The following is a 58540-nucleotide window of genomic DNA, read 5'->3' as shown; positions in this document are numbered from 1 at the left end:
CAGAAATGGTAGCAGAAGGTGAATGTTGAACTTGTGTTGCATACACATCCAGATGATGCTGCATACTATTTTGTGCCACAACGCTGTCGGTGTGTTTGAAGCGTTATAGAGCAAAAAATATTCTAGGTGCCGCAGTAAAAGTATTGTACGGGAATACTCAGTAGGGGCAGTAGAATGTATATATGGTGTCATTTCATGGGGTTATGAATAATACGGGATGTTGCTGGCCTTTTACTCCACACCTGTAAGGGTAGGTAACAGCACATCCGCCACACTGATCCTCAACACAGGGGCCCCTCAGGGGTGCGTGCTCAGCCCCCCCTGTACTTCATGTTCACTCAAGACTGCATGGCCAGGCACAACTCCAACACCATCATTAAGTTTGCCGATGATAAAACAGTGTTAGGCCTGATCACCGACAACAATGAGACAGCCTATAGGGAGGAGGTCAGAGATGGTCATGGTCCAAACACACCAAGACAGTTGTAAAGAGGGCACGACAAAGCCTATTCCCCCTCAGGAGACTGAAAAGATTTGGCATGGGTCCTCAGATCCTCAAAAAGTTATACAGCTGCACCATCGAGAGCATCCTGACTGGTTGCATCACTGCCTGGTATGACAACCGCTCGGCCTCCGACCAGAAGAAACTACAGAGGGTAGTGCATACGGTCTAGTACATCACTGGGGCCAAGCTTCCTGCCATCCAGGACCTCTATACCAGGCGTGTCAGAGGAAAGCCCTAAAAATTGTTAAAGACTCCAGCCACCCAAGTCATAGACTGTTCTCTCTGCTACCGCACGGCAAGTGGTACCGGAGCACCAAGTCTAGGTCCAAAAGGCTTCTTAACAGCTTCTACCCCCAAGCCATAAGACTCCTGAACAGCTAATCAAATGGCTACCCAGACTATTTGCATTGACCCCCACCTTTTACGCTGCTGCTACTTTCTGTTTATTATCTATGCATAGTCACTTTAACTTTACCTACATGTTCATATTACCTCAATTACCTTGACTAACCAGTGCCCCCACACATTGATTGACTCTGTACCGCCTGTATACTCTGTACCACCTGTATATAGCCTAACTACTGTTATTTTACTGCTGCTCTTGAATTATTTGTTACTTTTATTTATTTTCTTTTTTTACATATCTATTTTTTACTTAACACTTATTTTTCTTAAAACTGCATTGTTGGTTAGGGGCTTGTAAGTAAGCATTTCACTATAAGGGCTACACCTGTTGTATTCAGCACATGTGACAAATAACATTTCATTTGATTTAAGATGTTGCTCTATAAAGTCTATGTATTCCATATACAGTGATTTGCATTGTGGCCAATGTGATGGACGGAGTAAAAGGCCAGCAACACTCCGTAAAAGTCCAACACTTCCTATGACCTAGCTTTTTGTTAAAACTCATCTGATTTGTATTCTAGGGACTATAGTGAGTAGACTGAACCCTGGTTTTATGGACACATGATCATTTTATTTTCCTGCATGGTGCAATTTGTTTGTGCAATACAACAAAAATACTTTTCTTAAACATTACATTTCAAAATTGCATCCTTGAACAATAGCACCAGTAAATAAACAAGGATCATACAATCAAAATAATGATTTATAAAAAAATGTTTACCAGTAGGCTATTAAGTTCTTGACATTCATTTACTTAAGCTCCACCTTATAATAATCTTTATCGTATATAAAGTAGTAATTCTCTTTATTTTAGATTTTTACACCGTGTCGTTATACAATGTTTTAATTTTTTTTCACATACTTTTGAAATTATGCACTATGCAACGCTGGGGGGGGGGAAAAATGTTCTTATCATACACGTTTTACCGCAAACTTTTATTTTGAAGGCAAAATCCGGAAACCGGAATTCTTAATGTGGATAGGATCCAGCTAGTGTTGGGTCCTCCCATGACACTAATCCGATTTGATCATTCGACAACTGATCAACAACATCCGGTTCACCAGGTCAAATAAATATTTTTCCGCAGTTGTAGTACATTGAAAATGGGATATTGTGAATATATGAGTTGGATTTCAGATAATGGTTAGTGCTATAAGGAATCCTTCGGACGTCCCTACCGTAAACCCTAACCCAGCGCTTCACTAACTCAGTCCTTGGGACCCCAAGTGGTGTACATTTTGGTTTAGCACTACACAGCTGATTTAAATAATGAACTCATTATCAAGCTTGGATTATTTGAATCAACTGTGTAGTGCTAGGTCAAATAACAAAATGTGCAACCCTTAGGGTCCCCAGGACCGAATTTGGGAAATGCTGCTCCAAACCTAACCCGTACCCTTCCCTTTAAAAAAAACATTGAAGTTTGAAACTGCAGTCGACTGTGGTATTTTGGACGCAGTATTTGTAGTATACTGCAGGTATACTGCAACCTTTTCTCGTAAGTGTTACCTTAACCGTTTGAAATGTCAACGTCATTGGGGTGACTTCAGCATTAGGACGTCCCACGGAACCCGTTTAGACGTCAGAAAATAGGTGAATACTGGCATCTACTGGTTTAATGAGGAGCACTAGAAATGACATTTTCTAGCAAGAGAATTCAGCTTTCCCAACGTAATTTGTCAAATTGTTGTGATATACATGGAAAATACATTGGATTTGAAAAAACTGTTTGAAAAAACTTGTTTTAAGGGTGAAATGTCAACAGGATGATGTCCTCGTGGTAACCAAATTTCAACATAAACCTCATATAAGGTCATCTACAAGACCCTGCTAGGTAAAGTCCCCCCTTATCTCAGCTCGCTGGTCACCATAGCAGCACCCACCAGTAGCATGCGCTCCAGCAGGTATATCTCTCTGGTCACCCCCAAAGCCAATTCCTCCTTTGGCCGCCTCTCCTTCCAGTTCTCTGCTGCCAATGACTGGAACGAACTACAAAAATCTCTGAAACTGGAAACACTTATCTCCCTCACTAGCTTTAAGCACCAGCTGTCAGAGCAGCTCATAGATTACTGCACCTGTACATAGCCCATCTATAATTTAGCCCAAACAACTACCTCTTCCCCTACTGTATTTATTTATTTATTTAGCTCCTTTGCACCCCATTATTTCTATTTCTACTTTGCACATTCTTCCACTGCAAATCTACCATTCCAGTGTTTTACTTGCTATATTGTATTTACTTCGCCACCATGGCCTTTTTTTACCTTTACCTCCCTTATCTCACCTCATTTGCTCACATTGTATATATACTTATTTTTCTACTGTATTATTGACTGTATGTTTGTTTTACTCCATGTGTAACTGTGTTGTTGTATGTGTCGAACTGCTTTGCTTTATCTTGGCCAGGTCGCAATTGTAAATGAGAACTTGTTCTCAACTTGCCTACCTGGTTAAATAAAGGTGAAATAAATAAAATATGTTGAATTTGTACCTTTAAACAAGGTCAGATCTTCAACCTTATATCCACTATCAGAAGAAAAAACAATAGGTTGGGCAGCGCATCCTACTGGAGAGTTGATCTATCTACAGCTACCATTTGGTCTCCTATCCAGGGCTTTAACCAAGCCTAGCTATGATATTTGTCACTGAATATTACCAATGATTGTTGAGAGATCTCCACTTAAAAACTAAATAGATTCACTGATGCTATCAAAGTCATTCCAATAGGTAGGTTTAACAGAGCAAATGAAATGGGACCATACGTTATCAGTCATATATCATCAATGATGCTATTCAGGACTATATAGCATTAACAAAGACATCAACAGCTATTGTTTCAATTCAACAAAAGAAATAGACAATACAATAGGCCTAGGGGTTCAAGCTCTGGTTGTTGATATTTAGTGATATTGAATTGTGTTTGGTTGTCAACGCAAGGAGATGTATCTTCTGCTTGGAGAGTTACATCTGTGCCACCGTCTTAGTCTGGCTTTAATTCCAGTTTGTCTTCAAATGAATGATTGACATGTTGGATTCACGTCTCCATCTCAAATAAAAATCTAAGTTAAAGAATAGGACTAAGTCAAATAAAACTTTATTTAAAGTGCATTTAAAGCTTGATTTGATTTAGTCGTCTCCTTTAACTTAGATTTTTGGTTGAGATGAAGACGTTAATCCAACATATCAATTTGTAGACAAACTGGAATAAAGCCAGACTAAATCAGTGGCACAGATTCAAACGATAGAAACATCTCCTTCAAATGTTGATATTTGGTTGTGTTGACAACCAAACATAATTCAATATTACTTTTGAAATACAATAAATAGCCTATTTAACTTGTCGACAAGTCAACAATTGATATGTTGGATTAATGTCTCCAACTCAACCAAAAATAAAAGTTAAAGAATGTGATTAAGCCAGTGGCTCAGATGGAAATATCCAAGCAGTAGATACAGTGCATTCGGAAAGTTTTCAGACCCTTTGACTTTTTCCACATTTTGTTACATGACACCCTTATTCTAAAATGGAGAGGGGAGTTTCTCCCATTCTTCTCTGCAGATCCTCTCAAGCTCTGTCGGGTTGGATGGGGAGTGTTCCTTTCCTGTTGCAACACTCACGAGTACCAAACTGCCTCTGGAAGCAATGTCAGCACAATAACTGTTTCATGAAGCTTCATGAAATTGGTTTCCATGGCCAAGCAGCTGCACACAAGCCTAAGATCACCATGCACAATGCCAAGTGTCGGTTGGAGTGGTGTAAAGCTTGTTTATTGGACACTAGAGCAGTGGAAATGCGTTCTCTGGAGTGATGAATCACGCTTCACCATCTGGCAGTCCGACGGACGAATCTGGATTTGGCGGAAGTCAGGAGAATGCTAACTGCCCGAATACATAGTGCCAACTGTAAAGTTTGGTGTAGGAGGAATAATGGTCTGGGGCTGTTTTTCATTGTTCAGGCTAGGCCCCTTAGTTACAGTGAAGGGAAATCTTAACACTACAGCATACAATGACATTCTAGATGATTCTGTGCTTCCAACTTTGTGGCAACTGTTTGGGGAAGTCCCTTTCCTGTTTCAGCATGACAATGCCCCCGTGCAGAAAAAGCGAGGTCCATACAGAAATGGTTTGTTGAGATCGGTGTGGAAGAACTTTACTGGCCTGCACAGAGCCCTTTGGGATGATTTGGAACGCCGACTTTGAGCCAGGCCTAATCGCCCAACATCAGTGCCCAACCTCACTAATGCACTTGTGGTTGAATGGAAGCAAGTCCCCACAGCAATGTTCCAACATCTAGTGGAAAGCCTTCCCAGAAGAGTGGAGGCTGTTATAGCAGCAAAGAGGGAACCAGCTCTGTATTAATGCCCATGATTTTGGAGATGTTTGACGAGCAGGTGTCATGTATTTATGCTGCAGTAGTTTATGTGTCGGGGGGCTAGGTTCAGTCTGTTATATCTGTATATATCTATATCTGGCATGATGACTCCTTGCTGTCCCCAGTCCACCTGGCCGTGCTGCTGCTCCAGTTTCAACTGTTCTGCCTGCGGCTATTGAACCCTGACCTGTTCAGTGTGATTACTATTATTTGACCATGCTGGTCATTTATGAACATTTGAACATCTTGGCCATGTTCTGTTATAATCTCCACTCGGCACAGCCAGAAGAGGACTGGCCACCACTCATAACCTGGTTCCTCTCTAGGTTTCTTTATAGGTTTTGTCCTTTCTAGGGAGTTTTTCTTAGCCACCGTGCTTCTACACCTGCATTGCTTACTGTTTGGGGTTTTAGGCTGGGTTTCTGTACAGCACTTTGATATATCAGCTGATGTAAGAAGGGCTATATAAATACATTTGATTTGATTTGTGTCCACATACTTTCGGTCATATAGTGTATCTAGTTATGAGATTGGGAACCTGGGAACCTATCTGAGCTAGCTAACGCCAACTTCATAAAATTGCCAGGTGGCTAGTAGTATTACATTATATATTAAAAACAGTATATATTTAGTATTTTTAAACACGTGCCCCTGATTTCTTTCCCACTTGGTCAGTCTGTAACATGCTTATGTGTCTAGTGACTTTAGGGATGCGTAAAGCTTGATTCATTCCCAGAAATGATTTTTTCTCAAATTCTGGAACAGTAATCTCCAATGGTCAGATTCTGCGTATAGACTGAGAAATATTTGACTTCTGGATTAACAGAGATTACTGGAACAGTAAAGTTTGTGAGAAGCTAGAAGTTAATTATGACCTCATATTAGAATCCCAGCAAAAAACCTGAGAACTTGCACAGTGTAGTCCTCAGGCCTAGTGGACTACTGGGTTTCCCAAACTATGGACATGTGAGTTTTTAATTTCCCTGTATTTAGTCAGTTGTCAGTATATGTCACTCAAAGCACAGAACTCATTCAAATACCATTGATATAGTTGATTTGGGTAGTTTGACATGGATAGTAACATTCTGTGCATGAAATCTGCTCTTCTGGATTACAGAGTTATTGGCCTTTACATGCTTGGCTTATTGCCTTTGTGTTCTCTAGGCAGGGTTTTTTGCAGGACATGCAGGAGCAGATGGGGAAACTGACAGACCTCCTAAAGGATGAACGGCGGTCCCACCAGCACAGCTGCCGTGCGGTGAGATATCTAGATAGTTTCTCCAACATGGTCATCTAAAGAGAACCTCTGACTCCTTCTGACTTCATCATGTCTCTGTTTCACAGCTGTTGGACGAAGCAGAGCGGAGAGCTGAGAGAGTTAGGCAGCAGCAACAACAGGAGATTGAGTAGGTACTTTATGCCCCACACAGCTAGCAGAGGTGGCGTCCTTTCATGCTAGACTGTCAAATTGGAATAAGGTCTTTTGACAAAGAGGTGATTCCCAGTCACCACTTCCCGTTGATTTACAGGCAGCTAATGCAGGCCCACAGATCAGAGATCAGTGCTTTGGTGACCCTCCATACCAAGACTCTGGAGGGGGAGAAGGGCTGTGCAGAGGAGAGATGTGGTATTAAACAAGAAACAATGACTTGCGGCAGCCTAACAGTCTAACTAATACTGTATCTCTTCTACCTGTCCCTATCACTCACACCCTTTCTTTGCTCGTCAACCCTCACAGCCCTGCTGGAGAAAGATTATGACTTCCTCAAAAGCTCCTTCCGCACATACAAGGTGAATTAGCCTTGCCACCTGTTGCCAGATGGCACCAGTCAGAACTTGGCGTTTCATATTTTTTCAGTGAAATGTACTGCAAAAAAAGGTAGATTTATTTATTGAAAACTAAAATTTAGTTTTTTCCCTACTGCTCTAGGACAGTATATTTGAGGAGATGCGTAGCAGCTGGCTAAGGAAGGAGAACAGCTGGAAAGAGGAGCAGGAAAGGCATCTCATGGACCAACTGATGCATTGTGAGGTTATTAACAATTGTGCAAAGTAGAGTTATTATACAGCTCCTCAGTTTCAGTGTTGATATTTAGAAATGGTATATTTCTCATCTCTGACAGCACGTGAGCAGCTGAACAAAAGTGAGCAGGAAAAGGATAACCAAAGAAAGGCCTTTGAGGCAGAAATGGCAGAACTCCAGACCAGGTTTGAGGAGGAGATTCAGGTCAGAGGAGGATTGTTGCTACCAATGTTAACCTGAATTTGACTTAAAGGTGGTTCGGACAATGGGATAGTTTACCTCTGAAGTGACTGAGTGTGTGTGGCTTTCTAGGTACTAGCTGGTGAGCTGACAGAGAAGGATGTAACCATCAGTTTGTTGAGAACAGCTTATCACCAGACACAAGAGCAACTGGATATTGTGGTGAGCTACTGATACTCAATGTATCCTCTTCATCCAGAGAAACTGTCACTGAAGTTTCTGTTCAAACCTGCTAGTGATGGCTATCTTGTTGTTGTGACAGACCTGTCGTATGTCAGACTTCGGGAAAAATCCAAGCCAGCTTGGACCAAGACGCATGTCATGCATCACGCAAGAACCAACAGAGCCATAGTGCAACTCATGACCACACCAATACACGTGTGAACATATTTTTTATTCTTCTGTCATAGAATTTGTCTTAAATGTGTTGTATGACATGTGGTGTCAAGGAGTACACTGTGATGTATTGAAACAGCAGCAACAACAAAATGATCAATATTGATTGAAAATGTTATTTTGTATTCATTTAGGAAGTCAATGTGCAAGGGAGTAAGAAATAGACCATTTAGAAAAAACACGTGGAAAACATTGCATATTAAGTGCTCTTCGGTTGTTCTTGCTTTTTCTCTACATTTAAAAATACCCTTTTTAAAAATTCCTGAAATGTTCCATTTACAGTTCTTTGGATATATGTATATTGAATTTCATTTTTTATATAAGGTGTAAAAAACAGTTAACATTCAGTTTTGGAAAAACACAGCAGTTTATACTTGAGGATCCCCGAGGTGTGCAGTGTAGACAGGAGTGTGGAGACAGTCTCTCAGTCTAGGGCAGTGCTATTCAAGTACTAGTCTTTTCGCCATTGATTAATATCGTCGGTGAGAGTCCACTCAACTAGTTTCTGAATCAGTCCCTGAATAGATGGGAAAGGTGACGACCATTAAAGAAATCTGCTCTAGTGGTCTCAAGCCAATGCCTGTGGCTCACATAGTCTGGGAGGATGTTCTTTGGGAATGGGAAAGACCACCCTCTTTCTGAGTGAGTATGCAGGCTGGGGCATCTGCTTCTTAATGCCATTTGTCTTCCTGCTGACATCATCATTCACCTTGGTCAGGATGGACAGCAAGTCATACCCACTGGACAGAGAGAGAACAATGAGAGGAAATTAAATATATAATATTTAATATAATATTAAATATTAATTTACCAACAATACCCTCACATCTGTATGTCATATTTCACTGTGTACTGATGGCAGAATCTAACAACAGAGAGACCATATCTCTGAGCACTAACCTGGGCACCAAGTCGATGAGGTTCTGGCACAACGACTGGATGAACCAAGTGCCCTGCCTCTTGTCTCTAAAAGAGGCAAAGTGAGGGACGGTGGCCATGCCCAGAAGGAAGTCAGCATCAGTGGGAATGGAGTCTCTGTGTACCACTGCATCAGTGCAGATAGAGCTGGTGGTAGTAGAGCTTGGTCCTGGGCCATCAGACTGGATGAACACTTGCTTTTGCTCCTTGTTGCCCTGACAGGCCTGGATGAAGAACAGCTTGGGCTTGTCCCTCAGTGAGCTGCACTCCAGTCCAGAGAAGGGCTCTGTGAGCTCCCTGACACTGACCTCCAGCCCGTCCACCCCGTAAACACCTCCCTCTAGGCCGTGGCTCAGAACGCAGCACACCAGGCAGTCCATCTGGCTGTGATCCCGGTTGCGCAGCTCCGCAAGTAGAGACAGTATCTTCTCCCGACTGCAGTCTGGCTCAGTCTGTGTCTCAAAGCCCAGCCACTTAAACACACTCACCAAACTCTCTAAAACACAAACACATACAAGTGGTTGTGGTTTAGCCCTGCTTCTTCAAAAGCAACCAACATACAGGTATTGGAAGTATTTCAGTATAGTAAGTATTACAAGTAAAGATGATCTTACTTTTGTCAATGTGTGTTCCCTCTCTGTCTTTTAACGGTTGAGGGGAATTTCTAAAGTCGTGGTTGTTAATGATCAGACAGAAACCTCTCTTCTTTCCTGTCATAGAATATTCTCCCAGTTCCTACAGAAAGAAAACACATATAGAGCATTCGGAAAATATTCAGACCCCTTGACCTTTTCCACATTTTGTTACGTTACAGCCTTGTTCTAAAATGTATTAAATAAAACTATTTTCTCATCAAGACCCCATAATGACGAAGCGAAAACAGGGTTTTAGAAATGTTTGCAAATGTATTAAACAGAAAAACAGAAATACCTTATTCACATAAGTATTCAAACCCTTTGCTATGAGACTCGAAAATTGAGTTCAGGTGCATCCTGTTTCCATTTATCATCCTTGAGATGTTTCTACAAATTGATTGGAGTCCACCTGTGGTAAATTCAATTGATTTTACATGATTTGGAAAGGCACACATCTGTCTATATAAGGTCCCACAGTTGACAGTGCATGTCAGAGCAAAAACCAAGCCATGAGGTCGAAGGAATTGTCCGTAGATCTCTGAGACAGGATTGTGTCGAGGCACTGATCTTGGGAAGGGTACCAAAAAATGTCTGGAACATTGAAGGTCCCCAAGAACACAGTGGCCTCCATCATTCTTAAATGGAAGAAGTTTGGAACCACCAAGATTCTTCCTACAGCTGGCCGCCCGGTCAAATTAAGCAATCGGGGGAGAAGGGCCTTGGTCAGGGAGGTGACCAGGAACTAAGACTGGGGCGAAGGTTCACCTTCCAAGTCTCTGAATTTCCTTCAGTGGCCCAGCCAGAGCCTGGACTTGAACCAGATCAAACATCTCTGGAGAGACCTGAAAATAGCTGTGCAGCGATGCTCCCCATCCAACCTGACAGAGCTTGAGAGGATCTGCAGAGAAGAGTGGGAGAAACTCCCCAAATACAGGTGTGCCAAGTTTGTAGCGTCAAACCCAAGAATACTCGAGGCTGTAATCACTTCCAAAGGTGCTTCAACAAAGTACTGGGTAAAGGGTCTGAATACTTATGTAAATGTGATATTTCAGCTTTTTTTATATATATATTTGCAAAACATTAGAAAAAACTGTTTTTTCTTTGTCATTATGGGGTATTGTGTGTAGTTTGATGAGGGGAAAAACACAATTTCATCAATTTTAGAATAAGGCTGTAACGTAAAAAAATCTGGAAAAAGTCAAGAAGTCTGAATACCTTCCGAATGCACTGTACGTCATATACAAATCCATAATCCCAGAAACAACTAGTGTACCTAAAATAATCTATACATTACAGTCAGTTTTCAGTAAAAACAGGCACTGACATGACTTTGTCAATGCTCCTTTAAAAAGATAATTATAAGAGAAACCTCTCTTTTGGTGTTTCCTGTCTGAGGATCTGCTGGGCCAAAGTTCTTACTGTCTCCAAATGAGGATGTGGATGAAACATGATGATACTCTATGTGAGAGAAGACATGGATCAGGTAAGAATGCATCAATGATACAGCTAACATTAAACAGTGAGGCCAGTGAGCCAACAGAGTGAGTAGGAAAGGTAAGAGTCAGCAGGCCCCTTTTGCAGATTGGCATTATACATTCTCAATTGACCTTTAATGGGAGCAGCACAGTTGTCCCCATTGGTACTTAGGAGACTCAGCCCGTGTGAAAGTCCTGCATCCATCAAATATGGGACTCTCCGAGCATCTGTTGTGTGGATAGACCAAGATGACACAAAAAGGTCATGTGAGTTCTGCACTGTTCTCCAAAACAGAGAACAAGGGTAGAGGGCAGCACAGCATGTTCAGTGTGGGACTTACCCAGAGAGGTGTCAGATTGATTCAGAGAGGTTACCTGTGAATGGAAGAAGAGGTAATGACAAGTTACTACACAGACATAAGGGATGGCCATGGCCTCTGATGTAAAGACAGGTGGGGTGTTCCTGTTGATGTATGCTGTATGCTCCAATGCAGCATATACAGCAAATAAGTGTGGCCCCAAAACCTGGACTGAACATTAGACACCTACCTTGGCTGAAGGCTGTGAACTCGAGAAGTAAGTGTGGGGAATGAGAGTCTCGTCAGAATGGTCATACTGTTCAACTAAGACAACAAGAAAATGGAAGGTGAGCATGTTATAACATACTGAAGAAGATTTGACATTGACAGTACCCACTGGGCACATCGTGTCATTTCAACGTTGAAATTTGGGTAATATTTGGTTGAGGCGTTGATCAATGAGATTTCACCAAGTCAAAAAGACTGCCAGAAATGTGTGGAATTCCCAAAGCTTTATCACTATGCTTTCAACCATCTAAAAGCACAACCAAATTTCAATGGGAAAACAATGTCTGATTTTTGGTCTAGTTGTCATCTAAATGTGTTATCACCACACTTTCAACCATTAAAAAGCAAAACAAAGTCACATATTTTGTATTTACACAACTTGATATGTTATCACTGTGCTTTATCTAATAGCACAACCAAATGACTTGGATTGCAGTTGATATTGCATAATAAGTACATAGTGCAAGCGATCAATGCAGTTCGAGATTCTGCACAGATTATTACAGCAATTGTGAAGTTCTCCACAGACCTATTCATGCTATCTTGAACATGCACGCTTAATGTGATTACATAAGAAGACATTTATAGTTACAGTAACGTCAAAATGTGGCCATGGATGTGTTACCCATTTTAAGGTTGAATAAATACTGTTACATTAGTTTGTAAGATATTTTTCACTTTCGGCAATTTACTGTATTACAAAATTAATATTGAATTGTGTTTGGTTGACAATTGCAACCAAATATCAACATTTAATGCTTGGATAGTTTCATTAGAGCCACTGGCTTAATCCCATTCTTTAACTTTTTTTGGATTAGTTGGAGATCCAACATCATTTGTTAACTTGTCGACAAGTTAATAGGCTATTGACTGTATTGCAAAAGTGATATTGAATTTTGTTTGATGGTCAACAAATTCCATCTTGTCTACAAATCAATAATGTATATGTTAGATTCACGTCTCCATCTCAACCTATAATCAAAGTTAAAGAATAGGACTAAATCAAATGAAACTTTATTTAAAGTACATTTCAAGTTTGATTTAGCCCTACTCTTTCATTTTGATTTTCGGTTGATGGAGACGTGAATCCAACATATCAATGATTAATTTGTAGACAAAGTGGAATTAAAGCCAGGCTAATTCAGTGGTACAGATGGAGCTATCCAAGCAGGAGAGACATCTCCTTCAAATGTTGATATTACACAAATTAATAATTGATAGGTTGGATTCACATCTCCATCTCAACCACAAATTCAAGTTAAAGAATAGTACTAAATCTAATCTAATCAAAAATTAAAAGCACTTTGAATAAAGTTTCATTAGAATTAGTTATACTCTTCAACTTTTTGGTTGAGATGGAGATGTGAATCCAACATATTAATGATTAACTTGAAGATTACACTTGAAATCAACCAAAGCTTGAAACCCTAAGCATATGTATTGTCTATTTTTGTTGTTGAATTCTGGGTTGAATTGAAACAATAGCTGTTGATGACTTTGTTAAAGCTATATAGTCCTGAATAGCATCATTGATGATATATGACTGATAACGTATGGTCCCATTTCATTTGCTCTGTTAAACCTACCTATTGGAATGACTTTGATAGCAAAAGTGAATATATTTCGTTTTTAAGAGGTCACTCAAAAATCATTCTCACGATAGCACATTAATAGTAGTCAGTAACAAATATAAAAGCTGGGCTTGGTTAAAACCCTGGATGGGAGACCAAATGAACAGCTGCAGATCTACTCTCTAGTAGGAGGTGATTCAACGTTGATTCAACCAGTTTGTGCCCAGTGGATAGTGACAGCTCCTATCTACCTGATACTTCACAAGAGACAGGCCTCTTTGGAAGCATGGAGGCAGCCTGAAGGAAAACAAATAAAACAGGCATGAGAGTCTGTGAGGATTATACTGTAGTAGCTGATCAAGATATGAACTGAAATGTGTCCATGTGTCCTGGATATCAAGATAATGTAAGAAATAAAAAGGAGTGCTGATGAGAATTGTATGTTACCTGGATTCCTGGATGAGCGTCAGACACAGATCTTGGTCTTAACTGTCCCACCCCTGTCTCTTGAGTTCCTGGTTTTTGATTGAATAGCATAAAACATCTCAGTCATATCCCTGTTCTAAATGATTGACAGGCAAGGGATTGGATTGTTCAGCATATAAGTGATTTACCAGCTAAGGAATTCTGTGTCTTATACTTTTTGATTGTTGTGTTCAACATGGGGCAGACACTTTCAAAAATGCTTTCAAGAGTGTTTAGTTTTATGATGCTCAAAATATCCATTTTCTCCATTTCCAGGAATAATTGCAAGGTAGTCTGAAAGAATGAAGCAAAATGTGTAACGTCAGCTGGTCCATTAAGATAAGCATTCTTTCTAATTATATTGCACTAAATAAAAGGTTACTGCCCTACTCTGGACAACACATATTGAATTTTAGACTGTTCTGACATACTCACCAGGTTGTCCTCCAGTTTTCTACGAGGGAGTTCATTCCACAACAAGAACTTGATCTCCCTCAACTCATCTCTAGTGATGTTCTCTGACAGGTTATACAGCAGCTTTCTGCAGATGGTTAGATACAATGTGTCATTCACTTTTCAGAGAACATCATATTACAGTACAGTATATGAAGTGATCAACTGTAACACAACAAGTGTTTATATTCGTGTCATGAGTGGGTAGTTATCTTTGTCTGTATTCAATTGTGGGGGAAGATGTATGGATTCAGATGTAGTAATCATTTAATTCCCAGCCACTTCCGACAACACTAAGCCTGGGGATGAGGTTATAGTAAATGTGGCCTATATATTCACCTATAAGGAGAGATGTGTCTACTGGTTGTTGGTAGCTGGTTGTTGAGGCCAAGGCCTCGCATCAAGCTGTGCCTCTGGATGGTGAGTAGTAGGTCAGCAAGCAAGTAAGGTTGATCAGGGGATAACAGTTCTTGGTCCGTCAGAAGAGAGAAGAGTTTACTAGCTGTGGTCACTGAGTTCAGGTCTTTATCCAGTAAATCTTTGCAAAGAAATGCAAGTGCTTGTACTTCTTCACTGCTCAGGGCTTGTTCCACCTGCAACAGCAGCCTTTGGAAATCCATCTCCTGTCGAAATACCAATATGATTGCTATGTTTGATATCTATAAATACATATTGTGAATTTACCATCTCTGTACATGGTATTAATATAATGTCAGTTGAAAATATCAATTAGCCCAGTCCTCTAGTGCAGCAACTTTCAGGGGGATGGGGACCCCTAGTGGCCTCAGTGAATTTTCTAATTTGTCCCAGCATAATTATTTTCTAGAATTAAATTTCCAGCCGCATAAAAATCAGAGAGGAAACCATTGCAAAACATTTATATTCTATAGAAGAGCTCATACTTAAAACACTAGAAGATTTTGCTCACATAATTACATAAAACAGTAATATGTCTCTTAAACCGGGTGTACACTACACGTTTTTTGGCCCCGATTTAGCTGTCCCAGAGAAGTTTTTAAGATCGGAGACAAAAATCCCAATGTCGTTGCCTAATCTGGGCGCGCGGCCGTCACGGACGCTGGTTTAATATGAGCCGCTCAGAGACACAATCCGAGGGATACCGATCTTTCAGGAATCCCAGACTTCGAAGATATTTTCAAACGTTTGACTTTAGCAGCACACAATCTGCAATGTTCTTGTAGTGTGAGATGTGCCCTGACAAGTTTTGAGAACAATGATCAACGACAGCCAATGCAAGCTCGCCAGAGAAGAAAGCAGTGAGATGATGACGTTGTTTCGCATCACCTAGAAGGCGTAGACTCACGAACCGGAGCGTTGACTACTACTAGTATGCGTCTGCACTTTGTACTTGCCTTTAATTAACCAAAGCGTCAAATCGTTACAGCTCTGAAGTGCACAAACAATGTTTTTTGCGAGATAGCGTGGTATCAACAATCCTCACGACCAAGTAAAATATCTTGCAGTGTGTGACCACTGTCTGTGCCACATCGTTTAGTGACATAAAAGACGTCTAATGTGAGAGGCTCAGCGATGTTAGGATTCTGAAAGTCATATAGTGTACACCCGGATTTAGCCCACATTATTATAGACGTAAAGTTGAGAATGAGAAACCATGACAAATCTACATGAATTCACCCATAACAAGCCACACACTCTGTCCAATAAAAAATAACACACTGTCCAAAAAGGCTATACAGTGTATAATACTATTGTTTTACTGTTTAATTAGAACAAATGTCTCACCCAAGAACAAGTTTGGGGAAAGTATACCTGAAGGACGGAGTTGAGCGTTCCTCAGCTAGGAATAATAGTGCGTTCGAAGTGTAAATGTGCGTCCTGATATTTCAAGTCCAAATAGGCCTACCTGTACTTTTGGAGGTAACATAAACTACAGGAATATCAATTTTTTCCAAAGATCCTGTCTTCTTCCCGATAACAACTACAAGTCATTTTATTTCCTTGAAAGTATCGGGAGGTTTCGATACAAGTGGCGAGAAGTCAGTACAGTACTTCGAGCCAATTTCATAGGATACGCCCCGTTTCAATATTTTCAACCAATGGTCTCACCCTCTCCAAATGTTGCAATGTAGCTGTAATTAATACAGATGAGTCACCATAATCCTCACAAACGTACAGTGGCATCCATGCATTGTCATACACACAACATACACTTAGAGAAGTACTCTGAATGTAATATTTTTATTCAACACATCAAAGGTAGAAAAAGTCAATAGGACATATGGACTTGGTTGAATTATAATGCGTGGTTAAAGAATAGATCTACTCTTGATCCCCCTGGTACGAATGATGTGATTTAAAATGCCTGGTCCAAAGTGCTGAACCTGGATCTTTAGCCATCCCTGAGATGACTCCTTCAGTTTGGAGACGTTCGTCTGTGAGTCCTGAACAAAAGATTCTGCAAGATAAAGTCAGAAAAACCGATTCATTACTAGTGGTGAATATGTTTCATTCAGAGATTTAAGCATGGTAATGGGTACAGATAAGATCCCATCGTCTCATAATAATTATCTTTTAACAATGACTTGCAATTTACTAATCAATGATATGTACAGCAACACACAACATAGCAGTTATTATCTCACAACACACATTTATAGGCTACTTCTGTGTTATAATTATGGCACCAGATCAGCCTTGATATCAGTTGCAATAGAACATGTATCCTGTACACACAGACAGAGCCTAACTCGGCTCCTTAACAAGTATCCATGCCCAAACTGTAAACTGGAGAGAAAAGTGTCAGAGACAGGTACTTACTGTCAGTGACGAGTGAGCGCATTGCAGTGATCTGCTCATGGGGCCAAGTTAGCTGCCGCCTCCCCAGCCCATGGGTCCGGGACAGGACACAATCCACATAGATGTCCCAGAAGACCTGGGCCAGGTCCCAGAATAGAGCACTGTGCTTCCTGTTGTCTGACGACTTGAGGAACACCATCAGATCCCAGAAGGCAGGCACGGTGTCAGCGATCCTCGGGGAGCGCATCTCCAGCAGGAGTTCTGAGGAGGAGGTCCAGCACTGTGATGCCCTGCTCAGAGTCAGGGGGTCCACCTGTCCTGGCTTCTGACCTTGGAGAGGTACCACACATACACAGCCCATGAGCAGCACTGTAGCCAGATACATGTTGAGGATTGTAGTATCCATCTGCGTTGAGACAGAATGTAAGTGTTAGTAAAACATGAATGACATCAATCAAACATAATGTTATCACTGCATTCTGTTTTCAGAATGGATATTTGAATTAGGCTATTGTTAAAGATAGCCCATAGGAATTTACACGTTCTCAGAATAAACTTTTCCCTTGAAATGGTAAAGATTAAAACATAGTTATGTTTCCATAAAATCCAAATAAAGTAATATGTTCCGAACAAATATTAGGCATTCTATTTTGAATTATGATTTTTTAAATAAATAACATGCCAAATATTGATGAAGAATAGGCATATAACTGTTGTGTGAGGAAATATCATAAAAGTGAAAGGCCTACTAAGCTTTTATTTTAAACTGCTTTATTTCGAATAAAGTACATTTTGCAAGATTAACCTGGCAACAAATATTTCTTAAACAAAACGTTCTAATTTCAGGTTTTTATTAAATATACACGAAAAAGCTCATAAAATACAACAGGTGCAAAACAGGGACTTACCTTTTGTAGAGTGATGTAGTTTGTGCAGCCCTCGATGTTTAGATGCGCATCTGTTTGCTCTCAAATACAGTACGTCAGTCTATCTAAGGGGGACGGCCAAATAGTTTATTAGCTTTCCAATGGAAGTGATTGAACACTGTCTGACTGTCACATGCTGATTTCTATTGGACGGATTCATCATTTGCATAAAATGTGAATTGAAATGTACATTGTTACACATCATTCTTCAGGAATTTTACACTGGAGGGAGGGTTCTTTCATTTCCACAGAGGCTATAACCTAGACCTTCCTCTTTGGCAGTGCATCAATCTGTTCCTTTGTTTTTAAATCGCCTATACAAAAACATAATAAATAAAAACTAAATATTTCATTAATATATTAATAAACCATCTGAATAAACTTTGTTAAGAACTGAAAAGGTGGTTTTATGAACAACCTTGGATTAGGCCTCTGGTCTGTGGTTAAAGCTTGTATTAACAAAACAACAGGAATTGTGACTAAACCTTTCAGAGATATTATATTACATATTTCTTGGTAAGAAAGCAAGTCCGGGAGTAAGCAAGTAAACACGTTCATGAAACAGGCTATTTGGTTGATTACTTTCTGTTGCATGTTTTAATCATGATACATGTTTACTGAGTAGGTCATAGGTTAGTAAAAACTGACCCGATTTATAATGCAACAATTGGTTGTTTTTACCCAACATTTTTTTTTTTTTTGGGGGGGGGGGGGGGATCTCCTCTATTTGCAACCTTGTGCAAAGAACCGTTACTTTATTCAGATATCAGAATTTCTTACAGAACTTCTAGGATAATTTGCATATCCTAAATCACATCTCAGGGATAACTACAATTTCAAGCAGTTCGGGTATAACCATATTCCTGAGTGAATGAGTCAGACTGCTGCACAGCCATGAGTACAGCCCAGTTTCATTCAAGCTGAAGAGTCACTGAAAGGAAGACAGCAGGAGATCTGACTCTGGGTCAACTTGGAAAGTCCTTATTTCCGGTTCCAGTGCAGACGAAACACACGGGAGTACTGGTGTGCTACATAAGCAGTGTGCCGATGCTTTTAGTGAAATGCCACATGCATGCGTGATCTGGGAGTTAATTGCAGCCTTAGTGAGAAGCCATAGATAAGTGGGCTGCAGTGGGCTACCACCAAGTCATTCATCCTTCTAATGACGCATTAAGAGAGGTTTTATGATGGAAGTTCCACCTTTTCTCTCTTTGGTGTTTTGACTGGATAAGACACTAGAATGGTCTTTCAATTAAAGGAAGCAATCACCTCAGTAAAATTGGGAATATTAAAGTTCAAATCATAATGTTAGAGTGATTATAGGCAGGAAGTTTAGGAATCATTATTCATTAGATGGTATAAACATTTGGAAAGGTTTTGTTACACTGTACATATGTGACAAAAGCTACAACACTTTGGAGGACTTTATTTAGTTTGAGTTTGAGCTGCACTTCCTGGCTGATGACTCGGTCTCTTCATGACACAGGGCCTACCTACATGTTTATAATACGCTCAAAGTTCATATCACACACGTCTGAGAACAGGAGGTGGTCAGTATCACATGATGGATTTATATACAGACTCAAGCACAGTACAACATGCTCTAACCTCGTATTCATTCTCTACTACACTTTTATAGCTTGACTGCATTATTTAAAGGCCCAATGCATCTGTTTTTATCTCAATATCAAATCGTTTCTGGGTAACAATTAAGTACCTTACTGTTATTAAAAAAATTGAAATTGTCACGACTTCCGCCGAAGTTGGTGCCTCTCCTTGTTCGGGCGGCGTTCGGCGGTCGACGTCATCGGCTTTCTAGCCGCCACCGATCTACGTTCCTTTTTCCATTTGTTTTGTCTTGATTGTACACACCTGGTTTCCATTACGTTATAATTTATTCCAAATTTAACCCTCTGGCTCCCACATAGTTTTGTGCGTGTTTGTTCTTTGTTAAGTAGTCGCTCTTTTGTGTCGAGCTGTAATATTTTTCCCTGTATGGAATTTGTTTGTGATTTTCCGAGTAAAGTACGTTTTTACTCAGTTCTGTGTCCTGCGCCTGACTCCGTCCTATCCGCTGCACACTGACACTTGATAGAAATGGTCAAAATGAAAAATAATTGCTTCTTAGCTAAGAGCAATTTCTCAAGCAATAATTGTGCTGGGACTGTCTGGGAGTGGTCTGAGTGAGGGGCCTAATTGGACGAGCTTAGTGGGGGGGATATGTAACCTAAAAACTAGCTGTTATTAGCAGAGAGGTTTGAAACTCTCTTTGTTATTGATCTAATAAATTATACCGCCTGGTGATGTCGCCAGGCAGGCCAAAACTCCATCCCACCAAATCAGGCTTACATTTCTGCCGGTCTTTTCAAACAGCTCTTACACTAAAACAACATTATCATAATTTTCCCAATTTAACATTTTTATTCCCAACCTCATAGTGTGGAAATACACTGCTCAAAAAAATTAAGGGAACACTAAAATAACACATCCTAGATCTGAATGAATGAAATATTCTTATTAAATACTTTTTTCTTTACATAGTTAAATGTGCTGACAACAAAATGATCAATGGAAATCAAATTTATCAACCCATGGAGGTCTGGATTTGGAGTCACACTCAAAATTAAAGTGGAAAACCACACTACAGGCTGATCCAACTTTGATGTAATGTCCTTAAAACAAGTCAAAATGAGGCTCAGTAGTGTGTGTGGCCTCCACGTGCCTGTATAACCTCCCTACAACGCCTGGGCATGCTCCTGATGAGGTGGCGGATGGTCTCCTGAGGGATCTCCTCCCAGACCTGGACTAAAGCATCCGCCAACTCCTGGACAGTCTGTGGTGCAACTGGTGGATGGAGCGAGACATGATGTCCCAGATGTGCTCAATTGGATTCAGGTCTGGGGAACGGGCGGGCCAGTCCATAGCATCAATGCCTTCCTCTTGCAGGAACTGCTGACACACTCCAGCCACATGAGGTCTAGCATTGTCTTGCATTAGGAGGAACCCAGGGCCAACCGCACCAGCATATGGTCTCACAAGGGGTCTGAGGATCTCATCTCGGTACCTAATGGCAGTCAGGCTACCTCTGGCGAGCACATGGAGGGCTGTGCGGCCCCCCAAAGAAATGCCACCCCACACCATGACTGACCCACCGCCAAACCGGTCATGCTGGAGGATGTTGCAGGCAGCAGAACGTTCTCCACGGCGTCTCCAGACTCTGTCACGTCTGTCACGTGCTCAGTGTGAACCTGCTTTCATCTGTGAAGAGCACAGGGCGCCAGTGGCGAATTTGCCAATCTTGGTGTTCTCTGGCAAATGCCAAACGTCCTGCACGGTGTTGGGCTGTAAGCACAACCTCCACCTGTGGACGTCGGGCCCTCATACCACCCTCATGGAGTCTGTTTCTGACCGTTTGAGAAGACACATGCACATTTGTGGCCTGCTGGAGGTCATTTTACAGGGCTCTGGCAGTGCTCCTCCTGCTCCTCCTTGCACAAAGGCGGAGGTAGGGGTCCTACTGCTGGGTTGTTGCCCTCCTACTGTGACGACCCTCCCACTCTGTCTGCCGTATTCTCTCTTTGTTCTTGTTTCCTTATTAGGATGTCGGTGGGCGGAGTTGGGAGGGTCGTCAGCTACATGGGAAACACCTGGGCCCGGTGTCTCCCAGGATAAATATACCACTTCCCCATTCATGGAGGAGACTCTCTCCATGCAGACACCGTAATAGATTTTGTTGTGGTTTTTTGTGACTTTTTGGTTGTTTGCTTTAGCACCTTTCAACACACCGCATTATCACATTCATGCATGCAAAACACTCACTTACACTACTGATTACTGATTACACACACCATTGTTAATTGCATTTAGGTTACTTTATTTTAAATAAATATATTTTGTTACTCCTTATCTCCACGTTGTCTCCCTTTTGTTACGGGCTTTGAGCCGGTTCGTGACACTACGGTCTCCTCCACGTCTCCTGATGTACTGGCCTGTCTCCTGGTAGCGCCTCCATGCTCTGGACACTACGCTGACAGACACAGCAAACCTTCTTGCCACAGCTCGCATTGATGTGCCATCCTGGATGAGCTGCACTACCTGAGCCACTTGTGTGGGTTGTAGACTCCGTCTCATGCTACCACTAGAGTGAAAGCACCGCCAGCATTCAAAAGTGACCAAAACATCAGCCAGGAAGCATAGGAACTGAGAAGTGGTCTGTGGTCACCACCTGCAGAACCACTCCTTTATTGAGGGTGTCTTGCTAATTGCCTATAATTTCCACCTGTTGTCTATTCCATTTGCACAACAGCATGTGAAATTTATTGTCAATCAGTGTTGCTTCCTAAGTGGACAGTTTGATTTCACAGAAGTGTGATTGACTTGGAGTTACATTGTGTTGTTTAAGTGTTCCCTTTATTTTTTGAGCAGTGTATATGTAAAGCACAGGAAAAATCCCGATTTTGACTGGACTGGACCTTTAAGCACAGTTCTACAGTTCTAAGGCTAAAAAGAAAGACAGAGGCTCTTGGATAAAATACTTCAGTAGTTTATTCGTCGGTCCAACTGTACATGATGCAGTGTTGATAGGGACACGAGATGATGACTAATATGGAGGTTTACACAATGCCAGTGCTATGGCAGCACCTGGAACACACCAACTGTCTGTCTGTCAGCTGGGCTGGAAACTAAAGTCCTGGAAAAGTAACCTGTTGAGGCCTCGGCACATACAGTATGTCAGATTAGAAATGTCATCTTAGATTGGTGGAAAAACACACAAAAATAATATTTTCCTTCGATTCCACAAACGTAAAAGGATGTTCTTTCACTTTTCACTTGGACATGTGAATTCAATTATGCTTTTCCATTCTTTATTTCAGTACTTTGAAGCTAAATGAAACGAGATGTGGGAGTGGCCGAATACAAAAGGTTGTCTGATTTGCAAAGGTTTTTGTTCCATGTTTATACTGATATCATTATTACATTTAATAACCCATAAGTTTGTGCAATATCTTTCTTTGCATAGAAATAAAAGTTAAATGTTTTGTTTGTTGACATGCACCTATCTTTTGTAGCGTATTTTAGCTTGCGGATTTTGGGACTCCCTTATAGAATTATAAGCCCACTATAGTGTGAATGCATGCAGCGTACCAGTAGAGCTGAACTTGATTTCTAGTAAGAGTTTATGGAGAGCGCCAAGCTAGCCAGTATAGTGGGTGTTGATGAGGACTGTTAAATAGTGACACCACCTGATAACACAGGTGGGACTAATCTGCAGGGACACACTGCATGCCTGTCTGCAGCACTGGGAGGGAGAGGCACACAGATTGCAGACAAAGGGGAAAGTGCTCTGTGTGCGACAACATCCAAACATTCCACGTGATTGATTCTTTGGCTTTTGAGTCACTACTGGAAGTACTTAAGGAACCCCATGACGTCAGTCATAGACTGGATAATCTGCGATCTATCTTTCTGTCATCATCGCTGTGCCCTGACCTCTAGAGAAGACACATGTAGACCCCTAAATCTGACCTCTCATCTGTACTGTGTATACTGAACCTGACCCTTGACCTCTATATTGGATAAATACAGAATGTAGCGTGTGGTAACACCTAATAGACAGATTATGACATTGTCTGGTTATCCATAGCATTTTGGCCCAAATCATAATTGCGTTACTGTTTTTCATTAACATTGCCAAAAACACCCGCTATACAACATGCTTAAAGATAAAACAGAAGCAGAGTGTGTCAGTGTAAAATGATATGTTATAATTCAGAATCTGAACTCGTTCTCCTCTTTTATGTACAATGTTGCCCGTTATATACTTAAATTTATTGAATGTGGTCTGCATTTCCCATTTGGGTTCTAGCATGCAGCCCTCTTCCTCTCATTGTGGTGACCTAAGGAGGAGGAGCCTTGTCAGGGTACCACCGGGTTTGTTTTTTAATGAGGCTATCTCCTCCATTTGACGATTCAGTAGTGATTTCTCTCTTCTTTTTTTTGATTTGCTGTGTGTCGTTCATAGCTTTGGTAGCCATGCAAAGTCCTTTAGCGAGGGCCCCTCATGCCAGAGCCAGCGAGCTGCACGCTCTGTGCGGGAAATCATGCCTGGTGAGAGAATATAATGGTGTGAGTTCCGCCTGAACGCCTGTGCACTGGCACTAACGATGAAAGGAAAAGGAGAGGAGTTCTGTGGCTCTAGAGATCAGGATGGGGTTGAAAAAGGCTGCATTTCTACATGACTAAGATGGAATTTGTTAAATTGTCCTCTATTTCTTTTTCAAGTAAATCTAATGCCAAAAATCAGCAGCTGTAAGTGCAGTCCAGAGGATCCCTCTGTGCCCTTCGACCTCTCCTCCGGCCTTATATGGCACTGGCGTTGGGGTCGTACCGTCGCTTCTTCACATTTCTTCACGTTCAGGGGAGAGTTGGGGAAAGAAGACAGGGATCAATACATGGTATATTACTGATGATGGTGGTACAGTCAGTGCACCGTGGAGAAGCAGCCACACTCATCTCTTAGACAACAGGAGCCATATCTGTTCCTTTCGTACTGGACTGCTCCCTGCAGCTACGTGCTTCAGTGAGGTCACTAGATCCCCTAGGTTGATTTGATATGTTCACTATTGGTATGTGTATTGCTGTTGTTAAGTCTTTCAGGTTGACCTATGAGTCAATTCTTCTGCATTGTAATGACATCCATTTTGTGTTTCAAATGTGCAACCATAATATGGTGCTGGAGGCAATGAGAAGAGTCTGTGCTTGTCCATGTGGCATACAGTTAGCTTTCCAAAACACAAGGACAAGGATAGGACACGAATCTCTCATTACCATCTCTGACAGGAAAATACATTAGTTCCATTCAAAACATTACCATCTGGGGGGAGAGAGAGCCAACAAAAATGTACTCTATTAAAGGGGGAAAGAGGAGACAACAACAACACATCAACAACAACAACAACAACGACAACAACACCAACAACAAGATAACACCAACAGGAGAGTTATGCATAACCTCCCCGTAATGTGGCTTGATGTGGGGCTTCTAGCAGTCTGTCATGCACCTGTTTCAATAGTAGGCCAGTGGGAGGTGGCACTATTGATGTGCGTGGTGGGTCATGCAGCTCAATGCGCCGTGTCTGTACCAGGTCTGTGAAGCAGGCAGCAATGGCAGCTGGTGTGGGCGGGTCCAGGAGTCCTGCTCTGCTCTAGGGCGGAGCCTGGCCATCCAGGTGGGTGTGGCCAGCCATGGCACAAAGGCTGCGGCCAACAATATGGCCCTGGCTTCTCTCTCACCACTTCCGCTTAAACTCTCACCCTTGAACCCTCGTACCAGATTGAGAAAAAGATTATGGTAGTGATAAGAGTATGGTAACCCAGGAGCATGTCATCCTGAGTTGGGCTCAGCCTTTGTGCAATGAACTGACCTTCTCCAAGTCAACCAAGTCTACATGCAGAAATATTTTTGGGGGTGAGAAACATGATGCGTTGCTAACTGGCATGCTTTGGTGGCTGCAATATAATACTTATCAACTCCTTATTTTTCCTACTTTAGATTTAGGGTGTCTAACACTCCTGTTGCTTGAAACAGCAGGCTTACTAGCGAGCGATTGGCACTTGATACCTCAGATTAGGGAACATAGCATACTGCATCACACAGTAAACTAGCTGGCTATGTATTATACACTGAGTACACAAAACATTAAGAACACCTGCTCTTTCCATAACATAGACTGACCAGGTGAATACAGGTGAAAGCTATGATCCCTTATTGGTCACGCTAGTGACCACTCTGCAGAGCTGCCTCCATGAGAAGATTAATGACAATAAAAGCCAAACAGCGTTTTTACCCTAATTGAATATTGTATATACACTGAGTGTACAAAACATTATGAACACCTGCTCTTTTCATGACATATACTGACCAGGTGCATCCAGGTGAAATCTATGATTGCTTATTGATTCATTCCACTTCAAATCCACTTCAATCAGTGTAGATGAATGGGAGGAGACAGGTTAAACAAGGATTTTTAAGCCTTGAGACAATTGAGACATGGATTGTGTGTGTGCCATTCAGAGGATGAATGGGCAAGACAAAATATTTAAGTGCCTTTGAACGGGGTATGGTAGTAGGTGCCAGTTTGTGTCAAGAACTGCAACTTTGCTGGGTTTTTCACGCTCAACAGTTTGGGGCGGGGTGCAACTCAATATTAGGAAGGTGTTCCTAATGTTTGGTATGCTCAGTGTATACATGTACAATCTGGAAGAGTATGTGTAAAGGAGGTATAATCTTAATCCATAGACTAAATTAGTAATAAGAACAGTTTGGTCTACAAGTGCTCTTATAAAACGGATTCAATTATTTTTCTGCTAACCCCCCCCAAAAAATATGTTATATTGTCACATACGCCAAATAGGTGCAGTGAAATGTGTTGTTTTACAGGGTCAGCCATAGTAGTACAGCACCCCTGGAGAAAATTAGGGTTAAGTGCCTTGCTCAAGGACACATCAACAGATGTTTCACCTTAACGGCTCAGGTATTCAAACCAGCAACCTTTCTGTTACTGGCCCAACACTCTAACCGCTAGGCTACCTTCCGCCCTAACCAGCAGGTTTAGTAACTGTATTGAACATGCACGTCAAGCTTTGAGCTGTGCCCGTCTTATCAGTTTGAGGTTCTGCCACAGACGCACAGATGCCCACCACCTCTCCAACATAATCTCTATGATAATCACCCTATATTACTGATTGTGGACCTCTATTAAAGTAACTGTCCAATGTTTCCAGATTTCTATGAAATATGTGTTAAATAGTTTTCCTTCCAATTGTACTGTCAAAAAACCTATTTTCTGTGTTCGAATAGTGTGGGCGGATACTGGTCATTAAAAATATTAATGAGAGTAGACTATTGATTGGCCAGCTGGGCCTCTTCAGGAGGATGACATAATCCTCTATGAGGAAATAGCAAGCATTTTTTAAACGCTCTGTTTGAGATACAAGTTTGAAGTGGGTTTTTTAAAGTGTTTTTTCCCCCTCCAATTTATGCTTTGGCCAAAAATACGAGTATAAAATGAGTCAACAACATTATTTGGGTATGAGTTAACAGAATATGAACTTTTAAAAGGGAGATTTTCACTGGACAGTTACTTTAAGACAATGTTAAGTATCATGAGCACAGGCAAGATTACTTTAAATATGTCTATGTTAAGTGTGTGTTTACGGCTTACTATGTAAGTCTATGTGTGGTTGAGCTGACGTACGTATCAGGTATGTTTGTGTGTCCCCTTGGGTCTATATTCTGTAGCAGGAGCTCAAACCCTGGTGTCTATAAGCAGCAGCAGGGATGCCAGAGTCACGGTAGGAGAGACATGCGGCGTGTTGCTTACTTAAAGCCCCATCCAGTCCCCCCCAGCACTATGGCAGCTACCAGGATGGCTCCGGCGATGGAGCCTATTATAAGATTGGTGGCACTAGGACCTGCGAAGGGTTATGGGGGAGAAAGACATGAGTGCCTCACGTATGGCATTTCTCTACACATGGATGATCTTACACAGATGTTAAGAACAAGAACACATAGCATGAGAATACCCATTGAACTGACTAATTACGTCTATGGTATATTTTTGCATGCTCATCAGGCCCTTCGACAATAATGTTACCATGGTAGTGATCGTGAATCTGATGTGATGTAGCACTTTGCTTGTAAATTCAAAGGTCAAGTCTACATTTCAGGGACCCTATTATCTACGGGCGGAGGTTCTGAAAAGACAGACCACTAAGTTGAAAAGTTGGGCAGAGCAAGGGTCCCGATAAACATGGTGGTTAGCACACAACAAACCACAGGAGACCATAGACCTCTCTCTTACTGTATCATCTTAAACTGAGTTGTTTTACTCCTTTATGGTGGCATGTACCTAGCTACAGTCTCACCCTAACCTACATTAGCTTCCGATGACAGGTTACATAAAGGTTATGTCTCAGGTGATCTATATGAGGATTTGAATCGTGGAAAATGACCACATGGCACTATTTGGGAGTCCCAGTCACCACACAGCCCACCACTGAAAGACAGGCTATCTCACTGCAAATCACTTCCCTTGACTGGGGTCTATCTCCATGCCCCACATGCCCCAGAAAGGAGAGGATCAGAAGAGGAGACACATGACGAGTAATAGGAAGAAGAGGAGGAAGAAGAAGAGGAAGAAGAAGAGGAAAAAAAGAGGAAGAGGGAGACTAATAATAATGGGGGAACAACAGGAAATGGCGGGATAAGGGGAATCCATCGATCAATCACATGACACTGAAACATCCAATCACATGACATTTATATGGTCACCACCAACACGAGACAAAGCCACCAGGACGCACACACGGGCTCAGGCCGGGTCACGAGACCCTCAGCCAGCACACTGAGGCACCACAATGAGAGGAAGAGCTGTGGAAACGGAGAAAGATGCTTACTCTACTCCCCACCCTGTGCCTCCAAAAATCACCCCCAGGGCCAGAATGGTCCCTGCTACTGCCCCTATCAGCCTGTTAGTTGCCACGCTCACTGCGCAGAGGGAAAAGGAGCATTATCATTATTACCACCTGGTCACAACAAACAGCAGGCTTCTGTTCTGCTTCAGTAACATGGGTAGAGTGATGCCGTTCCCTTGGCAACTGTCCATTCCGCCTCCCCTCCACCTGCTGTCGAAAGCCCTAGGAAATCCACTGACTTATAACAGCCAATAGAAATACTCAGACATGACTATGTGTTTATGTTCAAAAGGCTCTCTATATCTGTGATGCATGGTGATATTATCAGCCAGAGGCCTCAGCTAGAACATCTTTCTCTATTCTCCTGGGAATCATTAGACGTATCTGTGTACCTGTTCCATGTTATTATAACAATATTAATGGTAATAATAAACTTGATTTGTTTAGCACCTTTCATACAAGCAATAGCAGCTTAAAGTGCTTTTACAATTAGCACTTTAAAAAAAACAATAAAATAACACAATAAAACATGATAGTAAAACAATAAGAGCAATAAAAGTAAACCAATAGAAACAGCAATTAAAAAAACGAATTTAAAAACAATTACAAATTAAACAGACAAACAAGAACTAAATGGCACAGTAGTTAAAAGCCAGTGCCATCTTGAATGACCTTTCAATCACATTGACATGTGCAAATGTTCTGTGACATGTAGCTTTGATCTTTAGACAGAAGAGGGCACTTGATAATAACTGACATATTAACAAATCTACTTTAAATGTGATACAAAACACAATGGACTGACCGTACTCAAGGAAGGACGTTATATTTAGTCTATCATGGAGAGGAGATAGGGACGTTCTGAAAACTAGACGGAAACAAACCCTTGGGTCCTTCGTCTTCTGCGGGTGCAGGCTCCTTGGGGGGGTCAGGCATGCTGCAGTCTGTCCCCGCCCATGTAGTGTCACAGGTGCACGTCGCCTCATTGTTACACACCTGGCCAGGTATGATAGAGGGAGCAAGAGAGGCGGGCAGGGAGGACTTCATTAACCTATGCTCCATAACAAGTGAATACGTCCCAGGTTCAATGGTTACCGCATGCTGGGGACAAGATTTTACACGCTTGTTGAAATTGTAGTGAATATGTCACTTAACTGACATTGTCACTGGAGATACCATTGTGGACACTTATGGCTAATAATAGAACATTCAAGGTTGCGGTAATCGTCTGGGCTCGTATGGGTACACCTAGAGGGTTAAGCAGCTCCCCTGGACTTACCCCGTGGGCTGAGCACACCTGGCTGTTGGGCCCGCTGGGGCAGGTGCTCATGTTGAGGGACTGGATGGGCAGACACTTGCGGTCAAGACACATCATGGACGGCCCACAGGGCGTCCCGTCCTCCACGTAGCCTAAATCAGTCTCATCGTCCAAAAGAACGTGGCCACCACTGTGGACGGAGAGAGAGAGAGAGAGAGAGAGAGACAGAGAGCGAGAGAGAGAGAGGGTGCCGTAGGAGAGAGGTCAGACAGTATCCGTGGCTGGTGTCTCTGTGTGTGGACATGAGAGGTGAGACGGTTGTCTTCACCTGCAGTCCACCAGCCTGCCCTGATGGTTGAAGGAGGTGGGGGTGATGTCTCCCTTCATTATCCCGATGCGGGGGTTGCGTCCTATGTTGCTGCACAGCAGGGACCCACAGAACACATCGCTGCAGACAGAGAGTCCGAGAGAGTTAGAGCTAAGGGAACACTGATACTTTGTGAGTACTACATTGATGTAGAACAGATACAGCAACACTCGAATGTTTGTTCTGGTATAGTGCATAACTACAGTGTACAGTGTATATTTGGTATCATGTTCAACTCACTGCTTGCTGCACTGGAGCCATTTCTCTCCATCCTTCCCACAGTTTCCCTTCTCTGTTCCCTCTGTATTGAGCTTCTCATAGCAGAACTTCTCGGAGCCTCCCGCCTCTGCAGGAAGACGCAACATAGGAGAGGGGAAAGGGATCGCAGACAGCCGTTTCAGATTCTGTCTCAATGCCTTTTTGACTACATATTTTTGCATATCTTGCAGTGAGTAAAGCAACTTAAGCAAAAGGGATTTTGAACTCACTTGAACCCCAGAGGTATTTGCACTGGTTCCCCCTGGTCTTGCACTCTCCACCGTAGCAGCGTCCCTAAAGAGACAAAAGGGCACACTCATTCATTCCCTATCTGTTCAAGCAAGCCTATGGTGACGACCATTTTCTAAATCATACAATCTGAATAGATATGAGTATGTCGTTGTGTCTCAGTGATCATGCTGCTCACCTGGTCGACTTGACAATGGTAGCCATCTTGTTTGTGAAGGTTAGGAGGGCACTACAATGAACGATATACAAATATTTCCTTGAAACAGAGCTGAACGTTTCATCCTTTCTCAGAAATTTATAATAGTTAGAGCCCAACTCACCTGGCCAGAGTCTCCTGAGCATGTCTCTGAGATGTCACAGTCATTCACCGCATAGCGACAACTATAACCTCGCGGGTAGAACTGACATAGAGGGAGAAAAAACAAGAGTGGAATTTCCTGTACCACTTTGGTATCTCATGCAACACTAAGAAAAAACCTTAAGGAAAACGCTGCCCACTGCTGTTCATGCTCCCAGATGATTTTATTGATAACACATTTCGATCCTTAGGTCTTCATTAGGCATCCACATCCCAGGTGGGGGTGGAAGGTCCTATATGTAGAGGCAGTGCTCAGTGACATCACTTCCTGAAACAAGAGGTACACATTTATAATATAGGTTCACAATATCGACATTCAATATAATATACAACCGTACATGCGGGAATGTGATAAATATTTACAGTGATATGTTTTCAAGTCTCTGATCCATGGTCTGATCTAAGTTTCAGAATGAAGTGGAGATTGCAAAGACAGAATATGAGTATATGAAAGTTGACTGACCAACCACACCTGTCATGTACACCCTCCCCAAAATTCACAAGAACATGACCCCACCTATACCAGGCAGGCCCATTGTGAGTGGTCCCGGATCTCTGAAACAGAACATTTCTACCTTTGTAGAAGATTTTGCAAAACCCTGACCGAGCTCTCTACCCACGTACACCAGAGATTCTATTGATTTGATCAATCTTCTGAAATCTGTGGACCACATACCAGAACATTCTATTCCGTGTACTTTTGATGTTACCAGTCTATACACTAACATCCCCCACCAGGGTGGACTAGAGGCCCTCATGTTCTACCTCGATGCTCTTCCCAGCACCAATTGTATTGTGGACTTGGCTGAGGAAGGTTAGAAAAACAGATGGTGCTGAATCCAGAACTTAACTCCTTTCTCCCCAATATTTTCCTCGTTTTTAGATATTTAGATAATATTTTCCTGATCTATACAGGGACTCAGGAAGAACTCTAGGAACTCCATGCTTATCTAAACTCTATGAATGAGCACCTCCTTTTAACCATGAATCAAAATCTGTTTTCTTGACGTGATGGTTATTAAGGACAAAATGTCCCTCTCTACTGATCTTTACAGGAAACCTACGGAAAGGAACACTTTCCTTAGAGGTGACCGTTTCCATCCACCTCCACTCATTAAATGTCTCATGTGTAGCTCTGATGCTTCTTACCAGAAACAGACCACGGACCTCACACAGGGGGTACAAAGAGAATTGGGTCAAACATGCCGATGATCATTTTGAAAGTCTAACACAATTAGAAAGCCTTCAACCAAAAGTAAAAGAAAAGCAGAACATGTCCCCTCATGCTTCACGCCTTGGGGAAGGCATTCAATGACATTATCAGGAAGCACTGGTACATTGTTGACATTCACCCACAACTGAAACCCATCTTTAAACATCCCCATGTATGGTCTTCAAAAGACCCCCAAACCTGAGAGACTTTGTGGCCAAATCTGACTACCCACTGGGCACATATGTCAATTCAACATCTGTTCCACATTGGTTCAACGACGTTGATTCAACCATTGTGTGCCCAGAGGGTACCCACAGGAATTAAAAATGTGGCCAATGTGCCAAATTCAGTTTCACGTACAAATGTGGCTATTTCACCCACCCCTGCACAGGACAAGGCCTGATTATCTGCATGTTTAAAATCAGATTTTACGACTTTGTGGCTGTGCCAGCTAGTGACCACTCTGCAGAGCTGCCTCCATGGCAAGATTCATGACAATAAAAACCAAACAGCTTTTTACCCTAATCGAATAGTGTATATACACTTATACACTGAGTGTACAAAACATTATGAACACCTGCTCTTTCATGACATAGACTGACCAGGTGCATCCAGGTGAAATCTATGATTGCTTATTGATTCAATCCACCTCAATCAGTGTAGATGAACGGGAGGAGACAGGTTAAACAAGGATTTTTAAGCCTTGAGACAATTGAGACATGGATTGTGTATGTGTGCCATATAGAGGGTGAATGGGCAAGACAAAAGATTGAAGTGCCTTTGAACTGGGTGTGGTAGTTTGTGTCAAGAACTGCAATGGTCCACCAACCAATGGACATCAGGCCAACTTGACACATCTGTCGGAAGCATTGGAGTCAACACAACATGGGCCAGCATTCCTGTGGAACGCTTTCCACACCTTGTAGTGTCCATGCCATGACGAATTGAGGCTGTTCTGAGGGAAAAAAGGGGGGGGGGGGCAACTCAAAGGAAGGTGTTCTTAATGTTTTATACCTGTATATCACTGTAAATATTTATCACATTCCTCATGTTTAATTTATTAGGATCCCCATTAGCTACTGCACATGCAGCAGCTACTCTTCCTGGGGTCCACATACATGTACAAATACATGACAAAGTACAGAACCATCACAGACAACAACAACATAAGATATTACATGACATTTCAAATACAAAATACAAATAAAATAAGTTATATATTGAAAAGACACCAAGAGACAACAAAAGTATTCATACCCCTTGACTTATTCCACATTTTGTTGTGTACAGCCTGAATTCAAAATGTATTTCAATATTTCTTTGCTCACCCATCTACACACAACACACCATAATGACAAAGTGAAAACATGTTTATAGATATTGTTGGAAATATTATGCAAATTAAATACAGAAATATCTAATTTACATAAGTATTCACACCCCTGAGTCAATATGTGTTAGAATCAGCCTTGGCAGCGATTACAGCTGTGCGTCTTTCTGGGTAAGTCTCTAAGAGCCTTGCACACCTGGATTGGACAGTATTTGCCCATCATTCATTTCAAAATTCTTCAAGCTCTGTCAAATTGGTTGTTGATCACTGCTAGACAACCATTTTCAGGTCTTTCCATAGATTTCGAAGCAGATTTATGTCAAAAGTTTAACTTGGCCACTCAGAAACATTCACTGTCTTCATGGTAAGCAACTCCAGTGTAGATTTGGCAATGCGTTTTAGGTTAGTGTCTGGTGGAAAGCAGACTGAACTAGGTTTTCCTCTAGGATTTTGCCTGTGTTTAGCTCCATTGCTTTTTTATCCTGAAAAACTCTTGTCCTTAACAATTACAAGCATACCCATAACATGATGCAGCAACCACTATGCTTGAACATATGGAGAGTGGTACTCAGCAATGTGTTGTATTTGGCCCAAACATAACACCTTCCATGTTTTACAATTTAGTCATTTAGCAGACACTCTTATCCAGAGCAACTTACAGTAGTGAGCGCAAACATTTTCAGACTGGTCCCCCGTGGGAATCGAACCCACAACCCTGGCGTTGAAAGCACCATGCTCTACCAACTGAGCTACACTTTATATACAGAACAAAAGGTGAACTACTTTGCCACATTTTTTTGCTGGATTACTTTAGTGCCTTGTTGCAAAACAGAATTCATGTTTTGGAATATTTTTTATTCTGTACAAGCTTCCTTCTTTTCACTCTGTCAATGAGGTTAGTATTGTGGAGTAACTACCATGTTGTTGATCCATCCTCAGTTTTCTCCTATCACAGCCATTAAACTCTGTCACTGTTTTAATGTCAACATTGGCATCATGGTGATTTAAATCTCTGAGAGGTTTCCTTCCTCTTCAGCAACTGAGTTAGGAAGGACGCCTGCCACTTAGGAAGGACGCCTGTATCTTTGTAGTGACTTATACACCATCCAAAGTGAAAGGGATTTTCAATTTTCTGCTTTTTTAATTTGTACCCATCTACCAATAGGTGCCCTCAGGCTGTAACACAACAAAATATGGAAAAAGTCAAGAGGTGTGAATACTTTCTGAAAGCACTGTACCTATTCATATTCTTATATACATTACAGATCAATTAGATGGGGCAGCAGGTAGCCTAGTGGTTAGAGCGTTGGACTAGTAACCCGGAAAGGTTGCAAGATCAAATCCCCGAGCTGACAAGGTAAAAATCTGTCGTTCTGCCCCTGAACAAGGCAGTTAACCCACTGTTTCCAGGCCATCATTGAAAATAAGAAGTTGTTCTTAACTGACTTGTCTAGTTAAATAAAGATCTTTAGAAAGAGGAGCTGTGATACAATATGTTTCTTAAAGCTAAACTTGCTTTTTGTCTGAGTAATCTCTGGTGGCAGAACATTCCATGATGACATGGTTCTATACATAACTGAGCGACACATTAAATGTGTTTTTGGTTTGGGTACCGTGAAGAAACCCATAGTGGCGGGTCTGGTAGGGTATTTGTGTCTGTTTGAAGTGTATACAAATGGATTATACAAGTGGTTAGGCATTTTCAACACACAAATGTTTCTTAAAAAGACTACAAGAGAAGCCACAACCATGAAAAACTATCATGCCTGTTGTTGTGACCATTGAACAAGTTGAAGAAGCTGAACTCCTACGAGTAACATCTGTGTGTGCAGGCAAGCTGCTTTATTTTGAGCCAGCTGCAGCTTTGCTGTCTTTCTTTGCTGCACCTGACCATATTACCAGACAGTAATCAAGATGGGACAAGATCAGAGCCTGAACAACTAGTACAGTTGATTTTTGTCTTAAAAACGCAGATCATCTTTTTATAACAGACATACATTATCTCTCCCCATCTTCACAACAACTTTGTCAACATGACTTGACCATGATGACTGACCATCCAATGTTACTCGTAGGTGTTCAGCTTCTTCAACTTGTTCAATGGTCACACCCTTTATGCACAACTCCAGTTGAGTTTTAGGTCTAAGAGAATCCGTTGAACCAAATACAATGCTTTTGGTTTTAGATGTATTTAAGACCAGTTTATTGTTAAATACCCGACACTGAATGTAACTCCTTGCTAAGAGTCTCAGTGAGCTCACTGGCTGTAGGTGCTTATGTGTAGAGTGTGCAATCATCAGCATACATAGTAATTTTAGCTTCTTGTAAGACAAGTTGCAAATCATTCGTAAAAATAGAGAAGAGTAACGGCCCAAGGCAACTGCCCCGAGGGATACCGCACTGTACATATCTGATGTTAGAGAAGCTTCAATTGAAGAATACTCTCTGGGTTCTATTAGATAAGTAACTCTCCAACCATGTGATGGCCGGTGATGAAATCTAACAATACAGCTCCAACTATGTTCTTATTATCTATTTATTTTAGCCAATCATCAGTCATCTGAGTCAGTGCAGTACAAGTTGAGTGCCCTTCACTATACGCATGCTGAAAATCAGTAGTTAACTTGTTCTTTGAAAAATAGCATTGTATTTGTTACAAACACAATTTTCTCCATCAATTTACTAAGAAGAGGCACCAAACGGATTAGTCGGCTGTTAGAGCCAGCAAAGAGTGCTTTACTATTTTTAGGTAATGGAATTACTTTAGCTTCCTTCCACACCTGTGGACACACGCACTCCTTTAGGCTTTGGTTAAAGACATGGCAAATAGGCCTGGCAATACAATCTGCTACCATTCTCAATAGTTTCCCATCTAGGCTGTCTATACCTGGTAGCTTATCATTATTGATGGATAACAATAATATTTTCACCTCTTCCACACAAACTTGACCAAACTCAAAACAGCAATCCTTCTTTTACTTATTATTAATTATTTTCAATACACAAAATATGATGGTTTACTGTTCAATGATATCATTTCACTTCTCAGTTTGTCCACTTTGCCAGTGAAATAGTAATTGAAATGATTGGCTATATCAAAAGGTTTTGTTATAAATGACCCATCAACCTCAATGAACGATGGAGATAAATTATATTTTAGGCAAGGTGCTCCAAAGTCTTTTCCCATTGTTTTTCATGTACTTCAGTCACACAATTTCTCAATTGACAGTATGTGAACCAATCAGCTGAGCAGTGTGACTTGTTTGCCACCTTTTTTGCATAATTTAATTGAACCATACACTTTTTCAATTCATCATCGATCCAGGGGGCTCAAACGGTTCTCACAGTCCGTTTCTTAACAGGTGCATGTTTGTCATCAATTGGCAAGAATAATTTTACAAATACTCCAAGTGCTGCATCTGGATTCTCCTCCTTATACACTTCAGAACAACATACATTTTTTACATCTTCAACAAAACAGTCTCGAGAAAACATATTGTATGATATCTTATATATAAATTTAGGCCCTGCCTTTGGTACTTTGGCTTTCCTTGTTATTGCCACAATGTTATGGTCACTACAGCCAATGGGAACTGATATTGCTTTGGAGCAAAGCTCTGCAGTATTAGTGAAGATACGATCAATACAAGTGGATGTCACAGATCCAACACTATTGGTATACACTGCAGTTGGTTGAGTGATAACCTGGGTCATGTTACAGGCATTAGTCACAGTAAGAAGGTTCCTCTTGAGAGGAGAACTAGATGATAACCAGACAATGTTCAGGTTACCAAGAAAATAAATATATTTGTTAGCATTAGAGACCTTATCTAACATCACACACATATTCTACAGATACTGACAGTTTGCCTATAGCAGCATACTAAAAAAAGAGTATGGTTATGTGTCACAGCATCATCGGACAGAGCTTGTTGTCATTGCAGGCAATCTCAACGCTGTGCGTTACAGGGAAGACATCCTCCTCCCTCATGTGGTACCCTTCCTGCAGGCTCATCCTGACATGACCCTCCAGCATGACAATGCCACCAGCCATACTGCTCGTTCTGTGCGTGATTTCTGCAAGACAGGAATGTCAGTGTTCTGCCATGGCCAGCGAAGAGCCCGGATATCAATCCCATTGAGCACGTCTGGTCCCTGTTGGATCGAAGGGTGAGGGCTAGGGCCATTCCCCCCAGAAATGTCAGGGAACTTGCAGGTGCCTTGGTGGAAGAGTGGGGTTACATCTCACAGCAAGAACTGGCAAATCTGGTGCAGTCCTTGAGGAGGAGATGCACTGCAGTACTTAATGCAGCTGGTGGCCACACCAGATACTAATGTTATTTTTGATTTTGACCCCCCACCCCCTTTGTTCAGGGACACATTATTCCATTTCTGTTAGTCACATGTCTATGGAACTTGTCCAGTTTATGTCTCAGTTGTTGAATCTTGTTATGTTCACACAAATATTTACGCATGTTAAGTTTGCTGAAAATAAACGCAGTTGACAGTGAGAGGACGTTTCTTTTTTTGCTGAGCTAATATTTGATATATTGACTGTTGATATTGTGAACCTATATTATATATTTGTACCTCTTGTTTCAGGAAGTGATGTCACTGAGCACTGCCGATATATACTGTATATAGGACCTTCCACCCCACCTGGGACGTTGATGCCTAATGAAGACCTGAAACGTTGTATCAATAAAATCTCCTGGGAGCATGAACAGCAGTGTGCCGCATTTTATTTTGATCTTTCACGAGTTCACCTATAACTCCAGCACCTGCAAGAAATGACCTGGACGTGCCTATGTTCTTCAGCTTTTGTACACTAAGAAAAAAGCCATTCTGGTTCTTAGTGAGCAGACTTACACAGTGATTAAAAAGCCCTTACCAGACAAGTGTTGTTGCAGCAAGGTCCATCAGCACAATGTGCACCATTAGCTAGGGAACACTTCTTGCAGCACTCCTTGTAGCACTCCTACAACACAGACGACATCACCAGTCTGACACTGTATTCGAATAATATAACTGTGATGTAAATAGAATAATATTGCATCGTAACTCACGGATCTAGCTCCGCAGTCACACTCCTCTCCCACCTCGATGTATCCATTCCCACACTCTGTGGATTCAAACAGCTGCCAAAGCAAACACAATCAGAGGGTTATTATGGTCTTTTTATTACTGGTTATATACAGTATCTGTCTTTGATTTTCTGCTGTATGACAACCACAACATGAACTATTCTCGTCTGACTCACCTTGTTTGGCCTGTTAAAAAGACAGGATCCACCGCCTTTCAGCAGGAATTCCTTGTAGTCTGAGATGCTGCATTTGGAGAACATCCGGGGATGCTGGACCCTGGAGGTTAAGGGATACATCCACCTTTAACATCCAGCTTTTAAACCCCCTAGAGTCTATTGATGCATCGGTTCGTCAATCTAAGTAACATAACACAAAAATCCCCATCAAAATCTGTCAGTTTAAGCTAAAGATATCATTTTTTTGCATGGGCTGCGTCTCAATTCATCACATCCGCCAATGGCGTCCTTCTGCATCTGTGGTGGAAAGTGTCAGAGCTACAGCGCTGTCTGTCAGACCAGGTGAGATCCCGAAAATCGATCTTCTCACAAAAACATCTGTAGCACTCGAACGGTTTGGTCAACAATGTATTATGACCTTTCTATAGAAAGGGGACGTAGGGCGACACGATGGTGTTTTCCGTTTTGCTCTACGGCTCCCACAAGTGTCACGGGACTCGTCTGAAGGTAACCCATACAAATGAATGGGAAGTACGGAGGTAGTTTTGTGCCAGCAAAAATAAGTGGTTACATAAGTGCAAAACTATTTTTTGTACAATTCCTGAGCTTTTTTATATCTCATAGATATAGGACAGAAACTTCAAAATATTATTCCTTATGATTTATTTTTTGACTGTCTTTTTTGTCATTTATGAATGTGTTATTCAATGCATTTCTATGGGCTATAGTAGGCCAAATGTAATATTTTATAAAATTATTTTTGTTTATTTTTCAGACCTAATCCCAATTGAGATGTTGTGGCAGGACTTGAAACGATCAGTCCATGCTTGAAAACCCGCAAATGTCGCTGAGTTAAAGCAGTTCTGCATGCAACAGTGGGTCAAAATTCCTCCACAGCAATGTGAGAGACTACAGGAAGCATTTGGTTATAGTCATTCCAGTTAAAGGTGGTACAACCAGTTACTGAGTGTAAAAGGGCAATTACTTTTCCACACATGTTCATTGGGTGTTGCATAACTTTGTTTATGAAATAAATGAAGTAAGTATGTACAGTAATTGTTATGTTATTTGATCACTCAGGTTCCCTTTATCTAATATTAGGTTTTGGTTGAAGATCTGATTACATTCAGTATCAACAATAGGTTCCCGGAACTGTAAATGATCCATGGTATGACTTAAAAACAATTCCATGAGTCAGCTTAGAGCAAGAGGCTGTATGAGCAGTCAATCACGTCAGGTGACGCACTCTGAGCCAGTGTGCCTAAAGAGCCGCTGTCAACAACACAAGCATGACGCCAGGGCACCTTTCACATGCTAATGCTGGTCATGACCCAGGAGAGACTCAGCTGAGCTGCAGCTCTGCACACCCTGTCATTACGCGAAGGGAGAGCCATACCCTGCTATCATGGAGAGGGGCTGGGGGACTGGGGGATAGCAGCTCGTTATTGCACATTACCGTCACACAAATCCACGGAAAGAATCTATTCTCTCTCCTAATCGAACCTTTAATTATAACATCTGCTTCATGGTGTTATACTCTGTCTCTCTGTGTGTGTATGTGTGTGTGTGTGTGTGTGTGTGTGTGTGTGTGTGTGTGTGTGTGTGTGTGCGTGCGTGCGTGCGTGCGTGCGTGCGTGCGTGCGTGCGTGCGTGCGTGCGTGCGTGCGTTTGAGAGAGAAAGACATAGAGACAGACACAGAAACAGAGAGAGAAAGTGAGAATAACAGTTGAGCAGTAGAACATTACCCAGTATCCTCCATGATGCAGCCCACCCAGGAGTCAGCACAGCCACATTCCTCTGTGAAAGAACAACACACAACATGGCTATCATACAAAGAAATTGGTACAAACATACACTACTGTTCAAAAGTTTGGGGTCACTTAGAAATGTCCTTGTTTTTGAAAGAAAAGCACATTTTTTGCCCATTAAAATAACATCAGATTGATCAGAAATATAGTGTAGGCATTGTTAATGTTGTAAATGACTATTGTAGCCGGAAACGACAGATTTTTTATGGAATATCTACATATGCGTACAGATGCCCATTATCAGCAACCATCACTCCTGTGTTCCAATGGCACGTTGTGTTAGCTAATCCAAGTTTATCATTTAAAAAGGCTAATTGATCAGTCTCAACGTCAACAGTGAAGAGGCGACTCCGGGATGCTGTCCTTCTAGGCAGAGTTCCTCTGTCCAGTGTCTGTGTTCTTTGGCCCATCTTAATCTTTTCTTTTTATTGGCCAGTCTGAGATATGTATTTTTCTTTGCAACTCTGCCTAGAAGCCCAGCATCCCGGAGTCGCCTCTTCACTGTTGACGTTGAGACTGGCTGCCAGTTGAGGACTTGTGAGGCGTCTGTTTCCCAAACTAGACACTCTAAAATGTACTTGTCCTCTTGCTCAGTTGTGCACCGGGGCCTCCCATTCCTCTTTCTATTCTGGTTAGAGCCAGTTTGCGCTGTTCTATGAAGGGAGTAGTACACAGCGTTGTACAAGATCTTCAGTTTTTTGGCAATTTCTCGCATGGAATAGCCTTCATTTCTCAGAACAAGAATAGACTGACGAGTTTCAGAAGAAAGTGCTTCGTTTCTGGCCATTTTGAGCCTGTAATCAAACCCACAAATGCTGATGCTCCAGATACTCAACTAGTCTAAAAAAGGCCAGTTGTATTGCTTCTTTAATCAGGACAACCGTTTTCAGCTGTGCTAACATAATTGCAAAAGGGTTTTCTAATGATCAATTAGCCTTTTAAAATTATAAACTTGGATTAGCTAACACAACATGTCATTGGAACACTGGAGTGATGGTTGCTGATAATGGGCCTCTGTACGCCTATGTAGATATTCCATTTTTTATTTTTATAAATCTGCCGTTTCCAGCTACAATAGTCATTTACAACATTAACAATGTCTACACTGTATTTCTGATCAATTTGATGTTATTTTAATGGACAAAAAAAATTATTATCTTTCAAAAACAAGGACATTTTCTAAGTGACCCCAAACTTTTGAACGGTAGTGTATGTGCCTAAAATGTTTTAAGCTGTTCCTTAAATAGTGTCTGTCTGTAAGGCAGAAATTAATGTGCAGTGATGAATGGGAGCCAGTCTCTGTACTTCTCTTGGCGGCTGGATCCCACTGGATGCCTAGGTTCTGTGCCAAGCTCTGGGAGAGTGATGAAGCCATGGTCCACGTGGTGCCATACTGCAGGTACAGCAAATCAGCAGTTACTCGTCTGCTCTGCTGTAATCAAACAGTACGATCATGTACATTAGTCAGCATATCTTACCTCGTTGACCCCTACTCCACGGCTCACAGAGCACATGCCCCCGAAGTACGCTGCGCTGCTCCGGCGGTAGTGGAAGGTCACATTGCTGTGCATCAAAGAGACACAGAGTAACTATCAAACAGACAGGTAGACGGACAAGTGAGAGGTATTCAGCTGCCCTTGGAAGACAAATGGAAGTAGATGGAAATGTTTTGCTTTATTGCTAAAGCCAAAGTATTAGGGCCTAGTCCTCTGACATGCTCTAATATTCTGGGAAGCCATAAGGACTCAGTGTGTAAGATATACTAATGGCAGTCTGGCGAGTAGCAGCATGGGTTGGCCCCGAGGGACAGAGAGGAGAGGGCACTTACGTGAAGAGGTGCACAGAGTCAGCGTGCTGCTTGATGCTCTGCGCCCGGTACTTAGAGAAATCTTTCAGCATGTCCAGTGGCTTCACACTGATGGGAATGTGGTCCTTGTCCGTCCATATCTCCACTGCAACCAGAACAACCCGTGTGTGCAGGTGCTCCTTAAAGACCTGTCATCGGCGCATGATGGGTAGTGGGAGGACACAGAGAAAGAGAAAAAGAGCGCGAGAGAGAGAGAAATGACAGCACAGGGACAGGAGAAGAACACTGGGTGTGAATGATCATCTGTACTGTCTGAGGACAGACATGGGACAGGGGACAAAGCACACTGGGAGCAGGGAGAGACAAGGGACTGTTATTGCACATCACGGCTACACAGAGCAACAACAAACACCGTAGTGATACAGTACAAAATCTGAATAGCACAGACACGAGTATGGGGCCGACTCAGGGTACAGGAGATGTACAGTGTGATACATGAGGAAGTGGTCATTACTGGGTTCTACCTCTAGGTGCTCTCTAATAACATGTTGAACAACTTTTCTCAATAGACATACGCATAACGTGATATACACCACTGGGGGCTGCTGAGGGGAGGACGGCTCATTATAATGGCTGGAACGGAGCAAATGGAATGGCATCAAACCATGTGTTTGATGTATTTGATACCATTCCGCTGATTCCGCTCCAGTCATTACCACAAGCCCGTCCTCCCCAATTAAGGTGCCACCAACCTCCTGTGCTGGACGCATACACATAAACGTTTAGGTATTCCTGTACTTTGCAAAAAACACAATCATTGATTCAACTATGATTACACTGAAAATATACCTCAAGGTACACAAACATATCAACAGCCAGTAAAGTATCAGAGTTTAGCCTTATTCTGGATGTTCTGGTGGGCACCCTGATACATATACCAGAAAAAGGAAATAGAGGACTGAATATTTGTAGAGTTTAAAAGAGGCACAAAGTAAAGAATCAGTTCTCAGAGCCAACTGAAGAGGTTACTCACAGCATCCACAAAGTTCACCACTGACTTGGCAAAGTTCCTGGTGTGCTGCTTGGCCTTGTGTCGCTTATACTGCACCCCACACAAAAATAATGGCACATAGCTTTGATTAAAAAGGATTATTAAGTGCAATTTGAATAAATACATAAATATACCAATTTTCTCCGACACCATTTTAAAAATGCATAAAATATGCATGTTGTTTTTATGACGGTCCAACAATAGAATAAGACTGGTGTTTTCAAATCTGGACAATGGTTATGTTAGATAGGATATGAATCATGCGTCCACCACATTCAATCGTGTTGCACCCTCTTGTGGGCATAGTTGGTTGAATACTATTTTGAGTCATTCTTACAGTAAAAGACATTGCTGAAATATTTCACACCAGCTCACTCATATTTCCTGTCTTGTGTCTATGTGTTGACTGTTTTGTTTTTTTGAGGGCACATACCATATTGTGGTCACTGACAATCATAATCTCCAAATACTTCATTTCCTCAAAGACATTCCGAGGCATCTGGGAAAAAAACACAGATCAGTTCACTTTCATAACACACAGACATGAAAGATGTATAGAGGAAGACAACAAAAGACAACATGTTGTGTGGTGCTGAGTTGAGTTGCAAATTATGATGTGAGAGATAAACAAAATTAAAAGAGGTCACTTTAAATGATGGACCTATACTGGGAGGCTACGTTGTAACCCAAGGCTACATAACACAATAACTTAACACACTACATAATACAGCAGGAGTGAATGAACTTACAGTAGGTGGAGTGTGTTACAAAATCCTTTTAAGGGACTGATGAGGTCACAGACTTACAGCCCGCTTTTTCCTGCGCTTCAGCCAGGACATGTCATCCAGCTCCGAAAGCAGCTGCTCCTCCTCCACTAGAGAGACATAGAACACATTAAAGGCCCAGTGCAGTCAGAAATGTGATTTGCCTGTATGTTATATATATTTCCACGCTATGAGGTTGGAATAATACTGTGAAATTGTGAAAATTATGATAATGTTATTGAAGTGAAATTTCAGCCTGTTTTGTTGGGATGGAGTTTTGGCCTGCCTGGTGACATCACCAGGCAGTGAATTAGTTAATAGACCAATAAGAAAGAGAGTTCCAAACCTCTCTGCTAATAACAGCTCTTTTTTCTGTTTTCCCCTTCCCACTCAGACCACTCCCAGACAGTCCTAGGAAAATTATTTCTTGAAAAATGGCTCTTTGCTAAGAAGCTATTTTGTTTATTTTTGACAAGTTTAATTGAAAACAGTCATACTGTATAAAAAAAAATCATGACAGTTGTGATGGAAACAGGACGTTTCGATACAACTGAATAAATAAGGAAAGATAAATAGTTTGTTCGATATGGTGGGATCTTTTTGTGTTGGTACAATTGCGAGAAATGGCGGTGGGAACGCCTTTTTGCACAAATATTGATATAATAACCATCGTATAGAAGTAAACTTGGATCACGCGATGATATAGTGTGTGGTCCTCAGGAAACCATACAGTTGATTAGGCTACAGATGATAGAAGTTGTGATGAACTTCACAGGGAGGTGAAAGTGCAAGGTGATGAGCTTGATGCTCCTTTCCAATAAATATCAACGGTCTTATTCTGTTGAAATGATGATCGATGCTTGACTGCCGCTTGACAAATACAAATATTTTCGCTCGTATCCATAATTATCTCATCATGTAGACTAGCCTACTGTATCTGCGAGCTGTTTGCTAGAGCCCAGGTACCAAGACCAGAGTAGGCACATTTTCTATTTAACACAACAGTTTTTGTGACAATTATCGGTTAAAGTTGAAAATGCGATGGAATCACATTGAACTTTAGATTTTTAACTTCAACTAAAAAGTACATTTTGGGTGCACTACGTCATTATGCAGTGATTTTTATCTCCAACAAGTCAGTTTGCATGAACATCTGTCGCCAATTGGATGGAAACCTAGCTAGCAAGCTACTTTCAATGTTACCCAGACGGCTGCATTGGACCTTTACCCGGGAAGAGAAACACACCAATGTATAGGGCAAGATACAGCTGCCATAGGAGGGAAACCTGCTGTGTCCTGTGACACAGTCCAGATCTGGGTCAAATACATAGGTCAAATACATTGAAGTATGCATAGGTCAAATACATATAAAAGACAATTGATTTACCTTGGAGTTTGTTCTTCACTAAGGCAGCCCCCCGCACCTCTCTGATTCAGAGGGGTTGGGTTAAATGCGGAAGACACATTTCAGTTAAAGGCATTGAGTTGTACAACTGACTAGGTATCCCCTTTTCCCTTTCACTCCATTGGTTCCAACCTACTGGGCAAACCAAATCAAGCGCAACACAGCTATTTGAAAGTATGTGTATATGTATTTCACCCAGGTCTAGAGCTGTCATATGGGGAACCTAATGTTAGCGTTAGTAGGAGAGGATAAGAACGGTTTTGGAATGTCAGGTAGACACGCCTTGAGAGTGTTGATATAAAGTGGTGGAGGCCTCTTGGAGGTTATGCAAGATTCATGATGACAGAAAGATGCATAACTCATTACCCAGTTCCTCTTGGTCATTGTTCCTCTGGAGGGTGGGCCTCCTGCGCAGTGAGTGGGGTCGTGCAGCTGTATCCTGAGAGGGAAACCATTAACCGTCAGCAAGGGTGTGATAAATGTGGTGGAAACAGGGATCAGGGAACAGGGGTCAAGTTACAAAAGATAGGTCATAACGGGGTAGAGACTGGCTGGCTCGGAGGGCATCGACATTGGTCTGCATGGCAAGGAGCATGATCACATTTTCACAACTAGTCAACATCAATCAATATTTAAGGTAGACATGTAAAACTCAATACTTTATTAAGCTTACTACATTATCATTATCATTACATTACCATTATTCTTTCCATTTGCATCATGGACCTTGACTGATATACGGTGGCTTCACAAAGTATTACAGCCATTGATTTTTTCCACATTTTGTTGTGTTACAGCCTGAATTTAAAATGTATTAAATTGAGATTTTGTATCACTGGCCGACACACAATACCCCATAATGTAAAAGTGGAATTATGTTTTTAGAAATGTTTACAAATTAATAAAATATGAAAAAATGAAATGTATTGAGTCAATAAGTACTCAACCCCTTTGTTATGGCAAGCCTAAATAAGTTCAGGAGTACACATGTGCTTAACAAGTCACATAATAAGTTGTATGGACTCACTATGTGTGCAATAATAGTGTTTAATATGATTTTTGAATGACTACCTCATCTCTGTACCCCACACATATAGTTATCTGTAAGGTCTCTCAGTCGAGCAGTGAATTTCCAACAGATTCAACCACTAAGACCAGGGAGGTTTTCCAATTCCTTGAAAAAAAGCAGACATTGAATATTTCTTTGAGCATGGTGAAGTTATTCATTACACTTCAGATGGTGTATCAATACACCCATTCACTACAAAGATAAATGTGTCCTTCCTAACTCAGTTGCCGGAAAGGAAGGAAACTGCTCAGGGATTTCAGGCCAGTGGTAACTTTAAAACAGTTACAAAATGTAATACCTGTGATAGGAGAAAACTGGGGATGGATCAACAACGTTGTAGTTACTCCACAATATTAACCTAAATGACATAGCGAAAAGAAGGAAGCCTGTACAGAAAAAAAGATATTCAAAAACATGCATCCTGTTTGGAACAATGCACTAAAGTAATAATGCAAAAAATGTGGCAAAGAAAGGAACTTCATGTACTAAATACATAAATATACTGAATCGTGTTATGAGTATGATAAAAATAAACAGAATAGAGCTAAGCAGAGGCAAAATCCTAGAGGAAAACCTGGTTCAGTCTGCTCTCCAACAGACACTGGGAGACAAATTCACCTTTCAGCAGGGCATTTACCTAAAACACAAGGCCAAATATACACTGGAGTTGCCTACCAAGACAACATTGAATGATCCTGTGTGGCCTAGTTACAGTTTTTACTTAAATCGACTTGAAAATCTATGTCAAGACATGAAAATGGCTGTCTAGCAATGGTCAACAATATCGGGCATACAAAAATCTCAGCTCTGTAGATTTTGCTGCGAAGAGACATAATCACTAGATCATTTATTCTGGTATTGCCCCTATGTAGCTTGTTTCTGCTCACAACATTCACTTAAAAAATCACAACATTCACTTAAAATTAACCTTACAAATAGCAGTGTTGGGCGATTTGGAAAACCATAGTCAGTCAATCAATAATATAATAATACTCGTAGGAAAGGTTTTCATCTTTAGCTCACAATCTGTGGATACTATGAATTAGAAAGGTTCAACATGTATGTCAAACATCACAGCACAACTGAAAAATATATGGAACATGGAAACCAAAAGAGGGTCTAGGGTGTTAGGTGGGATGGGCTGAGAGTGGCTGAAGGGAGGGATTAAAGAGCTTATGTCGGTAACGTATTATTGTTATGTGATTGCTGTACATAAAAGTACCGTATATGTAAATATATGTGTAAAATGTATGTAAAATGTATATGTCAAATGTATGTGTAAAATGTATATGTAAAATGTATGTATATGTATCAGAACCTGTAAGCACCCCAAAATATATGTGTCCTCCGAAGAGAGGGGATGGTGGATGGGTTAATAATAAAAAACAATTATTTAAAAAATACAAATATTTTCTTTTTTTATTATTATTTTTTTTTATTGTCAACAACCAACTTGAGAGAACTTGAAGAATTTTGAAAAGAATAATGGGAAAATGTACAATCCAGGTGTGAAAAGAACTTCAAGAGCCAGAAAGACTCACAGCTGTAATCACCTATCTATTTCCTGGCCTCTAACTTAAAGTAGAAGTGATTTTTTTTAAACCAACGAGGATTCTAACATGTCTTGACTCAGGGATGTGAATATTTATGTAAATTAGATATTTCTGTATTTCATTGTTTGTTTGTTTTGCAAGAATTTCTAAAAACATGTTTTCACTTTGTCATAATGGGGTATTGTGTGTAGATGGGTGATACTTGTTTTTTATTGAATCAATTTTGAATTCAGGCTGTAACACAACAAAATGTGGAATAAGTCAAGGGGTGTGAATACTTCCTGAAGGCACTGTACATTCTATGCTTATATAACTTTTGGAAAAGCTCAATACAGATTAGTGAGGTATAACCATTTCCACACTTGCAGCACTTTGTTATCATTATGTCCTTCACTATTGTAAACCATGGACTTCCTTTAAAAACAAGAACACCCTTGTCAATGGCAAACATACAATCTTTACTAGATAACCTAATGTGCTTTACAGGAAAAAAGGAGGCTTTAGTAACAGTAAAAGTGGCAGAAGCGATCCTAGCAGTAGCACAAGTAGAGGTAGAACAAATAGTATTTGTGTAGCAAAGCTTTTGAAAAACCTAAATATGAGGAAGAACTTACAATTGAGTGAGTCTGTTGCAAAGGCTCAATTAGATACACATAGAGTCCATCATCAAACATTCCGCTGTCAGGTAAAGAGAGAGGGAGCGAGAGGAAAAGTGAAGAGAGAAGACAGTCAATACTAAGTCAATAGCAGCTGTGGAAAGCACCGATATCTACAAGTATTCCGTGCACGGACTTTTATGTAAAACTGCTGGTGTTCACTTACTGCAGCCCATTGCAGGTAGACAAGGCCACATTAGAGTCATCTTCCCCCCTCACCTGGCCGTGGTAGTAACAGTGCTCACCACCCTGAGGATACACAGAAACAACATTTATACAATACTTATACAACATCACCTACTGTAGAGCAGAGGGCAAATATGAGACATATACTGTACACTGTACACAGTTTATTAGGTACACACATCTAGCATGGGGTTGCCTCCAGAAAAACATACAGAACAGCCTGAATTGTTCAGGGCATGGAAACATTGCTCAATTGGTATCAAGGGACCTAACGTGTGCCAGGAAAACATTCCCTACACCAATACCCTACTGCCACCAGCCTGTACCGTTGACACTTGGAAGGATGGGGCCATAAACTTATGCTGCTTACGCCAATTCCTGACTCTGCTATCAGCATGAAGCAACAGGAACCAGGATTTGTTGGTTCCAGGCAATTTTTTTCCACTCCTCAGTTGTCCAGTGTTGGTGATCACGTGCCCACTGGAGCCGCTTCTTCTTGTTTTTAGCTGATAGGAGTGGAACCCGGTGTGGTCGTCTGCTGCAATACCCCATCTGTGACAAGGATCAACGAGTTGTGCGTTCTGAGATGCCGTTCTGCACACCACTGTTGTACTGCGCCGTTATTTGCCATTATTTTCACTGTCATCCGTGAAAAGCCAAGGAGGCCGGACGTTTCTGACATACTGGAACTGGCGGGCCTGCTACTGACAATCATCGCCATGCTCAGTCGCTTAAGTCACTTGTTTTGCCCATTCTAACATTCAATCGAACAGTAACTGAATGCCTCGATGCCTGTCTGCCCGCTTTATATAGCAAGCCACGGCCATGTAACTCACTGTCAGTAGGAGCGAACCATTTTCGTGAACGGGGTTGTGCACCTAATAAACTGGCCACTGAGTGTACATACCAACATTACTCCATGGGTTTGGAGTGGAGCTTCCTTCAAAATATTCATCAAACAAATACATACACGGCGTACTTATCACATTCACAGCTGTACCATATGAGTCAATATATAGCAATGCAACGTAACTCAGATGGAGTAGCCTACTTTCAACTAGGCCCAGGGTGTATTTGCTGGATTATTGCAACATTGTCGACTTTGACTGTTTATTCAGTTGGAGAGACTATAAATGTGTGCAATATGTCATCTGCAGCCTGGTTTACGCATTCAGCTCACATTTATAAATAATATCTTTCTGCAGTGTGGGTTGTGGTGGTGGGCCTCAAACTAATGACTGTTCTTCTTCAGACCTCAATGGTCCACATCACTTTCCCTCGCCCTCTCCCTCATCTGTGACTCAGTTATCAACTAGGCCCAGGGTGAGCAGAGGACACTCTCTCTTTCACTCCCACCATCCCACACTGCATAGCTACTGCAGAGCACCAGCGTCTCTAGCTCCCCTGTCACGTGACCTGGGTTCCAGGCAGCCAGGCAGGCAGGAGAGACAGGAGGCTGCAGGGGAGCGGAGGGGAGCTGTGCTGAGTCAGCTAGCTCCACTGTGCCCAGCCCAGCCCCTCTGCCTCAACCTGATTCAGCAACACCAGCAGCAGCAGCAGCAGTACAGTAACTAACACAGGCACACATCAGCCAACTATCACATCTCTAGCCTCTTTTACCTCTCTCTTGCTAGCAGTCTATCCCTCCCTCCTTCCCTCGGTCTTTCTCTTACATCACTAAAACAGATGCAACACTTACACAACATCAGGGTGGATAAGATAAAGTATAGTTGTACTGATGATGGAGCACCATTGACTTGATGAGGTTAGCTAATGGTAATCAATAACAGCAATGTCAGGATACATCAAGACCAAGTCAATAAATAACATCAAAATAGAAATGTCAAAGTACCTCTGTACTATACAAGGCCATTTTATTTATTTTCATGTCTGTGAACCCCAGTGGTCCTGTCAACATAGTAGGATGAATAGTTTGGATGTCTTTAAGCATTTTTCTGCATTTTGCTTTAACTCTCCACTTGTTCTTTGATTGGCCCTAACTAGCCACAGTTAAACAAAACAATACATCCTGTAACAGCTGCAGGCCCTGTACCTTCCACAGGGAACCAATTAGGCTCCTCTGAAAAAAGAGAAAACGAAAAACAGGTACCCAAACAGAGTTGGTGTTCTGACTGGAGATGTTACCTTTGATAGAACAGGTTTACCCTCTTCATAGTGGATCTCCACATAATCCGACGACAACAAGTCACTAGGAAGTAAAAGGAGAAGGGTGTGGGTTAGTGACATGTTGTGTGTCTGTTGTGATGACCTGCTGCCCTAACCGTCTGGCTGTGGTCTGGCCTAGTACTGTGACTTACTTGGCGGGTTAAAGGCGTGTATCCTGTTAAACAGCTACATTCAACAATCACCACAAACCTTAGGTAATCCTCTTCAAAAACCCAACGTCAAATACACCCACATGAACTTAAAATACACCCACACCATCTCACAGTTAAAAAGGTAGCTTAAACGTTGAATACTGTGCGGCTATAAAAAGAGTAGGTACGATGCTTCAGTTCGAATGAGGAGAGGATCCGTTACAAGACCATGGTGCTTGCCTACGGAGCTGTGAGGGGAACGGCACCTCCGTACCTTCAGGCTCTGATCAGGCCCTACACCCAAACAAGGGCACTGCGTTCATCCACCTCTGGCCTGCTCGCCTCCCTACCTCTGAGGAAGTACAGTTCCCGCTCAGCCCAGTCAAAACTGTTCGCTGCTCTGGCACCCCAATGGTGGAACAAACTCCCTCACGACGCCAGGTCAGCGGAGTCAATCACCACCTTCCGGAGACACCTGAAACCCCACCTCTTTAAGGAATACCTAGGATAGGATAAAGTAATCCTTCTAACCCCCCCCTTAAAAGAGTTAGATGCACTATTGTAAAGTGGTTGTTCCACTGGATATCATAAGGTGAATGCACCAATTTGTAAGTCGCTCTGGATAAGAGCGTCTGCTAAATGACTTAAATGTAAATGTAATGAGAGGGAGGGAGGGAAACATTATTTTTGTTAGGCTGCCAGGTGGTTGAGACAGTACAAGAATATGTATAAGATACATACAGTATAATACAGCATAAATACACCAAGCTGCATACTCTGAAAGAGTATGAAAGACAGTCAACACACAGTCGTGACAGACTGTTTCCAAAAAAGGGATAGAGAATCCATCACAAAGCTGTCATTTAGTGAACAAACAAGGAGAAATGCTCTTTTGGAGTTCAAACCAATGACAAATCTATTCTAACCTTTAAACACCATCTAGAGCAAGAGAACATCTAAAACAACTCATAATTTGAAATTGTATCATTATTTCAAAAACAAATACTTTTTCTAAAATGAGTAAGTACATTGATTAGAAAGAACATCCATAAGAGGCAAAGAACATAGAAAAATAGCCATGACAGGCAAAGAACATAGAAAAGCAGCCATGACAGGCAAAGAACATAGAAAAATAGCCATGACAGGCAAAGAACATAGAAAAGCAGCCATGACAGGCAAAGAACATAGAAAAGCAGCCATGACAGGCAAAGAACATAGAAAAGCAGCCATGACAGGCAAAGACCATAGAAAAATAGCCATGACAGGCAAAGAACATAGAAAAATAGCCATGACAGGCAAAGAACATAGAGAAGCAGCCATGACAGGCAAAGACCATAGAAAAATAGCCATGACAGGCAAAGAACATAGAAAAGCAGCCATGACAGGCAAAGAACATAGAAAAGCAGCCATGACAGGCAAAGAACATAGAAAAATAGCCATGACAGGCAAAGAACATAGAAAAGCAGCCATGACAGGCAAAGAACATAGAAAAGCAGCCATGACAGGCAAAGAACATAGAAAAGCAGCCATGACAGGCAAAGACCATAGAAAAATAGCCATGACAGGCAAAGAACATAGAAAAATAGCCATGACAGGCAAAGAACATAGAAAAGCAGCCATGACAGGCAAAGACCATAGAAAAATAGCCATGACAGGCAAAGAACATAGAAAAGCAGCCATGACAGGCAAAGAACATAGAAAAATAGCAATGACAGGCAAAGAACATAGAAAAGCAGCCATGACAGGCAAAGAACATAGAAAAGCAGCCATGACAGGCAAAGAACATAGAAAAGCAGCCATGACAGGCAAAGAACATAGAAAAGCAGCCATGACAGGCAAAGAACATAGAAAAATAGCCATGACAGGCAAAGAACATAGAAAAGCAGCCATGACAGGCAAAGAACATAGAAAAGCAGCCATGACAGGCAAATAACATAGAACAACAGCCATGCCAGGTATGACATTGATACAAGTAACTAAGAATATCATATCCCTTTTCAAAATGGTGTCAATGAAGCAAGACATGATAAATGATTGTGTGAGGCTTTTGCTTCACCTTGAGCACCACTGTCCTCCAGGCTGTTCCCACCGTCTGACTCAGCGAGCCATGTCACACCACACCGTTACACACACTCAATCTGTTAGCTGACGACTGACTTCAAGAGACTGACATTTCTGCCACAATGGCGCTTTTCGGGGTAACCTTGTAGATCTCATTCAAAACACCCTCCCACCCCTGGACATACAGCACCTTTTGCTGCAGAAAAGTAGAAAAAAAATACAAAAGAAGTGTCTTTGGAAATGTACTGTACGTGTGTGACATTTTGAAGCGTTGCTCAGCGAGTGGGCTGGAAGTGCTGTGCACAGTTGAGTGTAGAGAGAGAGAGAAAGAGAGAGAGAGAGAGAGAGAGTCAAAGCACCAGTGCAGTGTCTGTGAGAGATTCCTGAGTGAGGGGCTATTTTTAGCTTGACGTATGAGGCAGGGAGAGGAGAGTGTGCCACAGCACTGTGAGTGTGTGTGTGAATGTCTGTGTACGTGAGAGAAAATGTGTGTATGTGTGCGTGCATGCATGTATGTGTGAGACAGAGACAGAGTGTGTGTGTATGTGTGAGTGAGTGAGGAAGAGAGAGAGAGAGAGAGAGAGAAAGTGCGTGGAGGGGAGAGAGGGGAGAGTGCGGCATTGCAGAGTGTGGAGGGCTGGAGCAGTGGAACGTGAGTGTACTGAAGTGTGTGTATGTGTGTGTGTAGAGAAGGGAGGCCGGAGAAGTACATGTCGCAATGTGTAATGTGCAGCCAGTGTGTATGAGAGTGTTTATGTGTTTGGGGCCAAGGAGTCCTACCCTGAGGTATTTGAGTCCACAGGAGACTGAGTTACACAATGCAGTGGTAGAGGAGGGGAAAGACCAGAAACTGCAGGAGGTTCTGGGGCCTGGCGAAAGACCAGCTCCAGCCCAAATCCCCCAATGACACATGATGCTATCATTGCTATAGCCCTGGCACATGGAAATAATCAGTCTGCGCCTAATTGAATAGTGATGCTCTGGGAAAGGGAGGACAAGACATACTGTACTGCAGCCCAGACCACTGCATGACTGAATCAGCCCCAGATCAATGCTAATTAAAACACAGAGATATTATGAGACCAGTAGATACTCAATCTAGACCTACATTAAACCATCTGCATATAGGTTTTCCATGAAAACTATATCGGTTTTGACATTGAAATGACAATAAAACACAGTTCACTGTTAAAGGGATACCTTGGGATTTGGGAAGTTGCTAACTAGCGCTAGCACAATTGCTAAATAGTGTTAGTGCAAGTCTAAGGGTATCTGCTGCTAGCAGATACCCTTAGACTTCCAGTTATTGTGCTAACGGCTAGCAGATACCCATAGACTTCCAGTCATTGCGCTAACGGCTAGCTGATACCCGTAGACTTCCAGTCATTGCGCTAATGGTAGTTAGCATTGGCTCGCAAAACTACCTTCAACTTCCTTCATACTGGACAGAGATACATAAAATGGCATCCACAAGTTCATCTGACTCTGGGGAAGTAGAAAAATCCCGAAGTATCCCTTTAAAAATAGTCAACTCTATTATGCTGAAAATATGTTCTCCAGGTGCAGAAGTAAGAGGAACAGCGAGCAGTACAAGTTGCACCCATTGGCAGGTTGCAGACCTATCTATATTTAGATCAGCATTCTCACAGCTACAACAGTGAGCAGAATTCATCCTACCCATAGACAGACTAAAAAGACCTGCACCAAAAAGTCACACTCACATAATACTCACAATCAATGAAAACAACATAGGATCTGGTCACAAAGAACAGCTTCTCTTCACTTCCGCAAGGTTACTTATTGTGTAATGTCTGATCAAAAACACATTTTCTCTTGATTAAATGCTATTGTTCAAAGCCTGACTGTTGGGACTGAGAGTAACAGGAAAACTAGTTTGTGTTGTGAGGCCAGGAGATGGTCAGGGACAGGGATGATCAGGTCAGGGACAGGGCACCGACCCCTCATGCTTCCTGCTGTAGTTTATTGTGTGTGTGTGTATCATCCCATCTCCTCTGACAGCATTGGTCACCATGACCACTTCCCCCATCTCTACTACCTTCCTACACATGGTCACCAAACCACACTACCTTCAAAGGTCAATGGCTGCCAAGAGTCTCCATGCTTCCCCATACCTATATTCACTTGAAAAGACAATGCATTTGCCAGGCTCTTATTTGAGTGTTCATTTAGCTTTAAGATATTATAATCAGCCCACAACATAATGTATGTTCACAGTCATAGGAGCTAATGTTCTTCATGTGACAGCTCTGAGAAGACTGATGGTGAACACAACATGAGGTCTACCATTGATGAGACACACAGGCAGTCTCTGCCAAGAGGACCTGTTCAATCACCATAGCAAAGACTCATGAGGCCCTGCATTAACCTGACCGATAGTACACCTCATTACTAGTGAGGAAAATCACCTACAACTCCCTTGGAATCATGGGGACCTGTCACTTTGATTTAAAGATGACCCATCCAGCCCAACATGGTGCTCTCCGTATCAATGAGTCTAGCACGGTGGCCCTGCAGAACGTGGCTACTGTTGTGACCATGACCTTGATAACAGAAATTGTAGTTGGATGTGTTCCACACACTGGATCTGGATGAAAATGGAAGACTGTTCAGAAAATTACTCCTTATGTTTATATAAAATGACCTCTCTGCTGTACACCATGAAATAACAAGAGCTGGGCAACACCCAAATGCCTATATCCATCACTGTTAGCTAATACCCACGCCTATTTCATAAGCTAAAAGATCCGCCTGCTAACCAAACCGTATTGAGTAAGAGAAGCAAGGTATGAAGTAGACAAAAACACTTACTTGTTTAACGTTAGGTCCAGTACAAATCTGGAGCCAAAGGCCTCTAACTGGAAACTGGCTTGAGCAAGGTGGACTGCCTGTGGGAGAGAGAATGTTAACAACATCACAGGTCCTTGTTTTCAGTTTTTATCAGGCTGTTTTCTTTTCTAATTGTAGGTTTATTGGGAGAATGGATGCCATTGGTAAGGGTAATGGTAAGATTAGTGATACCACTATAAAAATCACATGTATTATTATTATTATTATTAATAGTTATATAATTATAATCTTATTTCTATGGTTATTTAATTGAGAAATTGTAACTGTAATGACTGTAAGGAATGCCATGCCAACTTCACTGCCGAGCCAAGTTAAGAAACTCCCCTGCATATCAAGTAAAATAGGGCAATGCCCTCATAACATGGGAGAGGACGGGAGGATAGAGCGAGACAATGCTCTCATTGATGATTCCTTCTATCATTTAAATCAAACTATACCCATTCATCCGTTTACTTTATCCAGTGTGCCAACATGGACAAGTGTACTGCCATTGGCAAGCATAACCACCACTGCTCTCCAATAGGTTCAGGGGCGGCAGGTAGCCTAGTGGTTAGAGCGTTGAGCCACTAACCGAAAGGTTGCTGGATGAAATCCCTGAGCTGACAAGGTAAAAATATGTTGTTCTGCCCCTGAGCAAGGCAGTTAACCCACTGTTCCCCGGGTGCTGAAGACATGGATGTTGATTAAGGCAGCCCTCTCTGATTCAGAGGGGTTAAATGCGGAAGATGCATTCAGTTCCACAACTGACTAGGTATCCCCCTTTCCCCAATAGGATAACAATCCCAAGTTCTGACCAAAAGTCTTACCTGATCATGACCCTCTGTGGCCTGGTTCCTAGCCCGGGTGTCCAGGTCATGGTAAGTGCTCTCTGAGTCCTCGTTCAGGTAGTAGATGAGCCGAGAGGGGTAGGTGATCACATGCTCAGCCGCATGGTGACTTGTGTTGTCTGTGGCCGCTGCTGCAGTTGCCTCTCGCTCCAACAATAATGACACTGCGTCCCTCTCAACCACCTCATTCTCTCCTCCTTGAGAAACTGCAGAAGAGAAGATACCACACGAGCATGACAGTCAGTCTATACTCTGCATAGCCCCAACATAAGGAAGCCTGTCAATCATAATCTAATCATGTAAACAATTGCTGCTACTGCAGGAAGTGATTATGACTTCACCATTCCTCCAGGACACAATTGAGAGAGTTAAGTGTATAATGTTGTGTATGTGTACCATTAGCGTATGGCAGTAAACTATGACATTCCTTTTTCAAGGTCTACCTAAAAATAATTATATGGGGATTCCCATAAACAATTAAATACAAATGTACATAAACTCAAAATAGTGTTAAATTGCATTACAAAAATCTATATTTGAAATATAAATTGAATATGAACGACTGGGTAGGCTTCTTCATGTTGTTATGTTGAATATTATTCTACTAATGAAAATAGAACAGTTCAATTCATAATTAAATTAGCGCTTAATATAATAAAGGAGTGCCTTGTTAAGGTCAACGTTAAGGTAAACTGCAACAGCAGTTTATAAAGGTGTTTTGATCTTTGAGGTACTAATAATTAGACACAATTATACAGCTAAAACGAGTTCATCTTAAACATTTGTCTCGGGTTAATTTAGCTATACTTCATGTTCATAAACCTGAACAAAAGATGCTGAGGTGCTTTCGTCTGCCCCCTCTCTCACTGTCACTTAAAAGGGCTCGGCATATTAAATTGTCCTCCGGACACAGACAGATCCGTCCCAAAATAGAAACGGCATAGCGAGAAAAACCAACATATCTATCATAAATATCAGATAATGACACAAAGAAGCATGCGAGTTATTAAATGTAACTGATACCGTTATGAAGGGACAGGATTGGGCTAAGAATATGCAGTACATACCAATTGCCGCTATGGATGGATGGAGCCAGGACGCAAGAATGCTCACGAGCAAATTTGCCAGAAATATCAAATGCATGATTCATATTTGATATCTGAAATATCTTTATATCAACACGTCAACGCAGTAATTAGCTGGCGGCCCATTATTGCAGGGAAGATGTCGTTTACGGGTAATTCTTCATGTATCCAGTCAGTGGGGGAGAGGACTCCTGCAGCAACGGGCGGGGGGGGGCGAATGGAAGGCGGTGGCCAGCCACTCGAATTCAACGAGCAGACTCCTCCTGATTCTGCATCCGCGCAAGTGCCGAGTCTGCCACAATTCAACACAAGTCCACCCTTTGCCCGCGCGCACATAGCACAGGCTCGTGCATGAGCCTTAAAGTAGCCTACATGCAGGTGATTTTCAGAGAGAAGAGAGCCCGGGTCATCTGCTTAAACTGCATCACATCCGTGCTGCAATTATGTACTCTGTCTATAGTGTATGAGGTCATACCTATTCTGATTCACACTCTATTTTACATGGTCCAAAGTAAATGGTGAGCAGTTTTATGATATGGTGGCCTATGTATTTAGCCTA

General features: G+C 41.7%; 4 protein-coding genes and 1 non-coding gene across 9 annotated transcripts; 1 reads left to right on the top strand and 4 right to left on the bottom strand.

Moving 5' to 3' along the window:
* Positions 1–5698: 5698 nt before the first annotated feature.
* Positions 5699–8206, top strand: LOC139546831 (flagellum-associated coiled-coil domain-containing protein 1-like). Its single transcript, XM_071355670.1, has 8 exons — positions 5699–6544; positions 6631–6692; positions 6816–6913; positions 7025–7077; positions 7217–7313; positions 7410–7513; positions 7622–7711; positions 7812–8206. The coding sequence occupies exons 1-8, from the start codon at positions 6470–6472 to the stop codon at positions 7899–7901; spliced, it is 669 nt and encodes a 222-aa protein (XP_071211771.1). The 5' UTR covers positions 5699–6469; the 3' UTR covers positions 7902–8206.
* On the bottom strand, positions 7897–16062 carry LOC139546830 (caspase-8-like). 3 transcript variants are annotated; one of them, XM_071355669.1, is made up of 13 exons: positions 15814–16062; positions 14389–14672; positions 14032–14137; positions 13746–13890; positions 13579–13646; positions 13383–13428; positions 11523–11596; positions 11315–11348; positions 11106–11201; positions 10868–10956; positions 9478–9598; positions 8846–9359; positions 7897–8685 (listed from the first exon to the last, which is right to left on the bottom strand). In XM_071355669.1, the coding sequence occupies exons 2-13, from the start codon at positions 14667–14669 to the stop codon at positions 8514–8516; spliced, it is 1746 nt and encodes a 581-aa protein (XP_071211770.1). In that variant the 5' UTR covers positions 14670–14672; positions 15814–16062; the 3' UTR covers positions 7897–8513. The 3 variants fall into 3 exon arrangements, with proteins under 3 accessions (XP_071211770.1, XP_071211769.1, XP_071211768.1); XM_071355668.1 differs by having other exon boundaries at positions 15841–16062; XM_071355667.1 differs by having other exon boundaries at positions 15935–16062.
* Positions 16063–16253: 191 nt separating this feature from the next.
* On the bottom strand, positions 16254–17233 carry LOC139547116 (protein FAM237A-like). Its single transcript, XM_071356155.1, has 2 exons — positions 16849–17233; positions 16254–16486 (listed from the first exon to the last, which is right to left on the bottom strand). Exons 1-2 carry the CDS (start codon positions 17231–17233, stop codon positions 16338–16340), a joined length of 534 nt encoding a protein of 177 aa, XP_071212256.1. The 3' UTR covers positions 16254–16337.
* Positions 17234–22280: 5047 nt separating this feature from the next.
* On the bottom strand, positions 22281–58274 carry LOC139546828 (disintegrin and metalloproteinase domain-containing protein 23-like). Of its 3 annotated transcripts, XR_011669276.1 has the most exons (27): positions 57964–58273; positions 56876–57102; positions 56031–56107; positions 50968–51031; positions 48803–48885; positions 48595–48658; positions 45725–45797; positions 43996–44063; positions 43623–43688; positions 43172–43240; positions 42160–42326; positions 41810–41894; positions 41637–41724; positions 40269–40320; positions 38523–38622; positions 38329–38400; positions 38154–38240; positions 30682–30762; positions 30540–30590; positions 30343–30406; positions 30095–30200; positions 29816–29935; positions 29509–29677; positions 29114–29225; positions 27137–27227; positions 24815–25076; positions 22281–24159 (listed from the first exon to the last, which is right to left on the bottom strand). XR_011669276.1 is itself a non-coding variant. In XM_071355666.1 (26 exons), exons 1-26 carry the CDS (start codon positions 58037–58039, stop codon positions 24114–24116), a joined length of 2358 nt encoding a protein of 785 aa, XP_071211767.1. In that variant the 5' UTR covers positions 58040–58274; the 3' UTR covers positions 22281–24113. The 3 variants fall into 3 exon arrangements, 2 of the variants coding, with proteins under 2 accessions (XP_071211767.1, XP_071211766.1); XM_071355666.1 differs by lacking the exons at positions 24815–25076; positions 27137–27227 and adding an exon at positions 28212–28302 and having other exon boundaries at positions 57964–58274; XM_071355665.1 differs by lacking the exon at positions 24815–25076 and having other exon boundaries at positions 57964–58272.
* On the bottom strand, positions 33948–34017 carry trnae-uuc (transfer RNA glutamic acid (anticodon UUC)). Its single transcript has one exon. It is a non-coding gene; the product is annotated as a tRNA-Glu (tRNA).
* Positions 58275–58540: the final 266 nt, after the last annotated feature.

The sequence above is a fragment of the Salvelinus alpinus genome, chromosome 20, assembly GCF_045679555.1.
Source record: "Salvelinus alpinus chromosome 20, SLU_Salpinus.1, whole genome shotgun sequence".
Lineage (NCBI taxonomy): Eukaryota > Metazoa > Chordata > Actinopteri > Salmoniformes > Salmonidae > Salvelinus > Salvelinus alpinus.
This window is presented reverse-complemented; position numbering and strand designations above follow the sequence as displayed.

Coding starts and splice junctions, on each gene's coding strand:
- LOC139546831 (XM_071355670.1), top strand. CDS start 6,470: ATGCAGGAGCAGATGGGGAAACTGACAGACCTCCTAAAGGATGAACGG. Junction 6,693..6,815: donor CAGCAACAACAGGAGATTGA/GTAGGTACTTTA, acceptor GTTGATTTACAG/GCAGCTAATGCAGGCCCACA. Junction 7,314..7,409: donor CATGGACCAACTGATGCATT/GTGAGGTTATTA, acceptor CATCTCTGACAG/CACGTGAGCAGCTGAACAAA.
- LOC139546830 (XM_071355667.1), bottom strand. CDS start 15,955: ATGTTACCTCCAAAAGTACAG. Junction 11,597..13,382: donor TGTCTCTTGTGAAGTATCAG/GTAGATAGGAGC, acceptor TTGTTGTCTTAG/TTGAACAGTATGACCATTCT. Junction 9,599..10,867: donor CAGGAAACACCAAAAGAGAG/GTTTCTCTTATA, acceptor TTCTTTCTGTAG/GAACTGGGAGAATATTCTAT.
- LOC139547116 (XM_071356155.1), bottom strand. CDS start 17,233: ATGGATACTACAATCCTCAACATGTATCTGGCTACAGTGCTGCTCATG. Junction 16,487..16,848: donor GCGCTCACTCGTCACTGACA/GTAAGTACCTGT, acceptor TTTATCTTGCAG/AATCTTTTGTTCAGGACTCA.
- LOC139546828 (XM_071355666.1), bottom strand. CDS start 58,039: ATGCATTTGATATTTCTGGCAAATTTGCTCGTGAGCATTCTTGCGTCC. Junction 43,689..43,995: donor AGCGCAGGAAAAAGCGGGCT/GTAAGTCTGTGA, acceptor TTTTTTTCCCAG/ATGCCTCGGAATGTCTTTGA. Junction 29,226..29,508: donor AGGTGTGCTCAGCCCACGGG/GTAAGTCCAGGG, acceptor ATACCTGGCCAG/GTGTGTAACAATGAGGCGAC.